Source organism: Cannabis sativa, chromosome 4, assembly GCF_029168945.1.
Source record: "Cannabis sativa cultivar Pink pepper isolate KNU-18-1 chromosome 4, ASM2916894v1, whole genome shotgun sequence".
NCBI lineage: Eukaryota > Viridiplantae > Streptophyta > Magnoliopsida > Rosales > Cannabaceae > Cannabis > Cannabis sativa.
This window is the reverse complement of record NC_083604.1, coordinates 33,274,787-33,346,875: the sequence shown is the minus strand read 5'-3', so window position 1 is coordinate 33,346,875 and position 72,089 is coordinate 33,274,787. Positions and strand designations below refer to the sequence as shown.

The window sequence follows — 72,089 nt, the reverse complement described above, 5'->3', positions numbered from 1 at the left end:
TTCTCATCACCCCGGCCACGAGCCCCGCCTCGGGGACCTCTACCTCGGCCCCCACAGTGGGGGAACCGAGCTCCCCGTCCCCGATTCGACCCCACGGAGTTGCCCTGACTCCTGGTAGTCCGCCTGGCGTCCATCTAGTTAGAACCGCCTGCGAAACCAAGAGTTGGCATATCAGGTCGTATTCAAGGCGAGCTTACTAATGCCGCTTAATTTGGAAACTAGAAATGAAACATGCGCCTAATCTACTATCGCTACTAACATGCTTCCTAACAGCTTTTCTTTTCATAACCGAATAAAATAAACTACTAAAGCAATAAAGGCTTACCGAACCGTGAACCGAGCTAACCGCCGATGATGATTGTACATGTCGTGACGATCTTCGGAAGACAACTCCGCGCTTCGATACCAAATTGTAACACCCTAACTAACTTAGGCGTATTACGTGATTTTTAAACGTACTGTGCAGCTCGTTGCTAATCAACGAGGTTTATGGAAAAACGTGATTAATTAAAATTTTGCTTTTTCATTAAACTTATAAACCATTTTACAAAAGTCTCGGGATCCCGATTTATAAAATATTTACAAAAGTTTTAACTCGATTAACTTTTACATCAAAATGAAAGTCGTCTAACGACAGCTTACAAAAATCTCACCGTGTTGTCCCGAGGATCGTACGCCACAGCCTAACCGCCCCGACATATACAATCTCATAAGCTCGCTCACGGCCATCAAGAATCTGTCTTGCCTTTACCTACACATGAACATAAACCGTGAGTCGACGTACTCGCGTAAGAAAAGCATAATAATATCATACATAAAACCGATCGCCGTGTCCAACACGATGCGAGTCCCGCCACATCGCCATGTCCAACATGGTACCGAGCACTACCGCCATGTCCAACATGGTACCGAGTTTTGAACGTTCGTGGACGCGTACTATTGACAAGTATCCTCACGATCGGTCGAATCCGGTCATACTCCCATTGCTTGGTCATACTCCACTGTACTCGACGGATAGGTCAATAGCCCTAAACCACCAACCAAGTGTCACTGATCGGTCGAACTGGCCATACTCCGCCGCTCGGTCATACTCCACTGTACCGACGTGATGTGGTTGGATGGTTCGAAGCCTAAATACATATCTAATGTAATCTAGCGTGGCTTCCTACATGCACGCTAAACATGTAATCTACATATGCATACTGTTATACTAATCTTACCTGGATTCCGATTTCGTGTGTGCCAACCCGACGGAACCGAAGCCGAACGATGGACATCGGCTCCTAAATCATAAAAATCACAACGCTATAAAGTGACACGCTAAATCACTTCCCGGACTAAAACTCGAAACTAAAAGTTTCCTATCGATAAAAGCATGGCAATACCCCTAAAACCCAAAAACGAGGAAAACTAGGGTTACGAAAAATCCCCCAACCGGCAGACGGCTGTCTAACCGGAATTCCGGCTCGGGAATTTCGAACCCCCATCCGAATTCGGATGCTCAACGGAATTCCGGCTTCCCTCGTGCAAAGAACCAAAAATTCCATAACTTGACCAATTCGACCCCAATTGGTCTCAAACTTTCCAGACCTACTCCATACATCCCAAATAACATTTCTAAAGCATTAAACCTACCCAGAATGCACAGAAATGAAAAACACCATGTGAGCTCCAAGCTTTGAGTTAAAACTCAAACTTGGCTAAAGCTCACTCACAAGCCCCAAAGCTAGCTTAGAATCACATAATCAAGCATAGAAACACTGCAGAAAACAAAACCTAATTCATGCAATAACTACAGCCATCAATTTCTCAATTTTTTACTTGAAAACCTTAGTTTCTTAACAAGAAAATTAACCAACTCAAGCAAGAACAACTAGCATGCATTTCAACCTAACTCAACATAATAAATTCAACATTTTAAACATAAAAACAACAACAATCACAAGCAGCAGCAACAACATCATAAAGCATGCATTTCACTCCATAATTCATCATTTTTTTTTTCAAGAAAACAAAGAAAGACAAATAAGAAATACATACCACAACCAAGAGATCACTAGAGATTGCAAATCAATGCTTGAATCACCACAAAAATCCAGCTCTTGAACCCCAAGTTCTCAGCCGAAAAAGAGAGAGAGAAAAGAGAGAAAAAGCTTCCAATTTTCTATTTTTTCTAAACTTTGAAATTTTGAAAAATAAACTAATAAATCACTTAACATATATTAACCTTATTTCAGCAAAGTAATAAGCATTTAACAAGTCTTTTTCAATTAAATAAAAATCACTAAAAGACAAAAATATCATTGGGGCAAAAAGACCATTTTGCCCCTCCACACTAAAATCACATAAATCATACTAAAGGGGTATTTTTGGGACATTCTAAATTCCCGGCCATTCCCGACATTCCCAATGTCTAAAACCCGTCCCCAAAATACTAACATACTAAGTTGTGATTTCTACTGAGCCAAACGCCGCGTTCCAAAATAATTTCTGACACCGAAATACGAAATATAAAAGCTACTGATAACATACTCATGCATATCTGAATTCCATAATATCCATAATAAATTATTTAAATGGCTATAAATAATTTCATGATTAAACATAAACAACTGCTAATTTCCAAATTAACTAAGCGGGCTTTACAGATTTAACTTCCAATTTTTTGTGTAGTTCTGTATTTATACATTTACTATTCCTAATTCAATTATAATTATCATAATTAAATTAATTAATATTTTTTAAAATTAATTCATGATATTAGTGTAATTTGAATTTGAAAATAGTAAATATCTATCTTTTTTGCTTAATTATCTATCTTATTTTTAAATTTTATTATATCTTATCTTATTTTTAAATTTAAGGTCAGATTTTATATTTTTAAATTAAATCTTTTTTTAAATAATTTGACCTTATTTAAATTTAAAATAAGATAACTATAATCATGTAATTTTAAATAGATGTAAGATATTTTGCTAACTTTTAAATTTTGTTATTTTATTTATATAAATTACATTTAAAATCTGAAAAAGATATTCATTTATCTTTTTTTTAATTTTTTATTTAATTTTTATTTATAAAATAACATTTAATTTTTAAAAGTAGTTAGCAAATTTTGAAATGATATTTAGGTTGGTTGAAATCTATTTTTTCAAAATTGTAAGTTTAATTTTAAATTTAATTTTTTTTATTAAATTTCGAAATTTTTTCAAATTTTTTTTAAAAATTTTCGAAAATAATTTTTATTTATTTAATTAATTATTTCTGGAAATTATTTATTTAAAATTAAATAAATCCTACATCCAACTATCCAGCTAACCTTGTTGCAGGAGTATGTGTTTTAGCTTGTTTGTAAGTTTTCAAAACCAATTATTGCTTGATTACAAATAGCCATGGTTAACTTTTTGCCAGATCTAATGATCTGATGGCTCCCTTGGTCAAGTCAATAATTTTTAACAGGTATATTTACAATCTTCTTTCATCTGTGTATGACCTAGCAACATGATAGGACCCATCCTGTGTGAGCCTATGTGTTTAATTTCATTATAGATGCATATAGGTTGTTGTTGCTAAATAAAATATCATAGTTCCTGATAGATTTTATTTAGGCCCATTTAGTTTTTGGGCCTATTCAATTAATAACAGTTGTTCATTTTAAGGTTAAATTTCTCTCTTTTGGGCCTTGTGTGAGAGTTGGGAGCCATAGTAGTGGGTACGACATACTGAACCCAGCACCCCCTCACATGAACCACCCCATTTGTGAAGGCCCATTTGCCTGATTTGAATAACTGTACTAGTTTAATTAAACTAGTTTAACCTAATAAAATTGATTAACAACATAATTAATTTCATTTATTTTGAAATTAATTTAAGAAAATTATAGTTTAAAGAATTTTTTATTCTAAGCTAAACTATATGTATTTTCTTGTATTTAATTAAATATAGAATTATAACCATCTAGATTCTTTCTGAAGCTTAATTTAAATTTTTCATTAAATATTCCTATTTAAGTTGATATTTAGTTATCTATCACTAACCAGCTTAAATCTGAATATCTTTTGGATTTAAAATTTCAAAATTAAGTTGAGGAATTTTAGGCATTGGTTATTAAGATTCTTTTTTTTTTTTTTGAATAAGTAATCAACTTCATTAACTCAAGAGCAATCGCTCAAAAGTACAACTTCAAGTTCCGAAGGGACATTATCCCTCGTGAACATACGATCAGCAAACAACCGAGACTGACGTGCCATAACATGTGCAGCTCGATTAGCAGAACGTTTAACAAACCGTAACGAAACATTATTCATAGAGTCTAACAAAGACTTACAATCTTTCACAATTAAACCAAATCCCGAAAACATCTCAATCGGGCTATGGATAGCTTGTACAGTAACTAAGCTATCACTCTCCACACAAACATGTTGGTATGACTTATCCTTCAACCAACTCAACGCCTCCCTAATGCCCAAAGCTTCGGCATCAGCTGGAGTAGTTCTTCCTGGCCGAGAAGACCCCGTAGCCACCAAAAGCTGACCATTACAGTCCCTCACCACGAAGCCAAAGCCAAACCGGTTGTTGCTGTCAAAAATTGCAGCGTCCACGTTAAGTTTGATCCCATTAGAAACGGGTTTAGTCCATAGCTCATCACCTTTGTTGAGAAACATCGGGTTCAACGAAGGATAGTTTTCACTCAACTGAGCTTTCTTCCATTGATCAATAGACCTTAACGCAAACTGTACAACATCATTAACACTCCGGCTTTTCTGATCCCAAACTAATTCGTTCCGAGCCTTCCATATCGCCCAACATAACGTACCGGCTTGTGCAACTTTCTCAGCATCAGCAGTGTTTAATAAGTGTTGCAACCAGTCACGAAATGACTCCCAAACCCGACCCCCATCACACACGGCAAGCTTCTCCCAACAAGCAGTAGCAAAATCACAATTAAGAAGACAATGTGTAATAGTTTCACTAGAGACTAAGCAAAATGGACAGCTATAGTCCAAAGGCACCTTCCTCTCAAAAAGTCTCTTCCTAGTAGGGAGACAATTAGCCGCTGCCCTCCAAAGAACGTCTTTGACAGTAGGCGGAACTTTGATTTCCCATAACTCTTTCCAAAACTTTGAATCCCCAGCCCTTCCATCAACATTGGTATCACGGTTCATGAGAAGTTGGTAAGCTGATTTTACAGAATAACAACCCGAGTTTTCCTTCAACCAATACCAAGAATCTATAGCATCATTCATAGCTAAAGGGATACCCAGGATTATTTCAGCTTCCCTTTCAATAAAGATGTCCCGAACAACTTCCTCATCCCACTCTCTAGCCCCAACCTTGAACAAACTTTGGACTTTGAGATCATTATAAGCACTTAGATCAGAAGTTGGAATTGGAGACTCATCACTTGGGAGCCACGGGTCCATAGCAAATCGAATAGATAAACCATCCCCAACCCTCATTCTTAAGCCAGCCTTGAGAACACCTTGAGCTTCCACTAAACTTCTCCAAATAAAGCTCGGGTTGGAGCCTAATTCAGCGGTCAAAAAATCACCTTGAGCATAATATCTCGCTTTATAAACACGACTCACCAAGGAAGAAGGGTTAGTGACAAGACGCCACCCTTGCTTACCCAACATAGCGATATTAACTTAAAATGGAATATTTTCAAATTAAGTGGTTACAACTTAATTTTTGATATTTAATTAAATTTAAATTTGAAAAACATTTAGGTTCTAGATTTTTTCTAATACAACCTAAATTAGATATTTTTTCAAATTTTGTGGAAAAGATACTTAGTCAGATAAGATATTTTCTAGATAGTAATTTCTATACTATTTATTATTTCTAATATTAAATAGGAAAATATTATACATTGTGAAATTAATTATTTAAATAATTAATTTTGGTACAATTTATTTTAAGTATATTTTTCCTAGTATTAAACTAGAGATTAATAATTAAGCCTTCTCTACACTTAATTATTTATTTCTTGAATTTAATACATTTAATTAATTTGAAAATTAAATGTCTAAGTTGATTTTCATCATGATACTTAAATATTTCTTTTTCATGACACTTAATTAAATAGAAAATTATTTTTAGTTGAAATTTTTTTTGTCAGCCAAATTCAAATAATTTTTCAAATATATATTTTTTTTTTATTATTTTTATTTTATTAATCAAATTTCGAAATTGCATTTCTTAAATGTTGGAATTTCGAATTTTATTTGAAAAATAGATTAAGTTGTAAATTAATTATTTATTTTAATTAATTCTTGGACCAACTTAAATCAATGATTTTTTCATTTACTGATTAATTTAAAATAAATGAAGTAAAATATATTTTATTAGAAATTTAATTAATTATTCAAAGGAAAATCTAGATAGGTGATATTTTTGCTTGAAGTATGTTTCTAGTGTATTTAATTAAATAGAAAATTAATATTTAAGTTGATTTTCATCATCATACTTAAATATTTGAAATTTTTCTTATATATTTAATTAAATAGGAAAATTATATTTTTTGTTGTAAATTAATTTTATTAATTAATTTTTTTGGGCCAACATTAAATTAGAATAATTTTTCCAGGATTTATTTTTTATTTTAACATGCATTTTCGAAAATTGTATTCTTAAATACTTTAATTTTTTCGAAATGCAATATATCTTTATAGAAAATTAAATTTGAGTTGTAAATTAATTTTGTAACAACTTAAATTGAATATTTTTCTAAATATTTATTGGAAATTATTACTAAGATGGAAATAATTCATATTATTTTCATATCCATCTAAGTAAAACTTATAAATATTAAATTAAAATTTATATTTAGAATTTTTCATTCTAAATTGGAAATTTAATTAAATAAATATATATTTAAAATAAATAGATTAAATAAAGAGTTTCGAAGAAAATACAACTCTCTCTAAATAATGAGCTTTATTATTATTAGGACATTCGATCTCCATTGTTGGTCTTACAATAGTTAAATGTTTTCAATATAACCTCGAGACACTAGACTTCGTCCCCCTATGGATGGTTATACGATGAACGCATTTAACACCGTAAGATCTCATTTGATAAGTGTTTTGTAAGTTTTCGTCTCTATTAGACTCTCCCCTACGGTGACTACTTAGAGATAAACTTATAAAATATGAAACAATGGTGGAAGCTCATAAAATGAGAATAACCTTGACTCTCGCCTACCGGGACAACGTTGGATTCTTATTTTGATCGAATAAAAGGTTGCTAGAATGGTTTCTATTTTAGATGAGCTGGCAACTCTATTCAATGAATGATACTTTGACTCTCGCCTACCGGGACACTGTATCAGTTTGTTGGAAACCTTGGAAATTATTTAGGATTGTTTGTTTTAGTATTTTCACTTGTCATTCCTACTTGCTATATGTTTAATAATTTCTGAATTGTGTATGAATTTATATTGAACCATGTTATTTTCTGTTATTAAATTGTAGTTTAATTTCGAATCTTCATTGTTGGTCCAACATGTTTGTTTTTCTAATGAAATAAATCCCTAGTGGATTTTCACCATTAGACATACATAATAGTGTTAGATCTCGAAAGATAAATATTGTATATGCGACATCTAGTTGTTCATCAATAGATGACACCTTAGACTAGTATTTTACGATATGAAACAAAAAGATTGTATAAATAAGATTACTTTGACTTTCGCTAATCGAAGCATCGTTGGATTCTTATTTAATAAACGAAATTATCCTAATTCCTCTTAGCTTATTCATTTCGAAAAGCTCAATAACATATCATTGGATGAATGGTCTATAAATCATTTCATGTCATTCTATATTTTCTCTTAAGAAATTAAATGACGCATATGATTATAATCCCAAAATTCTATTCCCAATTGATATAAATCCTCAATCTTAGAAATCTCCTACTTGTATGGGCAAATCAGACTTAGAGTTAAATTAGTAGTGGTGGTCCAAGATAGAATTACTCATAATATTTGGTATAAATTTAAGTCTTTGACTTTAATTTTAGATTCCAAACAGAAATTTTCTTATATTTCTAATTCCAGGATGCAATACAGTTACACCTTCACAAGGGTTTAATATCCATCTTCTATTAATGGATTCAAACTGTATGGAATATGAGTTAGGTATTCTGTGACCAGGATCCACTTGCACTATTCTAAGAACTCTTTGATGTAACTAAACCTAAGTCATCAAAAGACATAACCACATTTTTTATTAATCTATGGCATTTGTATCTTGTTCATAGTGGTTTTGACAAGATCATTCTCTGCAAAGAGTTAATATGCCTATATCCACTGAAAGTTATTCATCTCATTCGCAGATGGATGTACATTCAGGGGTGGATATGAGTTTTTTCGTTGTATTCTTAAAACGATAACTCTAGATTATACCTTATGCAAAGAAATTTGAAATGTTTAAAAATTTCATTAATTTCTAGCAATGGTTAATACCATTAAGGTAAGTGGTTAAAGATCTTGCGAACTGATAGGGGTGGAGAAATAGTTAGTAGATATGCAGTTCAAAGATCATTAAATTAATTTTGAATTATATCCAAACTTGCCTCCCGAGAAATTTCGAGTTGCATGTTGATGATTAGTTACTAGTCGTTGCCTAATTCCTTCTATGGTACTACAATTTCAGAATGATGTAATGGTTGTATACTTAATGTAAATCATTACTAGATTCATGGATGACCTAATCAAAATCTTAAAAAAAGCTAGAACTGTTAACCATGGTTAATTAGCTATTCTAAGTGATTAGGGGTGGACCATCCCATAGTCAATAGATAAGAAAGTGTTTGTTCAAACAAATACTACTTTTCTAAGATAATGACTAAGTCTGAAAATAAAGCAGCATATAAAGGAGATATTTTTCTTGATTCCAAAAGTGTTCTATCATCTTATTTGACATATGATGATCCCACTGCCTCTATTGTCTTGTCACAACCGAAGAGATTAATACGATTTAGTTTTCTTAGACATAATTCACGGTACCTTGTCGTAGTGAAAGAGTTTCTAGGAACTCACCTTCTTATGACTAGGAAGACACTAGTGATTAAAATCCATTGTAAGTTTAAACAAGTAATGGATTGTCAAGATAAGAAACTAAGAAGAAAAGCCAATAGAACTATGTTTTAATCCATTCACATGGAGTAACCTAAAGTTTTCTATTACAAGGACATAAAAGTTAATTTTAGTTAATAAGTCTATTCTATGGACTTAACAAAACTTCCTGTTCCTAGTATTATAGGTTTGAGTTTATCTAAACCTATGGCTTGTGGTATACCTGGTAATTACTTACTCTAATGCAAACAACTTACTTTAGTAAGATGCTGAAGCATTTTCTTTCTAATGGCAACCTATAGAAGCTTCACAACTTCTTAGGCATAGATTTTATTTATCTAAGGAAAAGTCTCAACAATTCCAGAAAAGATAAAGCCATGAAATAATTTCTTAAATCAACAGTAAGAGGTCTTAAGATATGATTTTGTATGCCTTAGACCAGACACCTGCTGTTGAGTGGGAGTAATGAGTAGGTATCAGATTAATCCAGGAGAAGAACATTGGAAGACAATCAAGTAAATCCTAAGATTAAGAAGAGGAACTATATGTTATTCTATAAGGGTGTGTTTAAAACTCTTAGACTACACCACATCAGATTTTGAAATTTGCCTTTGTGCTAGAAAATCTTTCTGATAAGATGGTGATTACTCTTGGGGTGGAATAGTGATTTTGGAGAAGTGTAAAAACCTATCTGAAGTCTCTAGGTCTACCAGGAAGGGACTGAATGTTAAAGTTACAGGAAAGGTACTTATTCAGCCTAAGGAAAGTTCTATACATTTTTGGCACCATTTCAAATTGCCTAAACTACTAGTTTTATTTTCCTATTAACCAAAAGTAGTTGCCAAAAGTATAGAATCCAGTATCCCAAGAGAGTAGACATATAGAGAGGAATTTCACATTATCAATCATTTTGTGATTAAGGAAGAGTGATGGTGGAGAAAAGGCTGTGTTTAATTTAACCTTTCAGATTCTATTACGAGGAGTTTACTACTACAACACTTGATTTGTATATCAAGGTGTTGAAATTATTTGAAATGCACATTTTGTTTTATATTAGTGCAAGTGGGAGTTTGTTGGGTTTTATGCCCTAAATAAAACTCATTTCAATATAATCAGATTTACTTATTAATATAGATCAGAAATAACATTTAATGTTGCATGGTTCACATGATTTATTTCATGAATATATGTACATAATGTATAAATTCATCTGAAACCCTTTTCACATACTTGATCTTGTTTATTGTGCCGTCAACACATTGGAAAGTAAACATGACTGTGTGAATAAAGTTTCCTAGATTTGTCAGACATAGGGTTTTTCTGATATGATAATCTACAACAGAGTTTACTTGCGTTTGGCGAAGTGTTATGTTCTTTCCAGAGCATTGGTTAAAGTAAAGCTAAGGTTTGATGCATGGAGTATGCATCGGAAGGGACCGATATTGAACTTTGACTTAGATTTATTAAACTTACCGTAATATCTATTCAAGTCAATATCGCCTAGTTGGTCCTAGGTGAAATGATCCTAATCCTGTTATGATTAGGCTCATTCTTGAAAGGCTCTTCGTGTTCTTTGATTTGTTAGTTAAGCCTACTTTTAGGTCAGGGTGATACGTACGTTTTGGGAACACGGTAGTGCAATTGAGTGGGAGCGCTAACATAAACATGGAATCTATAGCTTCTATCTGGCGAATAGTAAGTAAAGGATGATCTCCTTCAAGCTTGACCAAACGAAATTAAATGGTGGAAATCTCATTTCACATAAGCTGAAATATCATTTATTCGGGGTTAAGTGTTTTAAGGATTAAATACATTGTAGGGTGTAACAGTAATCTAATCCCTTTACAGTGTAGATCATTCATATAGAGGAGCATTGATCAAATTAGGATTATAACAATAGATAACTAATGATGTGTCTATATGGTGGAGCATATCGAGCATTCTATATACTGAGAGTGCAATTCTAGGTTCTATGCGTGGATTCAACGAAGAATTAATAAGTTAGTGAATTTTAGTAATAAATTCTTGATCTACTTATTGGAAGCTCGGTTATATAGACCCATGGTCCCCGCACTAGTTGAGATAATATTGCTTGTAAGACTCATATAATTGGTTTTGATTAATCAATTACAATTCTCAAATTAGACTATGTCTATTTGTGAATTATTCACTAAGTAAGGGCGAAATTGTAAAGAAAGAGTTTTAGGGGGATATTTGTTAATTATGATACTTTGTATGGTTCAATTAATAAATATGATAAATGACAATATTATTTAATAATTATTTATAGTTATTAAATAGTTAGAATTGGCATTTAAATGGTTGAATTAGAAAATTGGCTTTTTTGAGAAAATCAGATGCAGAAAAGATAAAACTACAAAATTGCAAAAAGTGAGGCCCAAATCCACTTTGTATGGCCGGCCACTTTTGTAGGGAATTTAAACTGATATTTTCATTATTTTAATGCCAAATAATTCAAACCTAACCCTAGTGGAATGCTATAAATAGATAGTGAAGGCTTCAGGAAAATTACACTTCTGATTCAAAAAAAAAAAAAAAACTGAGCCTCTCTCTCTCCCTATCTTTATCCGCCACCTTGCTCTCCTCCTTCCCTCTTCAATTTCGAAATTCTTAGTGTGAGAATAGTGCCCACACACAGCAAGTGATACCTCAATCATAGTGAGGAAGATCGTGAAGAAAGACTTTCAGCAAGAAGGAGTTTCAGCACTAAAGAATCAGAGAAAGAGATCCCGGTTCAGATATTGATAATGCTCTGCTACAGAAAGGAATCAAGTAAATAATTTGTAACAGGTAATTTTTGTTGGAAATTATTTTACCAGGATCTTAGATCTACTCACAAGTATGTTGATTAACACCCTAAATATGAACTTCTAAAACGATTATGAAATAAACACATATAAAGTATTAGAAACCTTACATTGGGTGCAGCGGAATAATATGACTCCTTCCGTTCAGATATCTAGCCCTTGATTCCTTTCTGTAGCAGAGCATTATCAATATCTGAACCTGGATCTCTTTCTCTCCTTCTTTAGTGCTGAAACTCCTTCTTGTTGAATGTCTTTCTTCACGATCTTCCTCACTATGATTGAGGTATCACTTGCTGTGTGTGGGCACTACTCTAACACTAAGAGATTTCGAAATTTCAAGGAAAAAGAAAGAGAAGAAGGTGGCGGCTAGGTATAGAGAGAGAAGGCTCAGGTTTTTCTCTGAAGGAAAAGTGTGAAAGTTAAGTGTAATTTTCCTGAAGCCTTCACTATCTATTTATAGCATTCCACTAGGGTTAGGTTTGAATTATTTAGAATTAAAATAATGAAAATAGCAGAGGTGAAACCCTACAAAAGTGGCCGGCCCTATGCAGTATGGATTTGGGCCTCACTTTTTGCAATTTTGCAGTTTTATCACTTCTGCATCTGATTTTCTCAAAAAACGCCAATTTTCTAATTCAACCATTTAAATGTCAATTCTAACTATTTAATAACTATGAATAATTATTAAATAATATTGTCATTTATCATATTTATTAATTGAACCATACAAAGTATCATAATTAATAAATATGCCCCTAAATCTCTTTCTTTACAATTTCGCCCTTACTTAGTGAAAAATTCACAAATAGACATAGTCTAATTTGAGAATTATAATTGATTAATCAAAACCAATTACATGAGTCTTACAAGCAATATTATCTCAACTAGTGGGGGGACCATGGGTCTATATAACAAAGCTTCCAATAAGCAGATCAAGAATTTATAACCTAAATTCATTGACTTATTAATTCTTCGTTGAATCCACGCATAAAACTTAGAATTGCACTCTCAGTATATAGTTAGCTCTATATGTTCCAGCATATAGACACATCATTAGTTATCCATTGTTATCATCCTAATTTGATCAATGATCCTCTATATGAATGATCTACACTGTAAACGGATTAGATTACCGTTACACCCTACAATGTAGTTTATCCTTAAAACACTTAACCCCGTATAAATGATCTTTCAGCTTATGTGAAATGAGTACTCCACCATTTATTTTCGTTTGGTCAAGCTCGAAGGAGATCATCCTTTACTTACTATTCACCAAATAGAAGATATAGATTCCATGTTTATGTTAGCGCTCCCACTCAATTGCACTACCGTGTTCCCAAAATGTACGTATCACCCTGACCTAAAAGTAGGCTTAACTAACAAATCAAAGAACACAAATAGCCTCTTGAGATTGAACCTAATCATAATAGGATTAAGATCATTTGATCTAGGATCAACTAGGCGATATTGACTTGAATAGATATTACTGTAAGTTTAATAAATCTAAGTCAAAGTTCAATATCGGTCCCTTTCGATGCATACTCCATGCACCCAACCTGAGCTTTACTTTAACCAATGCTCTGGAAAGAACATAGCATTTCTCCAAATGCAAGTAAACTCTGTTGTAGATTATCATATCAGTAAAACCCTGTGTCTGATAAATCTAGGAAACTTTATTCACATAGTCATGTTTACTTTCCAAAGTGTTGACAACACAATAAACAGGATCAAGTATGTGAAAAGGGTTTCAGATGAATTCATACATTATGTACATATAATCATGAAATAAATCATGTGAACCATGCAACATTAAATGTTATTTCTGACCTATATTAATAAGTAAATCTGATTATATTTAAATGAGTTTTATTTAGGGCATAAAACCAAACACTGAAAGCATTTCCTCTAAAACAACTTTACTTTTCGGTCTGTTGTCTTTAATATAGTTTTCTTCAAGAAAAGTAGCATTTGTAGAAACAAACACTTTTTTATCCTTGTGACTATAAAACAGTCCACCCCTAGTCTCTTAAGAATTGCCGACAAACATGCACACTTCAGTTCGTGATTCAAGTTTGCCTTCTTTCTTTCTCAAGACATGAGCAGGGCACCCCCAAATTCTCTTGTGGCGTAAACTAGGTGTACGACCATTCCATAGTTCGACGGGTGTCTTAGGGACTGCTTTAGATGAAACAACATTTAAAATGTCATTTGCCATCTGTATAGCATATCCCCAGAAGGACGTAGACAGAGTTGAATAACTTAGCATAGACCTAACCATTTCCAAAACAGTGCGATTTCTTCTTTCTGCAACTCCATTTTGTTGTGGAGTGCCTGGGGCAATGTATTGGGATTCAATTCCAAGTTCAATTAAATGATCTTTGAACTTCATATCCATATATTCTCCACCCCTATCAGTTCGCAAAATCTTTAATGTTTTACCTAATTGGTTTTGAGCCAAAACATGAAATTCTTGAAAATTTTCAAAGTTTTAGATTTCTTTTGCATTAGGTAAAGAAAACTATATCTAGAGTAATCGTCAATGAAAGTGACAAAATACTCATAACCACCTCGGGCTTTTACATTCAGAGGTCCGCAAACATTGGAATGCACTAACCCTAGGGGTTGTTTGGCACGCTCTCCCTTTGCAGAAAGAACGTTTGGTCATTTTTCCTTCCAAGCAGGACTCGCATACTGGCAATTCACCTAAGACGACATTTTTCAATGGACCGTCTTTGGTTAGCCTTTTGAGTCTATCAAAGCCTATATGACCTAAACGTAAATGCCATAGATAAGTTTGATCATCATTATCAATCTCTTTTGTTTTGAGGTTTTTAGGTTTAGCTACATTGAAAAGTTCACTGTTTAGTGAGATTTGTGTATTTGGTCTTAAAACATAAAGCCCTTGTTCCATGGAAGCAACACATATTTGAAATCCATTACGAGAAATTGAACAATAAGAACTCGAAAAATTCAATATATAAGATTGTGTTTGCAAACATGAGACACTAATCAAGTTTCTACTAAAGTTTGGAATAAATAAAACATTTTCTAAAATTAAAAATCTTTGTTGAAACTTGATGCGTGCTTTTCCTCTAGCTTTGACAGACACTAACTCGCCATTACCAACTTTAAGCTTTAACTCTTCTGGAAGCAGATTTTCCCAAGTTTCAAGCAGCTGCAATGAAGAACATACATGGTTAGTAGACCTAGAATCAACAATCCAAGTGGATTTGTCGTTCTCTAAAACACATGATTCAAAGACAAAAGCATTACCTTCGTTTGAATTGTTTAGAAGCCAGGGACATCGTTCTTCTTGATGTCCCTTTTCATTACAATTTGAACATAGAAGATTATGTCTGATAATTGTACTTGAAGAAGCAGCTTTGCTAGAGCCTTCATGCTTAATCCTTTTCCTCTGATTACGATTTGCAAACCCAGGAGGTCCCATTGCAATCAGATTCCGTTCATGGGCTCGTAATTCTGCTTCGAGCTTGTCCATGTCGGAGGAGTTGAAATTATTGATCATGTAAGAAACAACAAATTCATTATACTCCGGAGGAAGACTATTAAGAATGAATTGTACCCATTGTTCTCTTGATAAATCAATTCCTAGTAGATTTGCCTTGTGGAACTTCAGATTCATCATCAACAGGTGCGAGTTTATGCAACTACCAGGATGCATTTTAACACTATAGAGTTCTTTTGCTAAGATATTAACTAGAAGTGGATCAGGGTGAGGGTTATTCATATTGGCACTACAACACATCAATAAAACAGAAGTAAGGTTTTCAACAAACTGATACAGTGTCCCGTTTAGGCGAGAGTCAAAGCATCATCTATTGAATAGAGTTGTCAATTCATCTAAAATGATAATCATTCTAGCAACCTTTTATTCGATCAAGATTGGAATTCAGCGTTGTCCCGTTTAGGCGAGAGTCAAGGCAATTCTATCTTATGAGCTTCCACCATTGTTTCATATTTTGTAAGTCAAATATAGTCGCCACCATTACGGTGATCCATACCATATAAAACGCTTACAAAGCTACTTATCTTTCGAGATTAAACGGTGCTAACTTGCTGATGAACGTTCCTCCATTAGGGAGGATTACTCACTAAAACAAAAGCTATGTAAAACCAACAATGGAGATCGAATGTCTCTTGATTAAAGCTCATTATTTTAAAATATGTATTTTATTTAATCATTTATTCCGTATTATAATAATGAAAAATTACAAATTAAAGTTGGTTTTGAAAAAAAAAATATTAAAAATATCCAACTTTAATTAAATTTCAATTGTTATTTAAATTCGAATAATAAATTTAAAAAAAAAATATCGTGTTTAAGTTGTTTAGAAGAATCTAATAAATCAACTTAAATATCTTTCAAATTAGATTTAATTAAACATAAAATTAAGTTGTAACCACTTAATTTGAAAATATTCCATTTTAAGTTAATATTTGAAAAAAATATCAACTTAAAAAATATCTAAAGAATCTTAAAAACCAATTCCTAAAATTCCTCAACTTAATTTTGAAATTTGAAATTCAAAAGATATTCAGATTTAAGTTGATTAGTTAGAGATAACTAATTTTCAACTTAAATAGGAATATTTAATGCAAAATTTAAATTAAGCTTCAGAAAGAATCTAGTTGGTTATAATTCTATATTTAATTAAATACAAGAAAATACATATAGTTTAGCTTAGAATATAATTCTTTAAACTATGGTTTTCTTAAATTAATTTCAAAATAAATGAAATTAATTATGTTGCTAATCAATTTTATTAGGTTAAACTAATTTAATTAACCTAGTACAGTTATCCAAATCAGGCAAATGGGCCTTCACAATTGGGGGTAGTTCATGTGAAGGGGGGCTGGGTTCAGTATGTCGTACCCACTACTATGGCTCCCAACTCTCACACAAGGCCCAAAAGAGAGGAATTTAACCTTAAAATGGATAATTGTTATTAATTGAATAGGCCCAAAAACTAAATGGGCCTAAATAAAATCTATCAAAAACTATGATAGTTTATTTAGCAACAACAACCTATATGCATCTATAAAAAAATTAAACATATAGGCTCACACAGGTACACATTTGGATGGATCCTATCATTTTGCTAGGTCATACACAGATGAAAGAAGATTGTAAAATTTACCTGTTACAAATTATTTACTTGACCTATCGTCAATTGAACCATGGGTTAAAATCAGATCATTGGATCTGTCAACAAGTTCACCATGGCAATTTAGATCAAGCAATAATAGGTTTCATAAAACTTACACACAAGCTAAAACACATACTCCTGCAACAAGATGAATTGGATAGTTGAATGTAGGAATTATTTAATTTTAAATAATTATTTTCCGAAAATATTTAAATAAATAAAAAATATTTCGGTTTTTTTAAGAATAAAATAATAATAAAAAAAATTAAAATTAAACCTACAATTTTTGAAAAAATATGTTTCAACTAACCTAAATATCATTTCAAAAATAATTGCTAAGTACCTTTTAAATTTTTAAAGTTATTTTATAAATTAAACATAAAATAAAAAAAATAAATATTTTTCAGAATTTATAATTTAATTTAAAATAACAAAATTTAAAAAGTTAGCAAAATATCTTACTTCTATTTAAAATTACATGATTATAGTAATCTTATTTTAAATTTAAATAAGGTCAAATATTTAAAAAAAAAAATTAATTTAAAAAATATTTAATATTTCACCTTTAAATTTAAAAAATAAGATAAAATAATCAAATTTAAAAAAAAGATATAAAATCAAGCAAAAAGATAGATTTTTACTTGTTTTTCAAATTCAAATTACAATAATATCTAAAATTAAATTTAAAAAATTCAAATTAATTTCTTTCTGATATTAGATTTGAAAATTGCAAAGTAAAAATCAAAATACAAAACTACACAAAAAATCGAAGTTAAATCCATGAAATAGCATGAAAAATTGAAGAAAAACGAAAAAATTGCGAGCTGTACGGACAGTATGGTGTGCATACTGCCCGCGCGCGCAAGGGAAGGTGCTTCACCGAGAAAACTCGGCGTAGGAGGCTGCATGCAGCCTCTCTGCGCGTGTGAGGCTCGGTTTCAGACAAAATTTTGTCTGTGCGCGTGCTGTCCGAGGGTTGCCCCTCATCCGCGCGCGTGGGTAGTTGCACCACCCCTGATATTTTTTGAAACTTCAAAAAATCATAACTAATTCAAATTAAATCGAAATTGAGTTCTGTAAAAAAGTAAATTGCTTAATTTTTTCCATACTATCCAATAAAAATAATTCCAGAAATAGATATTCAATTTTTTTCACAAAAATTTACAAACATCAATCAATCATCATACAACACACAAAACAACATGATACCATCCAAAACACAAACAAATCGTTTTAAGTCCAAATTTCTTGCAAGCAAATCAATTACCATGGCTCTGATACCAGTTGTTGGAAATTATTTTACCAGGATCTTAGATCTACTCACAAGTATGCTGATTAACATCCTAAATATGAACCTCTAAAACGATTATAAAATAAACACATATAAAGTATGAGAAACCTTACATTGGTGCAGCAGAATATTATGTCTCCTTCCGTTCAGATCTCTAACCCTTGTATCCTTTCTGTCGCAGAGTATTATCAAGATCTGAACCTGGATCTCTTTCTCTCATTTCTTTAGTGCTGAAACTCTTTCTTGTTGAATATCTTTCTTCACGATCTTCCTCACTATGATTGAGGTATCACTTGCTGTGTGTGGGCACTACTCTAACACTAAGTGGTTCGAAATTATTCAAGGAAGAAGAAGAGTATGAAGGTGGCGGCTAGGGTTTAGAAAGAGAAGGCTCAGGTTTTTCTATGAAGGAAATCAGAAGTAAAAGTGTAAATTTCTTGAAGCCTTCACTATCTATTGATAGCATTCCACCTAGGGTTAGGTTTGAATTATTTGGCATTAAAATAATGAAAATATCAAATGATAAAGCCTATAAAAGTGGCCGGCCATGGCTATGTGGATTTGGGCCTCACTTTTTGCAATTTTGCAGTTTTATCATTTCTGCATCTCATTTTCTCAAAAACGCCAATTTTCAAATTCAACCATTTAAATGCCAATTCTAACTATTTAATAACTATAAATAATTATTAAATAATATTGTCATTTATCATATTTATTAATTGAACCATACAAAGTATCATAATTAACAAATATGCCCTAAAAACTCTTTCTTTACAATTTCACCCTTACTTAGCGAAAAATTCACAAATAGACAGTCTAATTTGAGAATTATAATTGATTACTCAAAACCAATTAAATGAGTCTTACAAGTAATATTGTCTGGACTAGTGGGGGGACTATGGGTCTATACAACCGAGCTTCCAATAAGCAGATCAAGAATTTATAACCTAAATTCACTGACTTATTAATTCTTCGTTGAATTTATGCATAGAACATAGAATTGCACTCTCAGTATATAGAACGCTCTATATGTTCCACTATATAGACACGTCATTAGTTATCCATTATTATAATCCTAATTTGATCAATGATCCTCTATATTAATGATCTACACTGTAAAGGGATTAGATTACCGTTACACCCTACAATGTATTTCATCCTTAAAACACTTAATCCCGTATAAATGATATTTCAGCTATGTGAAATGAGTACTCCACCATTTATTTTCGTTTGGTCAAGCTCGAAGGAGATCATCCTTTACTTACTATTCGCCAGATAGAAGCTATAGATTCCATGTTTATGTTAGCGCTCCCACTCAATTGCACTACCGTGTTCCCAAAATGTAGGTATCACCCTCAACCAAAAGTATGCTTAACTAACAAATCGAAGAACACGAGAAAACTCTTGAGATTGAGCCTAATCATAACAGGATTAAGATCATTTGATCTAGGATCAACTAGGCGATATTGACTTGAATAGATATTACGGTAAGTTTAATAAATCTAAGTTAAAGTTCAATATCGGTCCCTTTCGATGCATACTCCATGCACCCAACCTGAGCTTTACTTTAACCAACGCTCTGGAAAGAACATAGCATTTCTCCAAATGCAAGTAAACTCTGTTGTAGATTATCATATCAGTAAAACCCTAAGTCTGATAAGTCTAGGAATCTTTATTCACATAGTCATGTTTACTTTCCAATGTGTTGACAACACAATAAACAGGATCAAGTATGTGAAAAGGGTTTCAGATGAATTTATAAATCAAATAGACAAGCAAGTGATAAGGTGAACCAAAACATACACAAATGAATAAAAAATACTTCTGTTTCTTTATTGATGTTGAATAAAATGGATTACATTGAAATGGAGTCTTATTTAGGGCATAAAACCCAACAGTCCATTTTATAGGACTTAGCCTGTGAATCCATAAGCCAGGCAGGTTAGACAGCGATCAAAACTTAACACCGCTCTTAAGGACTTAAAGGCAACACACTTTAAAAATAATTAATTAAAGCCTAATATGCTTCCTAACATATTTTCACAATTATTTAACATAATAAATAAGTACGGGCTTATTGAACCGTGAACCGAGCTTTCTCTGATGAAGATTGTACATGTCTTAGGAAGCTTCGGTAGACAAACCTGGCGGCTTTGATACCAAAATTGTAACGCCCTAATTGCATGGCGCGCTACAGTGCTTTTCCAATTATAGTGCAATCTTTGCTAATCAAAGAATTTTCTCGAAAAACGTGTCAAACTAAATTTTTTATATTAATTAATAAACTTTATAATATATTAAAATATTTACAGGTGTCGGGATCCCGTTTTCAAACTTTTTAAACTTCATATTCCAAAATACATAATATACAGGTCGCACAGCGACTACAAAATACAACTCCCAGATGTCCGGAGACCGAACACTCCAGGTCGCGCTGCTTCGACATGTACAATCTCATCCCAGCTCAGGTTCACTCCTGTTCAGCTTTTGCCTTTCCTTTACCTACACAAGGAAGCAGAACTGTGAGTTGACAGACTCAATAAGAAAAGCATATAACATATTATATAATTTCCGACTTGTACTTAGGCGCCCATACACCTATTTACAAGGCTTAACAGATGAGTACGAATGTTCCATACTAGGGTATAGCCACTATACCACATACACTACGTACCTCAATGTACGAGTGTTGGTAGGGTTTGTTCATACCCTCAGTACCCCTGAGTGATATACCACGCACTCGAAGTACCTCTTCGGACTTATGCCTGTATCACGGTACTCTCAAATAACATTCACTATACCATGTCACTCTGAATTCTTGTATTTCGTGGGGCGTCCATTTTATAGGACTTAGCCTGTGAATCCATAAGCCAGGCAGGTTAGACAGCGATCAAAAATTAACACCGCTCTTAAGGACTTAAAGGCAACACACTTTAAAAATAATTAATTAAAGTCTAATATGCTTCAAAACATACTTTCACAATTATTTAACATAATAAATAAGTACGGGCTTACTGAACCGTGAACCGAGCTTTCTCTGATGAAGATTGTACATGTCTTAGCAAGCTTCGTTAGACAAACCTGGCGGCTCTGATACCAAAATTGTAACGCCCTAATGCCATGGTGCGCTACAGTGCTTTTTCAATTATAGTGCAATCTTTGCTAATCAAAGAATTTTCTCGAAAAACGTGTCAAACTAAATTTTTTATATTAATTAATAAACTTTATAATATATTAAAATATTTACAGGTGCCGGGATTCCGTTTTCAAACTTTTTAAACTTCATATTCCAAAATACATAATATACAGGTCGCACAGCGACTACAAAATACAACTCCCAGATGTCCGGAGACCGAACACTCCTGGTCGCGCTGCTTCGACATGTACAATCTCATCCCAGCTCAGGTTCACTCCTGTTCAGATTTTGCCTTTCCTTTACCTACACAAGGAAGCAGAACTGTGAGTCGATAGACTCAGTAAGAAAAGCATATAACATATCATATAATTTCTGACTTGTACTTAGGCGCCCATACACCTATTTACAAGGCTTAACAGATGAGTATGAACGTTCCATACTAGGGTATAGCCACTATACCACATACACTACGTACCTCAATGTACGAGTGTTGGTAGGGTTTTTTCATACCCTGAGTACCCCTGAGTGATATACCACGCACTCGAAGTACCTCTCCGTACTTATGCCTGTATCACGGTACTCTCAAATAACATTCACTATACCAATGCACTCTATACCATTTCTGTATAAGTGTTAGTAGTGCAAATAACATTTTAAGCATGCATATACACATAAGATATACATACACTCATATATTCATATCACACATTATATACAGTTCTTACCTTCTTTCCTAATTCAAGTGTGCTGGCCGACCTGAACGGAAAGTCTCGTGCTAGATGGATGCCCTAATCACATTAATTATAACAAAGATGAGTGACTCGCTAAATCACTTTCTGGGGACATAAACTTGAAACTAAAAGTTTCCCTATCGATAAATAACATGGCAATACCCTAAATATCTCAAAAATGGGAAAAACTAGTGTTCCAAAAATTGCTCCAACTGACAGACCGGTTCCCAACCGGAAGTCTGGTTCTGGGACACCAACCGGTTCACCGGTTGCTACAGGTCCCCCAGAATCAGAATTCCGGTTTTGTGCTGGGAACCTAAAAAATGCCCCCATGACCTCAAAATCAATCCAAACTCTACAAACCTTTCCAGTATACCTGTACAATGCATTTACAATATAGTCCAACCAGAAATTCCGAGAAAAAGTCACTAAATCAAAGGATGCCATTAAAGTCCTAACCTTGAGCTTCAAAGCTCAAGCTTGCTCAATAACCTCACCACAGCTCAAAACTAATAACCAGAGCTTAAAATCAACTTAAAATCAACCTAAAATCAGAACCCTAAGCAATACTAACCCTAGCAGCCCCTCTTTCACAAAATTAATACATGAAACCCATTTCAAAGCTTAAAAAAACAAAGATTAAAGGACTAGGGATTACCTCAACCTCAAGAACACCTTTTATTTAACTTGATTACAGAATTGGAGATGAATTTGAGTGGTTTCCTCTGGTTTTCGGGGTGGCCGAACAAGAAAGAGAGAGAGAGAGAAAAAGCTAACTCTCTAATTTTTGGTTTTTCTTGATTTTTCCTAAAATGAAAAAGGAATTTCCTAGCTTATTCCTTTGCTGAAGTAAGGCTTGCTAGGTGTCACTTGCTTAGGGCAGCCACCTAACACTCAAATAAACCAAAAGACTCAATTGCCCTTTAACCCAAAACTAAGGTTTTTCAAAAGTTAGGGGTAAAATGGTCAAATTCCATAACCCCGCTCAATCCCGATATTTTTTTTTCTCTAAAATTTTTCCCACCAAGAAATAAGGTTCTAAACTTACCCATGTGATCAAACTAGCCATCCATCGCATTTTCCGTTATCGCCGAGCAAAATACAAAAATCGCATATTTCACATATTAATCAAATAATACCCCTAGAGTTTAATAAAATCTCCAGAATTGAGAAATTATAACTCTAATATTTATTTCTAAATATTGTGGTCCACAAATAATTAATTTCATAAATAATCATAAAATAACAGAAATTAGTGCTAATTGCCTTTTCTAATCCAAATTACTAAAGCAGTCATTAAAAATCCTTTTCAAGAGGGGGGAATGATGAGGAAACTAAGGCTAAAGAAACAAGTCAAGTTCACGTTGGCCCGGTGACAAGGGCGTGAGCCAAGAGATTCAAAGAAAAACTCAACAACTTAGTCAACAAAATTTTAAAACAAGAGGAGACCGTGGTCAACACTGAAGGAGAGCAAAAATTTGTGCTTCTCATTAAAGTAGACTCAATTCAGGAATCTCTGTGGCTGATCACATTTTTAAGGCTTTGTGGCTGATTGCATTTGTCAAGGCAAATGGCAACTTTTCTTTTAATTTCGTTTCCTTTTGTTTTTTTTTTTTTTTTGTCTTTGTTATTTGGAGAATCTTCATTAGGGGGCGAAATTTCTTTTTTTTTTATTATTGTTTTAGTTTCCTTTTATTTATCTTAGTTGTAAGTTGGCTATATAATGCCTTGTAAACACTTTGGAAAATTAGATTATTTTTTAATAAAATTTTGAGATGTTTTCTTCTTGAGTTTGAGAACTATTCAAACATATCATGGAGTATTCCTTGTGGCGTTCAACCGACTTATCAAGCGAACTTCCACCACCATTTGTGGCGTCTTCCTTCATACCAAGGTCCATGCTTAACTAAGCATTGGGTCGCGGTTTTACATCCAAATTTCGAGAATTCTTAGAGGCTGCCATGTTTGGTGTCGGGTTTCATCACAATTGTTAGTGTGGTTTGTATCACTTGATGGAAAATGTTATCCTATACATGTCTTGCATTCTTCAACTTGGGCAAATGGTTTCACTCCTAGCAGCCCACAAGGATTGATAAGATGGTCAAAGTTATACATACATAGAAAAATGTCCGGACAGAGTCATCAAGGGACATCCGACCAGCTCGATCATATGATCAACTTGCATGCACCAGCCAGGAAATGTGAGTTGGCAATTTTAGCAGTGATTGATGATATCTACAATCTTCCATGACAAGAAGTAATCTGTACTTTCGTGGGATTGATTCGTACTTTCAGAGAATAAAATCAATTAGGTCAAAACACCTGTGGACTTTTCCCTTGTGTTAGGTTAGAACGCACCCTACTAGGGTCGTCGCTGTTTACTCTACCCCTAGGTATTCCAATAGGGTTTGTCATTGAAGGGTACCTTATAGGAGCCGTTCCTTCTATTTCTAGTTAATTTGAGGTTGGGAAGGACCTACTTCTTCATTTCCAGGTATATATGGTATGGCACTAGAATTTACATCGAGGCCCGCGGTGGCTATGGCTTGTTTCATGGCACCTAAGACTTCCTACATCCTTCTGTTCATCTCTTTTTGCTTTGCTTTCCCAGCTCAACATTGTGTTTTGTGGCATGCCATCGTAATGAGACAGGTTTAGCATACTTATCCTCCTTAGAGTCCTTAGGGTGACCATCTCGTTAGTAATCTCGATCGTTGGTGTCACTTTCCTCTTCTCCAACTCGGGAGGTTACTTCTTCTTCTAGACACTCTTGAGGATTAGGTGGCAGAGGAGGTTGTTGGTTGTTTCTGGTCATCACCATTGTGACAAAAGAATTTCAGGTGAAAGCTTTCTACAGTCAATGAAAGCACCAAAATGTTGACCACTTTTTTGACAACTATTTAATCTTGTTTTAGCAAAAATTAACTATGCATAAAAAGGAATCTTTTAACGTGATTCAGGTGTTAATTAACACCTTAGTCCACTAGTCACTTGTATTAATGTGTAACACCCTAACTAGCATAGGCATATAACGTGATTTTATAAACATACTGTGCAGCTCGTTGCTAATCAACGAGTTTTATGGAAAACGTGATTAATTAAAATTTTTGCTTTTTAATTAAACTTGTAAAATATTTATACAAAGTACTCGGGATCCCGATTACAAAACAATTTACAAAAGTTTACTGTCTATACAAAATACTTGTCGCCCGCGACTAATTACAAAAATAGCCTCGCTGTCCCGATGATCGTACGCTCCAGGCCTAACCGCCCCGACATGTACAATCTTCACCGGCTCGCTCACGGTCCATCAGCTCTAGTCTTGCCCTTACCTACACATAAACATAGCACTGTGAGTCAACAGACTCAGTAAGAAAAGCATAATAATATTCATACATAAATCCCAGTCATGATCAGACGCCCATACCCCTGACCATAACTGTAATATCCCGATAAGTTAAATGGTAAATAATTAGGGTTTATATTGATATTATGAATTAATCAGGTAATAAGTGGGATTATGATCCTACTAATTTATTTCAGCATAAAATTTAAATTTTGCTATAAGTGAGTAAATAAGCGTAATTTGTTAATTACGGGGATTTATTTGAAATACGTGGATATAATATGAGTTATTTGTGAAATAAAAATATTTTCAAGTTTGGCGACCCTGGAGACCCGATTGGAGGCCAAAAATGTCACAACAGTTTTATATAGAAATATTGATGAGATTATTGGGATAAGTTGATTTTAGAAATATCGGGGTATTTTAGAGTACTCGAAGTTGACCAAATACCCTAAAAATAGAGATTTCTTAGTGGCTAAGAAATAATAAGATAATTATTAATAATAAAGTTTTTATTAATATTATTATATTATTATTATTAATATATTATATTATATTATTATTATTATTATTATTATTATTATATTATTATAATATTATTTATATATAAGTTAACGTAAGTTAACTTTTATATATATATTAAGTTATCAATGAAAATAAACAGAACGAACGACGAACGAAACCCTCGTTCTCCCTCCTTCAATAAAACCTTCTCCCCTTATATTCATTTTTTTCAATTTTCAATCCAAAACTTAGCGATCTAAGCTCTGGTAATAGCAGGATAGCAAATCTTTGAAGAAGGAAAGCTTAAGGTATGGTTTAATTTCGTTTTAAGTTTAAAAACAATTGGTTTCGTATAGGGGTTTTGTGAATTAGAATAGTTATGAAGGTTCTGACCTTATAGAATTGTTCTCGGGTAGTCATGGGACTAGTTTCGATATTTTCTTGTTGAATTAGAAGTGATTTTTGAGTTAGAAATCGAGTTTGGAACTTTTTAAAGCTTAGTCCGAACGTTAATGGCGTTTTTCATTTAAGGGGTCGATTTTTATTTCTGTTACGTAAGGATGGTAGTATTTATGGCATACATGCACCCTGTAAAGTTTGGAGTCATTTGGATAAGTTTTGGTAGTGTTTCGGTGAGTGCGAAAATTGAAATTTTCGTATTTCACAGTTTATAGAAATTCCTAAGAGATTAGAAATCGTATTTTTGTCATAACTTTTGACTCGGGTGTCCGTTTTGGATATTCTATGTACCGTTTCGAAGCTTGAGACGAGCTCTACAATATGGTGTATGTTTTAGAGCTTAAATATAAGTTTTATTTTAGTGTATTTATACCGCGGGGTTTGGTAGAAAACCCTAGATTGTCTTATGTGAATATAAGCAGTGTTTTAGGATAAACACTTATTAGTTTATCGTTGTTGTGACATAGGGCCGGGATCATCGAGGATAGTTCTCCACTTGGATTGATTGAAATGTATGAACCTGGATTAAAGGTAAGAAAAGTATATTGTACTGCATAGTACTTTGTATGTAATACCGTTAGTATTGTTATGAATTGATCAATATTGAGATATAGTTAATATTGTTATATATAGAAAAGTATATTGTACTGCATAGTACTTTGTATGTAATACCGTTAGTATTGTTATGAATTGATCAATATTGAGATATAGTTAATATTGTTATATATAGAAAAGTATATTGTACTGCATAGTACGCTGTATGTAATACCGTTAGTATTGTTATGAATTGATCAATATTGAGATATAGTTAATATTGTTATATATTGAAAAGTATATTGTACTGCATAGTACATTGTATGTAATACAATTAGTATTGTTATGAATTGATTAATATTGAGATATAGTTAATATTGTTATATATTGAAAAGATTGATTGGTTGAGTATTGATAATGTGATAATATTATGCATGTGATATGTTGGCTCACCTGATTAGGTGATGCAATTTTTCTGGTAACGTACTGGGCGTAAGTACGGGCGTTAGTGATATATGATGAGTACCGAGTGTAGGTACGGGCTCACCTGATTAGGTGATGCAATTTTCCTGGCGACGCGGGCGTAAGTACGAGGCGTCGGTGACATGATAAGTACGGGGCGTAGGTACGAGCTCGTCTAGTTAGACGATGCGATATATTGGTGCCGTTGTGGCACGGGCTCACTTTGATTAGGTGATGCAATTGTATGATATATGGGTGCAGGTTTTTGGGCATAGGCTCACCTGATTAGGTGATGCAGTTATGTGACATATGGGTGCCAAAGCTATGGCATGGGCTTGCTGATTAGGCGATACAATACAAGATCATCGATTAAAGCATCGACTTGCCTAATTAGGCAACATGATGTCATGAAGATGGTTGCTTTATGAGGTAACATATATATTATTTATATGATTAAATGACTATGAATTCCATTATTGGTATAATGGTTTTGTATTACCAAATATCGTATACTAATGTTTATTCGTGGCAGATGCCAGTAGTGATTTGGATTTCATCTTATGAACAAAGTGTGATGGTTTGATTTTTATTGTGTATAAATGACAATATTCGAATAATAAGCTATATGATTGTTATTATTACTTTTCTTGCTGAGTCCTTGTGACTCACGGTGCTATGTGGTGCGGGTAAAGGCAAAGAAAAGCTAGATCAACCATGAGGTGGCAGTCTTCTCCGGCAATGTACATATTGACCTCGCCTACTCGCGTACCGAGTTGCTTAGGGAGTTGTTTTAGATCGTCGTATCTCGCTCGTGTATTTTGATTTTATGTTTAAATGGTTGTCGTACATATTTCTTTAGCAAAACTTTTTACAACAATGGATTCCGAACACACTTTTTATGCCGTTATAATGTCCATTTTTAGTGTTTTATTTTGGTCAAGTTCTTAATATTATCACGGTTTTTAATAATTAATTATTCTATTAGTATTAAACTAGTTTATAAAATCACACACGTGGCGTCCCTAGAGATTAGGGCATTACAACTTGGTATCGAAGCTACCATGGTTTTAAAGGTCCCGAAGATCGGTCGAATATGTACATTCTTTGCGAGGACAGTCGACTCATGGTATATAGTAAGTATTTATATTATTTGCTATTGGATTACTCCGCTAAGCAATTATAAAGTATGTTGGGAAAAGTAACATACTGATAATTTTGATAAGAATGTGTGTATGGTATATGCATATTGATATTAATATCCGTCTGAGTTTTAAATAGTTAGAAGACGTGGACTAAATATGTGATAAGTTATACGAAGTGGCAATCAAATTGTCCGATTAGCGAGCTATTTGGGCTCGGGGCAAACAATATGGAAGAGAATTATTTATGACCATAATGCGGGAACATGTAAATTCGTTTATACGGGACATGGTTAGACGACAAGGAGAAAAAAATAAATCTAAGATTTGAAAAGATAGCGAGGCTCATCTTGTGTACGTTTCTTATACTACCGAGACTTCCGTTGTACCACTAGATGTGGTGGAATATATGAAGCCACCTTACTAATAGATCAAGAAGCAAAAACTAAATGAACCACAAATTATGGGATAAAACGAAAGGTTCTGTGGGGTGACCATGATAGCGGTCAAAGTGAGTATAAGAGATGGTGACCTTATCCTGAGTGTTCAAGATGCAAAAAGGCGCCATTTGAGCCAATTTAGAGCCATATCTTGTTTTTTTTATGGAATAGCGGGTCATCTGAAAAGAACCTACACGTAGTTAAGAAAGACTTATGTTAAAGGAGAAAAGTGTACGGGTCTTGCCCAAGTGCTGGTTATGACTCAAGGGGACAGGGATATCGGTCCTTCTACGCCAACTCGAGTTAGAATTTATGGGCAATATTATAATTACTATTGATATTAAACATTGTACATTTAGTTAGAGACATCAAGAAATACGAATGGACCGTGCATGTATGTTATTTAATGGTAATCCATTTAACGGGATAGTGACAGTTAGAAAGATGACAATATGAGTTAAATTGTTGATATTCCCTAGTGGAATATAGAAAATGAGTAGTTAATGGAGGCATCGATCTAATTGATTCAAATAACAAAATCTTTTGTTTAGAAGTGATCTAGCGTTACCAAAGGTGGGACAATTTATGAGTATTGTCTGGAATCCCAGATGAATTGAAGGTGATGATTGTGTAGTAATTTTGAGATTATGTAGTAGTGGGACTACCTATGTTAGCAAGAAGCATCTTGTTTTGGCAGCTCGGCATGAAGGAACTCCATGGTTGAGTGTCCTTGACTTGGGGTGGTTTCATTTAGGAAATTTTCCCATGAAGCGTGCGAGTCAGAGCAAAGCACGTTAGAAACACTTGGATTGGTTCGTGGGACCAGTCGTCGATCCAAGAAACAACTAGAGTGATGAAGTCATGTATAAGAGCCATCATTCTATGGGCGTAAGGGCCCAATGGAGGCATAAAGTGTGTAACGTATAAAAGAACGTCGGGGAAGAGTAGTGGTATCAACGAAGTAAAGAAGATTACCTAAATTACTTAAGGTGATACGGTAATGATGGAGAGTACTTTATAATTGGATCGGATAGTCAATATGGTATATAAGGAGACCATTGACATTTTGGGAAAAGATTACTTTATTGTGCAATTATGGAAAGGCATACTCACCCAGAATGGAGAAAAGCTTATGAATTGAGATGCAATTTAATAGACACGTAATTGAGTGATTGGTGGATGTTGGATCACAAAGTAGGTTGTTTATTAAACAACGAGTTATATAATTGAGTGTAGAATAAGTTTTAAAGTGGTTAACGAAGTATGAAGATAAGTGATGATTGCGGAAAGCAATGGTATCATATGAATCGGGGAGTGAAACCTTAGTAGTGATGATGAAAAGAAACTTAAGGATCAAGGAATGATCTTTAATTAATTGTTATTAGTTGAGAATTCGGGAAATGGGTATTTTCGGTTTAGTTGTGGGTACACAGTATGAGCTTGAGTGTTGCCTCTACTGTATAGGTTTAATCAAATTACTTTATAATGGTGGTTAATCGTAAATGATTGGAAAAAAAAAATTAATTAAAAGTTCTGTCAATTCAAGGGAAATTGATACAAGTTAAAATAAGTGGAGATGAACAAGATTTAAGTTGACAATAAGATGGGAATTCCTCGAGTTTAAGTGAACAAAAACCGATGAGGAATTGCAAGAGGTTTATGAAGGGAGTGATAGCAATTGAATTTTATTAATGAAAGAATGAAAGCAAGAAATACAATTAAGAACGACAAAGAAGCATCTACTTTCTGATAACCCACCATGAGTTTACTTTGGAGTTAAGCATATTTAAGTTGGGGTAATCTCGAAGATGGGAAATCCTTCGGAGTCACCCCGGGAAGTGTATGAGTGAGGACAAAGTACGCTAGAAAGATTCATATTAGGATGCAAAATCGGTAGTCGTTCCAGAAATTATTAAGAGGAAGTGATGTGTTAATAAGCAGAAATTTACAAGGTATTGAGACAAGTAAGTGGGTGGAAATAAGAAGTGCTCTAATTTAATATCTATCGTAAATGAATACTTAACTTGTTACTAAGTTAAGTCGGTAGATCACTTAGGAGATCTCATAGAAGGAATAGAAAGACATAATTATGAATTATGTACTATGGGATCTTATGATTTTGACCGAGTAGTAACGATTGGACATACGAGTTAATATGTTGTCTATCAGTGTAGACAATTTATACTATAAATGAGAATACAAAATTCATACAAAGGAATAGTCTAATCTTGTAAAATTCCAAGGTTGATATTTTTGGCTATGATGTTAAGAATTAAAGAAGGTTATTGAGAACCATGGAAGTTAAAGCGAAAATAGTATAATGCTTTATTCTTGAAAGGTGGGTAACCTGCGAAGATCAATAGAATATTAGAAATATACTGTGAGCATATTTGATAAAGGTTAGAATATCTTAGAATAATATCTTCCCTTATGAGGTGTTTATTTAAAAAGTGATAATTAAATGTACCACTGGTTAGGTACCTTAATAAGTGTGGTACAAGAGAACTATTATATACATGTTCATCGGATTAAATAGGCTAGGTAGCCTATTAGCTAGCCTTAACTCTGCGTTGTCCTAATATATAATGTGTTTCATGTCTCCATGTTGAGAAAATATGAATCGACTCGACCCATGTTACGAGTTGTGACGATGTTAAACTTCGTACAAATTTATTATATGAGAAAAATATCTTGTCCGGGTTTTGGACTAGAAAGATGAAATGAGACAATTCTACTAGTTAAGAAAGTGCTATAAAAAACAAGAAGATAGAAGCAAGAATTTGAGAATTAGAATCATAAATATTGGGGTAATATCCCGAATTGTTTAAATAAATTTCGAGGACGAAATTTCTATAAGGAGGGGATGGTTGTAATATCCCGATAAGTTAAATGGTAAATAATTAGGGTTTATATTGATATTATGAATTAATCAGGTAATAAGTGGGATTATGATCCTACTAATTTATTTCAGCATAAAATTTAAATTTTGCTATAAGTGAGTAAATAAGCGTAATTTGTTAATTACGGGGATTTATTTGAAATACGTGGATATAATATGAGTTATTTGTGAAATAAAAATATTTTCAAGTTTGGCGACCCTGGAGACCCGATTGGAGGCCAAAAATGTCACAACAGTTTTATATAGAAATATTGATGAGATTATTGGGATAAATTGATTTTAGAAATATCGGGGTATTTTAGAGTACTCGAAGTTGACCAAATACCCTAAAAATAGAGATTTCTTAGTGGCTAAGAAATAATAAGATAATTATTAATAATAAAGTTTTTATTAATATTATTATATTATTATTATTAATATATTATATTATTATTATTATTATTATTATTATATTATTATAATATTATTTATATATAAGTTAACGTAAGTTAACTTTTATATATATATATTAAGTTATCAGTGAAACAGAACAGAACGAACGACGAACGAAACCCTCGTTCTCCCTCCTTCGATAAAACCTTCTCCCCTTATATCTATTTTCTTCAATTTTCAATCCAAAACTTAGCGATCTAAGCTCTGGTAATAGCAGGATAGCAAATCTTTGAAGAAGGAAAGCTTAAGGTATGGTTTAATTTCGTTTTAAGTTTAAAAACAATTGGTTTCGTATAGGGGTTTTGTGAATTAGAATAGTTATGAAGGTTCTGACCTTATAGAATTGTTCTCGGGTAGTCATGGGACTAGTTTCGATATTTTCTTGTTGAATTAGAAGTGATTTTTGAGTTAGAAATCGAGTTTGGAACTTTTTAAAGCTTAGTCCGAACGTTAATGGCGTTTTTCATTTAAGGGGTCGATTTTTATTTCTGTTACGTAAGGATGGTAGTATTTATGGCATACATGCACCCTGTAAAGTTTGGAGTCATTTGGATAAGTTTTGGTAGTGTTTCGGTGAGTGCGAAAATTGAAATTTTCGTATTTCACAGTTTATAGAAATTCCTAAGAGATTAGAAATCGTATTTTTGTCATAACTTTTGACTCGGGTGTCCGTTTTGGATATTCTATGTACCGTTTCGAAGCTTGAGACGAGCTCTACAATATGGTGTATGTTTTAGAGCTTAAATATAAGTTTTATTTTAGTGTATTTATACCGCGGGGTTTGGTAGAAAACCCTAGATTGTCTTATGTGAATATAAGCAGTGTTTTAGGATAAACACTTATTAGTTTATCGTTGTTGTGACATAGGGCCGGGATCATCGAGGATAGTTCTCCACTTGGATTGATTGAAATGTATGAACCTGGATTAAAGGTAAGAAAAGTATATTATCTTGCATAGTACTTTGTATGTAATACCGTTAGTATTGTTATGAATTGATCAATATTGAGATATAGTTAATATTGTTATATATAGAAAAGTATATTGTACTGCATAGTACTTTGTATGTAATACCGTTAGTATTGTTATGAATTGATCAATATTGAGATATAGTTAATATTGTTATATATAGAAAAGTATATTGTCTTGCATAGTACGCCGTATGTAATACTAGTTAGTATTGTTATGAATTGATCAATATTGAGATATAGTTAATATTGTTATATATTGAAAAGTATATTATCTTGCATAGTACGTTGTATGTAATACAATTAGTATTGTTATGAATTGATTAATATTGAGATATAGTTAATATTGTTATATATTGAAAAGATTGATTGGTTGAGTATTGATAATGTGATAATATTATGCATGTGATATGTTGGCTCACCTGATTAGGTGATGCAATTTTTCTGGTAACGTACTGGGCGTAAGTACGGGCGTTAGTGATATATGATGAGTACCGAGTGTAGGTACGGGCTCACCTGATTAGGTGATGCAATTTTCCTGGCGACGTACTGGGCGTAAGTACAGGCGTCGATGACATGATAAGTACGGGCGTAGGTACGAGCTCGTCTAGTTAGACGATGCGATATATTGGTGCCGGAGATTGTGGCACGGGCTCACCCGATTAGGTGATGCAATTGTATGATATATGGGTGCGGGTTTTGGGCATAGGCTCACCCGATTAGGTGATGCAATTATGCGACATATGGGTGCTGTGCTATGGCATGGGCTTGCCTGATTAGGCGATACAATACAAGATCATCAGATTAAAGCATCGACTTGCCTAATTAGGCAACATGATGTCATGAAGATGGTTGCTTTATGAGGTAACATATATATTATTTATATGATTAAATGAATATGAATTCCATTATTGGTATAATGGTTTTGTATTACCAAATATCTGTATACTAATGTTTATTCGTGGCAGATGCCAGTAGTGATTTGGATTTCATCTTATGAACAAAGTGTGATGGTTTGATTTTTATTGTGTATAAATGACAATATTCGAATAATAAGCTATATGATTGTTATTATTACTTTTCTTGCTGAGTCCTTGTGACTCACGGGTGCTATGTGGTGCAGGTAAAGGCAAAGAAAAGCTAGATCAACCATGAGGTGGCAGTCTTCTCCAGCAATGTACATATTGACCTCGCCGGCCTGCGTGGCGAGTTGCCAGGAGTTGTTTTAGACTGGCTGTATCTGCTGTGTATTTTGATTTTATGTTTAAATGGTTGTCGTACATATTTCTTTAGCAAAACTTTTTACAACAGGGATTCCCGGAACACACTTTTTATGCCGTTATAATGTCCATTTTTAGTGTTTTATTTTAGTCAAGTTTTTAATATTATCACGGTTTTTAATAATTAATTATTCTATTAGTATTAAACTAGTTTATAAAATCACACACGTGGCGTCCCTATAGATTAGGGCGTTACAATAACCCTAACTGCCATGTCCAACACGATACTGAGTCTTGAACGTTCATAGGGACGGTACTATAGACAAGTAACAGCCTATACTCGGTCGAACTGGTCATACTCCAGCTGCTGGTCATACTCCAGCCTGTACCGATGTGTTACAGTATCAGCCTATACTCGGTCGAACTGGTCATACTCCAACTGCTAGTCATACTCTAGCCTGTACCGATGTGATACGTCAAATAGTACGGAACCACCAACCTAAGTATCAGCCTATACTCGGCACACTGGTCATATTCCAGCTGCTAGTCATACTCTAGCCTGTGCCAATGTGATATAGTGTCAGCCTATACTCGGTCATACTGGTCATACTCAAGCTGCTGGTCATACTCCAGCCTATACCGATGTGACACAGTCGGATGGTTCGAAGCCAACATACATATCTAATGTAATCTAACAGGCTTCCTAACATGCACGCTAAACATGTAATCTACATATGCATACTGTTATACTAATCTTACCTCAATTCCGAAATTCGAGTGTGCTTGGCCAACCCGATTTGGAACTATCTGCGCGGCGGATTACATGCTCCTAAACCATAAAAATCACAACACTATAAGTGATACGCTAAATCACTTCCCGGGGACTTAAACTAGGAACTAAAAGTTTCCCTATCGATAAAAAGCATGGCAATACCCCAAAAAATATAAAAACGAGGAAATCTAGGGTTTTTGAAATTTCCCCAACCAGTAGACCGGTTGCCCAACCGGAATTCCGGTTCCCGGAATTTTCAAAACCCATCCGGAATTCTGGATGCACAACCAGAATTCCGTTTCCTCGCAGGCAGAAATTCAAAAATTCATAACTCAACCAAAACAAATCCAATTAACCTCAAACCTTCCAGACCTGTTCTATATGACCCAAATAACAATTCTAAAGCAACAAAATCACCCAGAATGCACAGATACAAAAAGTGCTATTAAAGCCCAAGCTTTGAGTTCCAAACTCAAACTTGGTTAAAACCAACTAACATGCATCCAAATTAGATCAAATCTACTTAAACATGCATATAAAAGCTTCTGAAAACACAAGAAATCGACCTCAACAAACACACCAACATAACTCACCATTTTACTTAGAAAACTCAAGCTTTTGCATAAAAACAACCATAACTCAACCAACCTAACTATCATGCATTACTAGTAGCTCAATTCAACTCAATTAAACATGCTTAATTCTCTGCAAACAACAATAAAAATCACAGCAGCAACAACAACCTAAACTATGTATGCAACATCATCTTTTTCCTTGAAAACCAAGAAAATTAAAGAGCAAGATTCAAGGCTTACCAAGAGCTTAGAATCACACAAAATCTGCTTGAAAATCAAAGGAAAAAATCCAGCCCTAGCACACCCAATCCAGCCGAGAGAGAGAGAGAGGAAAAGACAAAATATGCCACTAAATCCTCTTTACTTCAGCCACCACTTAATAAAATAAACATATAATTCAACTAAATAAAGTCCACTAAAGGACAAAATATCATTGGGGCAAAAGACCATTTTGCCCCTCCACACTAAAATAACATAAATAACACTAAAGGGGTATTTTTGGGAAATTCTAAATTCCTGACCATTCCCAACATTCCCAAAGTCTAATAAACCGCCCCAAACTACTAACATACTAAGTTGTGATTTTACTGAGCCAAACACCGAGTTCCATGTTACCGGGCACCGGAAATGCAAAATTATGAAAACTACTAAATGACATAAAAATGCACCTCTGAATTCAATAATAACAGTATAAATAATTATTTAAATAGCTATAAATAATTTCATAATTAAACATGATTAACTGCTAATTTCCAAATTACACTAAGCGTTCTTTACAACTATTCCCCCCTTAAAAGGATTTCGTCCCTGAAATCTAACCTGAATAACTCTTGATATTGAGCTCTCATATCTGACTCTAGCTCCCAGGTGGCTTCCTCCACCTTGCTGTTTCTCCAGAGAAGTTTGACCAATGCTATGGTCTTATTCCGAAGGACTTTATCCTTTCTATCCAGGATCTGCACTGGCTGTTCTTCGTAAGTCATATCTGGCTGCAGTTCTAGGCTCTCATAACTGAGTATATGAGAGGGATCAAAAACGTATTTTCTCAACATCGAGACGTGGAATACGTTGTGAACTGCTGATAAAGCTGGAGGCAACGCTAACCGGCATGCCACTTGACCTATCTTCTCGAGAATCTCGAAAGGTCCTGTAAATCTAGGGCATAACTTGCCTCTTTTCCCAAAATGTTTGATCCCCTTCATTGGAGATACCCGTAAAAACACATGGTCCCCTACTTGGAACTCAACACCTCTGCGTTTCGGATCTGCATAACTTTTTTGTCTACTCTGTGAGGCAAGCATTCTAGCTTTTATCTTTTCTATTGCCTCATTGGTCCGCTGCACTGACTCTGGACCTAAGTATTTCTCTCCTCTGTCTCATCCCAGTGGATGGGAGATCTACACTTCCTACCGTATAACAGTTCATAGGGAGCCATCCCTATCGTACTCTGATAACTGTTATTGTAAGAAAATTCTATCAACGGTAGATACTTATTCCAAGAGCCTTCGAATTCCATAACACAGGCTCGTAACATGTCCTCTAATATCTGAATTGTCCTTTCGGACTGACCATTTGTCTGAGGATGGAATGTTGTACTGAATTTCAGCTTTGTACCCATTGCTCGTTGCAAACTCTGCCAAAATTTGGAGGTGAATTTCGGATCCCTATCCGAAACTATAGACTTCGGTACCCCGTGAAGTCTTACAATCTCTCTGACATACAATTCTGCCAACTGATCCACTGTAAATGTTGTTCTAACAGGCAGAAAATGAGCAGATTTCGTGAATCGATCCACCACTACCCAGATGGAATCAAACAAACCCGTGGTCCTAGGTAACCCGACCACAAAATCCATCGTGATATCTTCCCACTTCCATTCCGGTAGGGTTAAAGGCTGCAACAACCCTGCTAGTCTCTGATGTTCAGCTTTAATCTGCTGACAAGTGAGGCATCTCGATACAAATTCTACCAAATTCTTCTTCATACCGTTCCACCATAAGTACGGTTTAAGATCTGGGTACATCTTAGTGGTGCCGGGATGCAGAGAATACGGGGTAGAATGAGCCTCCTCAAAGATCTCATTCCTGAGTTCCACACTATTCGGAACACAAACCCTAGCTTTATACAGAAGCATCCCGTTGTCTGACATTGAAAAATCCCTGGCTTGACCAGCCAAAACCTCATCTCGGATCTTCGCTAACTCTGGATCGGTCATCTGAGCGACTTTAATTCTTTCCAATAGATCAGATTGCAGCGTTAAGTTGTGAAGCTGACCTACCACAAACTCAATGCTGGATCTAACCATATCCACTGCTAGCTAAGGTGAGATCTGAACCATGCTAGCTATCTGCCCGGGACCCTTCCTGCTCAGGGCATCGGCCACTACATTGGCTTTTCCAGGGTGATAGAGAATCTCACAGTCGTAATCTTTCACTAATTCCAACCAACGTCTCTGTCTCATGTTCAAATCTTCCTAAGTAAAGAAATACTTGAGACTTTTATGGTCGGTATAGATTTCACACCTTTCTCCGTAAAGGTAATGCCGCCAAATCTTCAATGCAAAAACCACCGCGGCCAACTCTAGATCATGAGTCGGGTATCGCTGTTCATAATCCTTTAACTGACGGGAGGCATAAGCGATGACCCGATCGGCTTGCATCAGCACACACCCCAGACCCTGTCTGGATGCATCGCAATAAACTACGAATTTCTCGTTGTCTGAAGGCAAAGCTAGCACTAGAGTGGTACTCAACCTCTATTTCAGCTCCTGAAAACTAGCTTCGCACTTGTCTGACCAGAAAAACCGCTGATTCTTCTTTGTAAGTTCGGTTAAGGGCATTGAAATTTTTGAGAACCCTTCCACGAACCTACGGTAATACCCAACTAAACCCAAGAAGCTTCTGATCTCCGTCACTGTCTTCGGTCTCGGCCAATCCCTGACAGATTCTATCTTCCCGGGATCCACCTTGATCCCATCTTTGCTGACGATGTGCCCTAAGAAGGACACCTGAGATAGCCAGAATTCACATTTCTTAAACTTGGCATAAAGCTTGTGTTCTCGAAGCCGTTGTAGTAACATCTGAAGATGTAATTCATGCTCCTCTTCTGATTGAGAGTACACGAGGATGTCGTCGATAAACACAATCACACAGATATCGAGGAAATCCTTGAATACTCTATTCATCAAATCCATGAATGCTGCAGGAGCATTGGTTAGTCCAAATGACATAACCAAGAATTCATAATGTCCATACCTAGTACGGAAAGCCGTCTTCGGAATGTCCTCCTCTCGGATTTTCAACTGATGATAACCCGAGCGAAGGTCAATCTTGGAAAAGACCGCCTTCCCCTGAAGCTGATCGAACAAATCATCGATCCTAAGTAATGGATATTTATTCTTCACTGTCAGCTTGTTCAATTCTCTGTAATCGATGCACATCCTCATAGTTCCATCTTTCTTCTTGACGAATAAAACCGGGGCTCCCCAGGGTGACACACTAGGCCGGATAAACCCTATGTCAAGCAACCCCTGGAGCTGAATCCTTAACTCCTTAAGTTCAGCTGGAGCCATTCTATACGGGGCTTTGGAAACCGGTTCCACCCCTGGTGCCAAATCTATTATGAAGTTAATCTCCCGCTGAGGTGGTAACCCTGGAAGTTCTTAGGGAAAAACATCTAAAAATTCCCGAACTACCTTGATGTCCTCTGGCCGAGTGGTGTCCACCACCATGGCCAGAAACCCTAAACACCCACCATGCAATAAATCCCTAGCTGACGTGGCCGAAATCACCAGAATCCGAGATCCCCGAACCGAACCAACAAACACAAAAGGTTCTTCACTTTCCGGTTGGAAGATCACCATTTTCCTTTTGCAATCAATACTAGCCGAATATTTAGATAGGAAATCCATTCCTAAAATAATATCGAACTCTAATAAGCTCATCTCTATCAAGTCAGCACTTAACTCTCTACCATCTATTCTGATCGGCATAGACCTAATCCACCTTTTGGAGATAACTAACTCTCCGCCAAGTAATAGGGTTCCAAACTGTGATTCTTATCTATCATACAGTCTATCTAATTTACTAAAGACTCTGGCTGCCACATAAGAATGTGTAGCCCCAGAATCAAACATGACTGAGTAATACGAGTTATTAACTGAAAGCTGACCTGTTACAACTGAGGGGTTGGCATCTGCATCAGCCTGAGTGATGGCGAACACCCTAGTTGGAGTGGGTATCGCCGGAGCCCTCGGTGCCTCTGATCGGAGCTGGGGACAATCCCTCTTGAAATGTCTGGGCATGCCACAGTGAAAGCATCCCTGACCTTTGCATTCACCCCGATGGTGCCTTTTGCAGTTGGGGCACTCGGGATAGGAGAATCGGGTCTCTGCACCACTAGAACGACTACCTCTATTCTCGTTCCCCCGGAACCTCTTCTTCTGACTCGAGCCACCGGATGTAGTGGATGCTCTCCTCTTCTGGTCCATGGCCGAACCACTACTCCCCCTCCTAAAGCCTGATGCAGGAGGGGTAGGAGCCCCGCTACTCGCCGCGGTACTAGCTGACTCCGACATACACCCAACTGCGCCCTCAGCTCGCCGTGCCTTCTCCACCATCTCAGCATAGGTGGTCTTGTCGTCAGTGGTGATCATCAAGTAATGTTTAATCTTCGCATTTAACCCGTCCAGGTACTTCTCTTTCTTGCTGAAGTCGGTTGGCACTATTCCCGAGGCTAACCTCGCAAACCGGTCGAACTGAGTAGTATACTCGGTCACGCTCATATTCTCACGCTGGGTCAGGTGGGTGAACTCTTTCCTCTTGGCGCTTCTGACCGCCTCGTTATAATACTTGGCGTTGAAGAGTTCCTGGAACCTTTCCCAGGTCATGGTGGTGACGTCATGGATCTGAGACACCATGTCCCACAAGACAAGAGCGTCTTCCTGGAACTGGAAGGTGGCACACACCACTCTTTCGTTCCCGGTGACACCCATAAAATTCAGAATTTTGGTGATCACCGTTAGCCACTGTTCGGCCTTCATCACATCTGGACCTCCCAGAAAGACCGGAGGTGCTTGCTTCTGGAACCGTTCATACAAAGGTTCCATTCTGTTGGCCGCCACAACTATTTCGGCCTGAGCAGCAGGGGCGGGTGCCACTGGAACTTGTGGCACAGGCACTGCAGGAGTACCCTGCTGCCTCAATCTTTGAATCTCGAGGTCTTGCTCTTCAATTCTGGCTTGCATTTCCGCAAACCTAACCTCCCAATTCTGGGCTCCCTGATCGGCTTGGGGAGCCTGGGCAGCCTGTGGCGGGTTCTCAACACCCCGACCACGAGCCCTACCCCTGGGACCTCTACCTCAGCCCCTAGCTGGCGGGGGAAACTGAGCTCCCTAACCTTGATTCGACCCTAACGAATTGCCCTGGCTCCTGGTAGTCCGCCTGGCGTCCATCTAGTCGGAACCGCCTGCGAAACCAAGAGTTGGCATATCAGGTCGTATTCAAGGAGAGCTTACTAATGCATCTTAATTTGGAAATTATAAACGAAACATGCGCCTATTCTACTATCAGGCTACTAACATGCTTCCTATCAGGCTTTTCTTAATCATAAAAATAAATAAATAAACTACTAAAGCAATAAAAGCTTACTGAACCGTAGAACGAGCTAACTGCTGATGATGATTGTACATGTCGTGACGATCTTCGGAAGACAACCTGGCGGCTCTGATACCAAGTTGTAACACCCTAACTAGCATAGGCGTATTACGTGATTTTATAAACATACTGTGCAGCTCGTTGCTAATCAATGAGGTTTATGGAAAACGTGATTAATTAAAATTTTTGCCTTTTAATTAAACTTGTAAAATATTTATACAAAATACTCGGGATCCCGATTACAAAACCATTTACAAAAGTTTACTGTCTATACAAAATACTTGTCGCCCAGCGACTAATTACAAAAATAGCCTCGCTGTCTCGATGATCGTACGCTCCAGGCCTAACTGCCCCGACATGTAAAATCTTCACCGGCTCGCTCACGATCCATCAACTCTAGTCTTGCCCTTACCTACACATAAACATAGCACTGTGAGTCAACAGACTCAGTAAGAAAAGCATAATAATATTCATACATAAATCTCGGTCATGATCAGATGCCCATACCCCTAACCATAACCCTAACTGTCGTGTCCAACACGATACTGAGTCCTGAACGTTCATAGGGACGGTACTATTGACAAGTAACAGCCTATACTCGGTCGAACTAGTCATACTCCAGCGGCTGGTCATACTCCAGCCTGTACCGATGTGTTACAGTATCAGCCTATACTCGGTCGAACTGGTCATACTCAAGTTGCTAGTCATACTCTAGCCTGTACCGATGTGATACGTCAAATAGTACGGAACCACCAACCTAAGTATCAGCCTATACTCGGCACACTGGTCATACTCCAGCTGCTAGTCATACTCTAGCCTGTGCCGATGTGATATAGTGTCAGCCTATACTCGGTCATACTGGTCATACTCCAGCTGCTGGTCATACTCCAGCCTATACCGATGTGACACAGTCGGATGGTTCGAAGCCAACATACATATCTAATGTAATCTAACAGGCTTCCTAACATGCACGCTAAACATGTAATCTACATATGCATACTGTTATACTAATCTTACCTCAATTCCGAATTCAGGTGTGCCGGTCAACCTGACTGGAACTATCTGCGCGGCGGATTACAAGCTCCTAAACCATAAAAATCACAACACTATAAGTGATACGCTAAATAACTTCCTGGGGACTTAAACTAGGAACTAAAAGTTTCCCTATCGATAAAAAGCATGGCAATACCCCAAAAAACATAAAAACGAGGAAATCTAGGGTTTCTGAAATTTCCCCAACCGGTAGATCGGTTGCCCAACTGGAATTTCGGTTCTGGGAATTTTCAAAACCCATCCGGAATTCCAGTTCCCCGCAGGCAGAAATTCAAAAATTCATAACTCAACCAAAACAAATCCAATTAACCTCAAACCTTCCAGACCTGTTCTATATGATCCAAATAACAATTCTAAAGCAACAAAATCACCCAGAATGCACAGATACAAAAAGTGCCATTAAAGCCCAAGCTTTGAGTTCCAAACTCAAACTTGGTTAAAACCAACTAACATGCATCCAAATTAGATCAAATCTACTTAAACATGCATATAAAAGCTTCTGAAAACACAAGAAATCGACCTCAACAAACACAGCAACAAAACTCACCATTTTACTTAGAAAACTCAAGCTTTTGCATAAAAACAACCATAACTCAACCAACCTAACTATCATGCATTACTAGTAGCTCAATTCAACTCATTTAAACATGCTTAATTCTCTGCAAACAACAATAAAAATCACAGCAGCAACAACAACCTAAACTATGCATGCAACATCATCTTTTTCCTTGAAAACCAAGAAAATTAAAGAGCAAGATTCAAGGCTTACCAAGAGCTTAGAATCACACAAAATCTGCTTGAAAATCAAAGGAAAAAATCCAGCCCTAGCACACCCAATCCAGCCGAGAGAGGAAAAGACAAAATATGCCACTAAATCCTTTTTACTTCAGCCACCACTTAATAAAATAAACATATAATTCAACTAAATAAAGTCCACTAAAGGACAAAATATCATTGGGGCAAAAGACCATTTTGCCCCTCCACACTAAAATAACATAAATAACACTAAAGGGGTATTTTTGGGAAATTCTAAATTCCTGACCATTCCCGACATTCCCAAAGTCTAATAAACCGCCCCAAACTACTAACATACTAAGTTGTGATTTTACTGAGCCAAACACCGAGTTCCATGTTACCGGGCACCGGAAATACAAAATTATGAAAACTACTAAATGACATAAAGATGCACCTCTTAATTCAATAATAACAGTATAAATAATTATTTAAATAGCTATAAATAATTTCATAATTAAACGTGATTAACTGCTAATTTCTAAATTAAACTAAGCGGTCTTTACATAATGCTTGTAGCATTCTCATTACAATTGAACTCCCTTTTTTTTTATAGAATTCTATTCATATTTATAGGCGAGAGTTGGGAAGTATCTCAATGCTCTTGGTAAATCCTCATTTACTCTCTAGGCCCTATGTGGCTTTTTTCTAGGCCGAGGAAATAATTTCTGGTAACGGACGTATGGGGTAGGACCTAAAGTAAGAGTTTGGTGAGACAACATTGGAGGTGTTCACGGCTGATGGGACAGTGCAAAAGGAAGTCGTCAATAAGCGATAATAGGAAAACATAATGTCAAAAAAAATATGGGTTAAATCCAAAAAAAAATCATATTTCTAAGTACAAATTCATTTTGTCGTCGGTAAGGAAAGAGTCACCTACAATGCTCGGAGGCCGAGACTATGACTTAACTTTGGGAACTCTCCTAGGATCTTTGTTTGTTCTCGGATACCAATGTATCTACCAGAAGTTCTCATGATCGGAGTATTAATATCAATTGGTCATCTCGTTCATGTGGCATGTGGCTGATTCTCAAATGGCCACATATTTTTGGTAAAAAAATATGGACAACAATAACACTAAGCTATTTTATAATGGAGTGCTTCCAATGCTCTAAGCAGTTTAAGATGGGAAATTTACACCCACTACTGATTTTTCCCATTTTATTACATTTATACTGTGCCACGCTGGAAACAACATTTATACTGTTTTTTTTTTTTTTTTTTTTTGCCTTTTAAACTTTAGCCGTGTAAGGGATTTTCATTGCCACTTGTCACGATAGGGTTTTGCCACGTTTTTTTTTTAAAAAAAAAAAAATTTAATTGTTTGATTTGACGGTTATGTGTTCTGATCAAAAAGTATTGTGTTTATGTATTTTTCTTTTATTTTTTTTTTTATTATTTTCGAATCTAAATTTTGTAATTGGTAATCTCTCTCACCTCAACTGTTCATCTTCTTCCCCATTTTCAGTTTGCTTAGACGGTTGTAATAGTGGGTGGTTTTTTAATTTTAAAAAATTTCAAATCCCATCCCACTATCTTAAACTTCCCTCTCATTTTCCCTCCCATTTTTATTATTTTTGTCTATAAATACCTTCATAGTTCTTCATAATGGCCGTTACTCGTTCATCACCATCTCCGGCCAAAGTTACAAAACCCACAAAACAATCGCAGAAAACCAGACCCAAATCAAAAATGGGTAAAAAAAATCTGAAAGAGAACCCTCCTAGCCCCACTTCCCCTTCTGTTAAAAGAAAAACCATTGCTGGACCTTCGAAGAACACTCGAGGAAAAAGACCTCGAACTGTTGTTGAAAATTCAAACTCAGATTTTGAGTTGGATTCTGAATTTCTTAAGTCGCCTGTTTCTGTTAAGGTATTTTACTATTTATCTGTTGTTGTTTTTGAGGTTTTTTGTTTTTTTGTTAAATTCGATTTTTGAAGTTCATATATCTGGGTATTTGTTTGTTTTTGTTTATGTATTTGTAATTGTTTTATATATCTTGTTTGATTTATTTATGTGTTTTTGTTAATTTTTTATTTGTTGTTTTGTTGGTGTTGTTTTTTTTTATTTTAGGGCAAGGGTAAATCCCCTGTGAAGGTGTTGCCATCATCAGGTGTTTCTGAAGAAATTCCTGTTAATAGGATTGTTGAGGTTTGTCATGTTATGCATTCTGTTCTATGTTTTTTTGTTGTTTTTTTGTTGTTGTTATTTTCGTAGTGTTTTATGGTGTTTTATCAGTGTTTTCATTGTTCTGTTTTTTAGGATTGGGAATGCAAGTACACTCGATCTCAATTTTATCATTCTAGAGTAGTAACATCTGGGTATTACTCTGTACTTGGTGACATTAAGAGAATTTTAAATGAAAGCCAATTGGAAATTTTTTCAAAATCTGTGTTTGGTTATTTTCTTCGAATTCCTGAGTACATAATTCATTACCAATTGCTTCATTGTTTGCTGTTGAGGGAGGTTCAGCAGCCTAATGGGTTGGAGTTTTGGGTTTGTGTCCAAGGGAAATACCTTAGGTTTAGTATCGAAGAGTTTGCGTTGGTCACGGGGTTAGATTGTCATGTTGATTCTGATTTTTATCAGTTTAAGCAAGATGATAATGAATTCGTCAAATCTTGTTTTAAGGGGTACAAAAAAATTACCAAGGGTGCTATTCAGACTGCTTTTATTGCTGACAATCTTAAGGATAACGACGATCTTGCAGTCAAGTTGGTTGTATTGTATTTTGTGCAGTGTTATTTGTTAGGTGGTCCCCCGGGTAAAGTTGTTTCGTCTGAGGAAATAGATGTTGTGGATAGTGGTCGATATAATGAATTTGGGTGGGGCAAGCATTGTTTTGATATCACTATGCATTCTTTGAAGGGTAAGATAGATTCTGGTTATAAGAGGGTAGTTCGTAGTGACGAGGATGGTGGGTATTACAGGTTATTGGGTTTTCCTTTGGCTATTCAATTCTGGTTTTTCGAGTGTTGCCCGTATGTTATTGGGAAACTATCCTTGTACTCAAATGTTGGCATTCCAAGGATTTTGAATTGGCCTAAATTACCCAAGGACAAGGAGGGTATGGTGAAAATGGATGTCATGAACACCCTCATTTTCGATCGGTCTTTGAAAGAGGTAATCCTGTTGTTTTTTATTATTTTTCCACTGTTGGTTTAATGTTGTTTTTGTATACATTATTTATACTTTATGTTTTTATTGTTGTTGTTATTTTATAATTTCAGTTTCATGTGCATATTGTTTTTTGTTGGTTTTTGTTGTTTCAGTTAAAATTAAGAAACCTCACTCCAACTTCCGTTGAGAGATTGAGTTTGAGCCTCACTGATTTTTTCTCTGGTGAGACTACTCCCGAGGCTGTGAAATTCAAAATTAAAGGTGGTTCCAAGCCTGCTGGTCAACCTGGCTTGATGGGTTCTTCTTCATCAACTGCTCATGAGAATGTCTCCCGAGTTGAGTTTGAGGAATTTAAAAAGTGTTTATCTGTTGTTGTCAGCCAGCAAGGGATTCTTATGAAATCTGTTGCTGAGATGAACAAGAAGCTGGACATTCTTATTGAGGTGTTTTTTTTTAATTGTCATTACTTTTTCTGTTATTTTTTTAGTAGTGTTTTTATGTTGTTTTATACAGTTAATTAATTTTTTATTTTATTTTTTTTGTTCTCAGTCATCCCAAGGTGGTCTCACTCACAATGGATCTCAGTCTGAAGATGCTCTTCGTACTTCAGAAAATGAGGATGATGAAGATTCCACTTCGGAGGAAGACGAGGATGATAAATTCGACGATGACAAAGGAGATGATCATCATGACGATGAAACTGATGATGATGATGATGATCTGGGTGGAGATGGTGTTGGTGCTGGTCAGGATGAGGCTCACACGGGCGATGTTCGTAACGATGAGGGTGTTGTTGTCCCCGCGGTTGTTTCGAGGGATGATGATACCGGCAAGGTGGATGATGCCAAGAATTCTGACCCTGTGGAACCTATTGCAGAGATCAAACAGGTGTATTTCTTGTTTGGACATCATTTTTGTTTGTGCTTTTTTGTGTGTATTTCTGTGTTTTGTGTTTGTTTTAATAGTTTTTTACTGTTTTTTTTGTTATCAGCCTGAACAGTCTCAAGGTGGGGAGGAGAACATTGATGTTGATGCAACAATTGCATCTGCTGTTAAAGCTGTGGAGAATTTGGTTTGTGTTTATGTTTTTTTTTTTTGTAATTTGTATTTATTTGGTATTCTATTGTTGTTTTTATGGTGTTTTTATTGTACTATTTGAAATTTAAAAATAAGTCTTTTTATTTATCCTTTCTCTTTTTTAGATTGGTTCCTCAACTCATGCCCCTGCTCCTGTTGAGACTTCTGAGAAGACTGATCTTGAAATGGTTGTTTTTCAAGAGACTCCTATTTTACGTCCTCAAAAGAGGGATCGGAAGAAAGGAGCTGTTTTGAAATCCCCATTCATTGAGCTTGCTTCTGGTGCATCTAAATCAGGTTCATCCTCGGTTTCTCCTGATGATTCTGTGTATAAGGTCGTTAAATATGTGCGTGGTTTGTGCCCGTTGGACAACAAGATTGGTGAACCTGTCGATCCGCAATTGGAAGCTGAGTTTGTCAAGTGGGTTGATACAGGTCTTAGAAAGCATAAATCTAAGTAAGTATTTTTGTAGGTGTTTTCAGTTGTATATCTGTTATCGTTTTCTATTTGTTTTTTATTTTTTCATTTGTGTTTTGATATTTTTTTATTTGTTTTTTTTTAGCACAACAACTAATGTGTATTGTAAGGGTAAGGACACTATATTTCCGCCATTTCGTTTTGGTGTTGAGGACATCAGCAACAAGATGTGGTTTCACAACCTTGCCTACCCGAATTGTTTCCTTACCAATTCTGTAAGTTTTTATTTTATTATTATTATTTTACATATTGTTTTTTTATTTATTTTTTTTAATGTTTTTAAGTGTTGTTCTGTTAGTTTTTTATAAGTTTGAATGTTTTTTTACTTACTTTTTTTTATCTGTTTGTTCAGCACATTGACATCATTTTCTATTATCTTCGTAAGAAAATAATGTACTCAGCCGAGCCGAAAATCAAAGTCACCACAACTGATTGCCTCTTTTGTTCTAGCATAACAACTTTGTAGGAGAGGTTTGTTGAGAAAAACAACGATATATCGGTGTTGTCTCTTTCTCACAATGTGGCCCAGTATATTCAAGGTGGTAAGATATTATGTGCCACTCCTTGGCATTTGGTTGATCATGTTGTTATGCCTATCAATGTAAAATTACAGGATCATTGGATTTGTGGTCGTCTTAACATAGTTGACAGGCGCATATATCTGTACAATTCATTGCGTTCTGGGAGGTATATGATCGTCGCCAAAGAGGCTTGCAAGCCTTTCTGCGTTATTTTACCATATTACTTCTCTATGTTAGACTTCAAAGGCCTTCGCAACGAAACTAAGTTTAGCACTATGGAACCGTTCCCTATTGTTCTTGTTGATGGTTTACCCGAGGTGTCACAGCGTAAGTTTTATGTTTAGTGTTCAATGTTTTTCACTGGTTGTTTGTATTTTTATTTTTTTGTTATTGACTTTGTTTTTTATCAGTGTTCTCATAGTGTCTTTTTTTGTGTTTTCTTGTTTTTTTTTTCCAGTGATTGTAGTGTTTTTGTTGCATCATTTGCTGAGTATTTCATTGATGGCAAACCCATCCCATCCTCTAATTTTGATGTGGAAATTCACCGCGATCGTTTGGCTGCGTTATTTTATCAATATGGGATGAAGAAGCAAACTGAGAACATTGAAAGTGAATCCGAGGCCCCTCCCAGCCTTCCCAAGAAGTGATTTGCTTTTTCAATCAGACTGACATTGTTCTTATAGTTTTTTAATGTTGTTTTAATGTTTTTCATGTTGTTTTTCGTAAACAAACATTGGTGTTCTGTTGTTTTTCCTTACGTTTTGTGTGGACAATATGTAATCTTTTATTTTTGTATGTTTTTTCTTATTATTTTTATGTACAAACAAGTTGGTATGTTAAAGTTGTTTGTTTTTTCATTTCACATCCATTCTTTTTTTGTTTTTTTTTTCTTATAGTTTCTCTGTTTTTTTGAATCCAAATATTCATTTCAGTATTAAAAACACAAACTGTTTCAATAACAAACTTCATATATATATTCAATTTAGTATCCAACATCTTTTAATATCCAATCTAGAGTATCAACAATTCCCAATGTAATCAATGTTTTTCAAATAAAAACTGTATTCCCTGTGTATTTCAGAAATTTAAATTCCTCAATATCTAATTCTCAAAACGTATGTGTAATTTTCTTTTGTTTTTCCACTGTTGTTCTGTTGTTGTTTTTATTCCCTTCTACGTCTTCTGCTGCATGTTCTTTTGTTATGCCCCAGTTCACCACATTTGCTCCACTTGTTGTGTTGATCCTTTTCCCATCCAGCCTTCCTTCTTAATGTTTTTGGTCTTCCTGATTTTACTCTTTCATGTGGAGGCAAGACTATAATATTTTTCACTTCTTCCGGTACCTCCCATTCACTTTGGTGTCCTATTGGGTAACCGTCCCCGAATAAGTTGCCAGCCAATTTTTTTTGTGTAGTAATCTGAACAGTAGGTGTACGGGTCCATGTTCATCTCCCTCATTACGGCCACTGCGTGCCCGCATGGCATTTCATCTATTTGGAACCTGTTGCACGTGCATGTTCTTTTTTCTAGGTCTACTTCCCACGATTCTTTCATTCTTGTTACCTCAAACAAGTAATCTGTTGTTGCTTTAACCTGTTTTAAATTTTATTGAAAAAAAAAAAAATCAAACATAGCTGTAATTCCTACAACAACAATACAAAACTATTAAAACAGAACTACAACAACACTACAACACTACAAAAAAAAAGAAGCATAATTAATATTTTACCTCCAGATTCAATGAGTATGTGTAATTTTTCAACAGTATGTCTTCTCCAGTTGGTGATAGCTTAGTGAAGGTGTTGTGTGCTTTTGTCCTATTAGTATGCGTCCATTGTTGCACCAATGCTCTCAAGCATTCTAGCAGCGTTGTAATTGGTAGCTCCCTTGCTGCCAAATTTGCAGCGTTCAGTGATTCTGATATGTTTGAGGTCATTGTGGAATACCTCTTGTTTTGGCTATGAATTCTTGACCACTTTTCATACCCGATTTTTTTGAGGTAAGGTCTTATGCGTTTGTCCAATCCATCCAATTCAGCCATGTGGAACTCGAATTGCTTTTCTGTGTAGGCTTTCACTGCTCCAAAGAATGGGAGATTGTATTTGGCAGCATGTTGTTTGAAGCTTGTTTTAAGGTTGCTCAAAATGTGGTAACCGCAAGAATCGTGTGCAATTTACGGATAGATTTCTCTCGCCGCTTTGATGAGGCTTTCATTTACGTACGAAATTAGGCATTGGTGTTCCCGTACACCATACGCTTCTTTAAATTTTTTGAAGAACCATTTCCAAGATTGGTCATTCTCGTAATACTGCAACACAAAACGCTAGTGGAAAAATATGACTCGTCGCATCTTGTGTGCATGCGCACAACAAAGTTCCCCCATAAGCTGCTTTGAGGAACGTTCCGTCCACAACAACTATCGGTCTGCATGCTCCCCACCCTTTTATGGATGCATCCAATGCCATGAAAACAAAGAGCAAGCTGTTGTCTTCTGCCGTTTTCAGATCCACAAATGATCCAGGGTTTGTTTTTTCCACCATGTGTAAGAAACTCGGTATTACGCTGTACGAGTCACTAGCATTATCTCTCAAGTCGTTTACTGCATGTTCCTTACTTCTCCAAGCTTTCATATAGTTCATTTTGATGCCATATCTGTATTTCAACTCCCCTTTTATGTCCATCGCTGTTGCCTTGGTCTTTATGTTCAAGAACTTCGGTTTTATGCATTCCCCTATCAGTTTCGATGTTGCTTGCCTTTGGTCTTCATGCCTTATATTTATGGGGCATGTGTGCATATTTGAGAACCTATTGAAAAAAAAAAACAACAAAAACAACATTAAAAAACTATTAAAACAAACCTGTTGCAGATACCAAACATGTGTATTTCAGTACAAATTGTGAAAACAGGTCATTTGTTAAGGCTGACAACAAAAACAACATTAAAAAACTATTAAAAACCAACCTCCTGATTATGAATGTGTTTGTTGGCCCATTTCTCGATGCTCTTAGTGACCAATTGCAGCTTTCGTAAACACATTTCAGACTGTATTCTTGAGAGCAGGACTTCCACACTTTGTACTGAAAGTTGTTTTTGATTGCGTGGTAGCTGAGGACATTTTTTAGAGTTTCTTTGTCTTTGTATGCCTGTCCTTTTTCCACTTCGGGGTGTTGCTTGTCTGTTATTAACTTTGCATTGTTGATGTCGATTTCTGGATCCAGTTTTTTACTGGTGTTTTCAAGTTGTTCTACCATTTCTTCAAAGAACTGATTTGCATAGTCAATTATGTCGAATTTGTCCTCCTCATCTTCTATTGTTTCTGACTTTTCCCCTTCTTCCGTTTGCTGTCCCGTTGTGTATGATTCTGTTGTTGTTATGTTGTTTTCAAGCGTTGTTGTGTTGTTTTCGATCATTGCCACATTATATTCATTCGGTGTTGTTGTGGATATCGAATTTGGTGTTGCAGCAGGTGTTGTGTTGTTGTTTTGCTGGTTGACACATAGTGGATATGTCGTGAAATCTGTTTCCTTCATTTTCAATTCCAAGTAAAAGTAGAGGCTTCGATCGTTGCATATTTTGATCGGTGGTATTCCTTCTTTAGCTTGGTACTGTATTTGTAGTGTTGTGCTGGTGTTTTCGCACCCCAATGAAGTAACCAGTATTTGTAGTAGCTCTTCGTACTTGCATTTTGTTGGTATGAATTCTCCACTAGCCACATAGTTCACATAATTGTGATCTTCATTCCATTGTCCATTGCTCTTGATGAGTACTGGTAGACGTTCCATTACCTGTCATTCCAGGGTCTTATTTAATGTTAAAACAATAGTACAACAACAATAAAACAATAGCAAAACAACAAAAAAAAAATCAACAAAAAAAATAAAATAACAACAATAAAACAACACAAAAACAACCAAACAGAAATACCCATTATTTTTTTTTTAGTTTTTATTATTATTTTTGTCTGATACATATATGTATGAATGTTGTTGTAGTACTGACCGCAAAACAACATTAGAACAACCCTTATGTTGTGTTTGAATAATTGTACTAATTTATCAATTTTTTTTTTCGAAATCATTTTGTGTTACAAACGTCAAATTAACAATAGAACAAGCCTCATTTATGTTTTTGCATCATAAATTAAAGAATATCACATTTGTGTTTTCGTTTTTTTGTTTAAAACTTCAGATCTAAATCTTGTTTTTTTTTTATTTTTTTTTTTTGGTTTCTTAAGAATTAAATTATTTTTTGGGTTTTGTTGTGTTTACCTCTGTTATTTTGTTGGGACAGTTTTCTGTACGTCTTGTTCTTCAATTCTGATTCATTTTCGAAAAACTCTTCGCCGGATTTAATGGTTTTTTCTTGGTGATTTCCGTCTCCGGCGTCTCCCCACACACGAACAAGGTTGTTTCCCGTGTGTTTTACTGTTCACAGTATAAATGAAATGATGTTGGGCTTGGGCAGTACAAAAGTATGAAATTGGACTGGGGCAGTAAAAATGTTGTTTTTGCCGTGTCCCAGTATAAATGTAAAGTTTTGGTCCAAAAGCAGTATTTTTGTAAAATTCCCTTTAAGATTCACGAGAGAACACGAAATATAAGGAATAGAAGAAATAAATTAGATCACCAAAGATACATTCTGTCACATTGACTTAAAAGACTTAATAACACCATCAATTCCACCATAGACCATACCACCAGAACTGACTACTATCTATAGAAAGCTTGATTACAAAAACCATAAGATAAAAAGTAGAGATATGGAAAAACAGGAAACCATTGAATATCAACCCAGTTCTTAAATTTTTTTTCCTCCTTTTATACTCTCTTTTTTGCGAGGGTGAAGTTCATTTGGCAGTAATGGTTCATCACTTGGCCATCATAACTTTGACAAACTCCTCATAGTTTATCTGACCATCACCATCAACATCAGCCTCACGAATCATCTCGTCGACCTCTTCATCAGTGAGTTTCTCTCCAAGGTTTGTCATGACATGGCGCAGCTCAGCAGCAGATATGAATCCATTCTGGTCTTTGTCAAAAACTCGGAAGGCCTCCTTCAGTTCCTCCTCAGAGTCGGTATCCTTCATCTTCCTTGCCATCAGATTTAAGAACTCGGGGAAGTCGATGGTTCCATTTCCATCAGCATCAACCTCATTGATCATGTCCTGAAGCTCTGCCTCAGTTGGGTTCTGGCCCAATGACCTCATCACAGTACCCAGCTCCTTGGTAGTAATGCAGCCTACATAAATTATAATGATTGAAAGGTCATTAGTAACAAGCACACAAAATGGGGAAAAAAAGCTTGTTTCATTGCAAACTTCAACTTCCAAGAGTTACCCCAACTTGTAACACGTAGTGTGGTTTGGCAAAAATTAGATGAAAACCGTGAATAATCAAATTCGCTGTGTATTTTAAAGATTACACATTCAAGTAAAAATCACATAAGCAACAACAAAGAGTACAAAAGCAGCAATACATTAACAAAACAATTGAAGAACAATCAATCATTCAAGCTATTATATTAAGTAATAATATATCATTGGCAACTGCAAAAATTGATATTAGTCACTAGATCATACTAAAACAGTAATAAATGATTCCATTAAAATAAAAAAAATTACAGCAAAGGGTTTGTATTTAAAGACACATTCCAAGTAATAGAACTTTCAATTCAGGGTCATTATAAACCTCTCTCTCTCTCTCTCTCTTGTCATTTTGCTCGTATTAGAAACTTTTTTATATCACACGAAACGTACAAGATTGTTAATATGCCTTCACCAATGAAGAGGAAATAAACTTCATAATTCTTCAGCTATTGTTTCTTTAAACGGATTTGATGATCAAACAATGAACATAGATGACCCTTAAAATATTGATTAACGAACAAGACGCATCCTATCGGAAAACAAAAAAAAAATAGGCGCTACAATGAATCCTGCACTTAGAATCCATATTCCGAAAATAACATTATTTATAAATTCGTAGGAAAAAAAATATCATATAAAAATAAAAATAACAATTTAGAGCTAAGATGAAAACAGTGAAAATCCAGTTAGCTGTTCGCATCTAAATTATGATGGAAACACGTAATCCTAAAAATCTTCGAGATCCAACTTTCTCCCTACTTTTCTCCAAATTCTAACATCAGCCAAACGGTGTCTAACTTGAAAGATAGAGCTAAATTAATCTCATAATAATCTCTTTAAATATCAATAATTAAGAAAAGTCACGCCAATAACCAATTAATCAAATACTGCTTCTTCATCTCACCGATTAAAATAAGCACTATAAAATAAAAGGAAATGCAGTCAACAGGGACCGAAAAAGTCCCCCAAAAACATATTTCCCGAAAAAAACAAAATCGAGTGATCGAGTGGAAGACTAGTTATTAACCAAAACATGAAAACTAGATCTGATAAATGTAGAGACAGAGAAAGAGAAATCGAACCATCGCCATCCTTGTCAAATAGGCTAAAAGCTTCCTTAAACTCGGAGATCTGATCGTCAGTGAGTTGATCCGCCATTGCTGTTTTCTTCTTCTACTGGTTCTCTGATCCTCAGAAAAACTCTACTCTCTTTACCGGTTTTTCTTTGCTTTGTTTTTCCAAACAAGAAATTATAAGCAGAGAAGAAAAAATTAAATCAATAAAGGAAAATTAGGAAAGACAGCGTTTTTAAAATTGAGATATTCCAACAATAGATTTATTTAGAGCCCTTTTATATACATATAATAATATAATAAAGCCACCGCACAGTCTGACCCTTCAAATGTGGGGCCTACCTCATTTTCATCGTAATCCCGTCCGCTCTGACTATTTGACCTTTTCTCCTTTTTCTTCTTAGAACTTGCTTGCCTAGCCTCTTGTGGCTTCTCTTTCATTTTTGCCCTCTTACAATTCTGTAATTGCTTTTCACCACGTTCACTTCAGATTAGTGTGGGGGACAAATTCAATTCAGTCACACAAAATTAGATATTCAATTACCATTAAATCTATTTAATTACATTTCTACTAATTTTCTTTTTTAATTTGTATTACTTAATTATTTTTTATTTATTTTATGATATTTATTCTATTTTATTAGTTAGTAATATTATTATTTTAGTTATTTCAATTTTTTTATTTTTTCAAACGATAATATATTAAATGAAAATTTATATATAATTTTTAGATATGTTTTTCATATTTTAAAATCAATATTTTTTTAAAAAAAAAAACACTTCATATACTATTTTTTAATTTCTTTTTACTTTTATTGTTTGGATTGCTCCGGTAGTTAGTACGTAAGTTGCTATATAGATTTTGGTTGTATTTGCTCTGTTGATTGCTACGTAAAAAAAAAAAAAAAAACTACTTTAAAATGTAAAAATGAAAAAAAAAAACTCCTATTTAAAATTAGGCTATTTACAAAAATATATATATATATAAAAAAAAAGTTTTGATATATATGGCATGCAAACTTAATTATACTAAATATGACCTTTTTCCAAAAAAAAAAATTAAAAAAACTTAAAATATGGGGAAAATCATTACAGAAAAAAAAAAATGTCATAAAAACTTTAAAATTGTGATTCTTTTTTTATCATATAAATAAGGGTCAGGATGCAAAATGGCCCTAAATCTAGCAATTAAGTTAAGGCTAATTAGCAATTTTTCCCCCGAACTTTGACATGTACTAAATCATGCCCCCTGAACTTTTTTGGCCGCTAAAAATTCCCCCTAAACTATTAAGATTGTTAGATTTAAGGACTTTTATCTAATTTTAGTAAAAAAAAAAATTTAACATGGATGAAAGCGTAGGGAGCATAATTTAGTACATATCAAAGTTTGAGGGGAATGATTTGGTAGATATCGAAGTCTAGGGAGCATAGTTTAGTACATAAACAATCACTGAAACAGTAAAATTGAATGAAATTAGACAAAAGTCCTTAAATTTAACAATCTCAATAGTTCAGGGAGAATTTTTAACGGCCAAAAAAGTTTAGGGGGCATAATTTAGTATATGTCAAAGTTCGGGGGAGGGGGAGAATTGCTAATTAACCTTAAGTTAATAAATGTCCCTATTTATAAAAAAAATTAACAAAATGTTCATTCAGTTAAAAAGTTGATGATGAAATTACAATTATACCCTTGAATAATTAAGTGTTTGGTATAGTTATTTTGCACAATAGTATATCGTTATTATGTGCAATAGTATATTAAAAAAAACTGAAAGGTAGTATATTAGTTTAAGATTGTGGTATATTATTTTAATGTGCTATGGTATATAATGAACGAAAGACGAAAATTAAAAAATGTGGAATATTAGTTTAAGTTTGAGGTATAGTTATATTTCAATAGGAAATACTGTCTTTAAGTTTTCGGTATATATAATATTTTTTAATTTATTATATTAATTTTTTATTATAGTAGTTCTCCTTATGATTGTAGTATATATTTTGTGTATGCTATTATATATCTTGGGGAAAAGATCTCATTTAATAGTGTTATCCCAATTTTTGCACTTCGACGTGGCATCACATGAATGGTGACACGTGGAGTCTACTTGGAACATCTGCTCGGGAAGCACAGTCCGAGCAGGATGCCTCACTGGCATGCCCAGAGCAAAGTATTCAGTAATCCGCACAAAATGGCCAAACACTTAGCGAATTCAACTTTCGCATCGTGAGTCATTAGCACAATCCCTATAACTCAAGGATCAATTTACGTGGATGTGGCATACACACGATCCTGCTATTAGTGTATTCAGCCTCAATCCCACGATCCTTGCATTCAGCATTGATCCCATGATCTTTCTGTTTATACGCATTGTAACGAGAGGGGAAACTCTTCCTCACCAAGCTTACTAGCCCTATAAATAGTGATGTATATTCACTGGGCGAGAGGTCGGTCAAAAAGTAGTTGAGCTAAGACTATACCCTAAATATATTATCAAAGAATTATATATTCAGAGATACTGTTGTAAGAGCTATAAGAAAAGGAATCTTTCTCCTTGATCTTAAGTCAATACAAGTAACGAGGATTAGGCTATTACCGAACGGCTCGGGGCTGAACCTCTATAAAATTCCTGGGTCTTTTTATTGCTTTATCATATATTTGTTATTATAAATCGTTTATCGCTTATAAAATAGACTCGTTGTCGTTGGCTAAAAGCGAGGTCCACATCTTGGTGCTTTCATTGAGAGAAGGATCACGAATCGCTCTTTATTCAACATCTAATCACCAATACGATGGTGCAAACTCGTAGAGGCCTGACTGATCCAGCAAATTCACAGACGCTGGATCATGCATTGCGAAACCCTGAAAACACGAGGGTTTCGCCTGCTGTTGATCCTGGACAGCCGGCGAACGTGGGGAATGGTGAAACAGTTCCTATAGATGAAATTGCGCCTGGTGTGCAAGAGACTGGGAATAACAGTTCCGCACCCAACCAGGGCATTCATAACACAACTATTTCTCCTGGAACCAACGCCCAGACGACTATCGGAGGTGCCACTAAATTACAAAATCTCCGTGACGCGCTCGGACTCATGCAGGGTCATAATAATACCCTACATCATGATCAAGACGAACTACGCGCAGAAGTAAATCTCGTGTTTGACGAATAAAGGCGTATGTTCGTCGAATGGAAAGATAGAGAGATGGAGGCATTAAGGGCTCACCATGCAGAGATCGAAGATCGTAGTCGGTAAGCTACCGTGCTGATACAAAGAGCCTACCAAACTGTAGGTCGGCAATCGCCGAATGTCATTCCCCTGGGAGAGACGGACGAGGATCCAACGATGAACACTTCCCACACTACAAATGGTTAGCTGCCCAATCCCGGTCACGAGTTCCACTCGTGAGCCCAGCCAGTAGGCGAGCAGACCTTGTCTGGTAATTCATCAGGAGGAGTCATACCTGATGGTTCCAACCAGATCAATGGTGCTATTCCACCCGTCAACCAAGCGAATCAACCGCTAAGGCAGCCAGGCGCTTCTGTGTTCGAAAGGTTAGGGACAACCCATGACCTAAGGAATGATCTAAACAGAAGGAGGGGAGCAGACGATCCGAATTTTACGACAATCGTGCAGCCCAGAGCCCGTACTCAAATCCCCGCTCAGAAAGATGCTGACGTAATCCAAATTGACCAGAATGCCGAGCAGGTCAGCCCAGCCGTACAGGCTCAGCTAGACGAACTGAAAAAAAGATTTTTCACGGCATGGCTGGACAAATAAATAATGACATTGAGCTAGACCAAGCACGCGGAACTCCTTTCTCGTGTGGAGATCAATCTCCTGCCACTGCCCCACAAGTTCAAAATGCTGACGTGGAAAATGTACACAGGGAGAGAAGATCCCCTTTCCCACCTCAAGTACTTCGAAATGCAAATGGATTTGCAAGGGGTACAAGAAGATGTATGCTGCAGAATCTTTTCGGCCACTCTGTCAGAAGCCGCTCAGCAATGGTATTTCAAGTTGGCTCCTTAAAAGTTTAGTTTATGGAAAACCATCCCTTCGGAATTCCATGCACAATTTGTTGGGTTTTATGCCCTAAATAAAACTCATTTCATATAATCAGATTTACTTATTAATAAAGATCAGAAATAACATTTTATGTTGCATGGTTCACATGATCTATTTCATGATTATAGGTATATAATGTATGAATTCTTTTTAAGTCCAGAACATATGAGTTGGTTAAAGATTATAGTGTTGTCAGCACAGTGGAATATAATCTTAATTATATGTTCAAAAGTTTATTCCCTGATTTATCAGAACACTAGATTTAGACTGACATGGTATAATCAGCGATAGGTATTCTTACACCTTGGAAAAGTGTTATGTCCTTTCCAGGACATTGGCAAAGTTTACCAGTATCGGATGTATGGAGTATACATCGAAAGGGACCGATATTGAACTTTGATTAGATATGTTGAAATTTACCGTAATATCTATTCAATTCAATATCACCTGTTGATCCTAGATCACATGATCGAAATCCTGATATGGTTAGGCTTAATCTCAAGAGTGTTATTCGTGTTCTTTGATTTGTTAGTTAAGCCTAATTTATGGTCAGGGCAATACATACATTTTGGGAACACGGTAGTGCAATTGAGTGGGAGCGCTAACATAAATATGGAATCTATAGCTTCTATTTGGCAAATAGAAGTAAAGGATAATTTCCTTCGAGCTTAACCAAACGAAGATAAATGGTGAAGATCTCATTTCACTTAGGTGAAATATCATTTATACAGGGTTAAGTGTTTTAAGGATAAAATACATTGTAGGGTGTTACGGTAATTTGATCCCTTTACAGTGTAAATCATCTATATAGAGGATCATTGATCACATTAGGGTTATAACAATGGATAACTAATGACGTGTCTATATCGTGGAACTTATAGAGCGTTTCTATATGACTGAGAGTGCAATTCTAAGTTCTAAGTGTGGATTCAATGAGGAATTAATAAGTTAGGGAAAATACTTGGTAAATTCGGTTCGACTTATTGGAAGCTCGGTTATATAGACCCATGGTCCCCATACTAGTTGAGACCATACTGCTTGTAAGACTCAGCTAATTGATTTTAATTAATCAATTATAATTCTAAAAGTTAGACTATGTCTACTTTATGAATTCTCACAGTTTAAGGATAAAATCGTAAAGAAAAGGGTTTCTAGGTTTAATTATTAATTAAGAGACTTTGTATGTCTAATTAATAATTATTTTAAATGACAATATTATTTAATAATCTATTTTAGTTATTAAATAATTAGTTTTGGCATTTGAATGATTAGAATTGGAGAAATGGCATTTTTGGAGAAATTGAAATAAAATTGAGGAAACTGCAAAATCCAAGTGAGGCCCATATCACCCTATGGTCGGCACCTCTTTGTGTGTTTCCCAATTATTATTTTCAATTTTAATTGCCATGTAATTGCTAATCAAAGCCTAGCAAAAATAGGAAAGTGGTTGATCACACTAAATAAGGCAGTTAATTGATTACACAGTAATTAAGGAAACTGTTTTATTTGGAAAGTTGTGCTCTCCCTTCTCCTTATATATAGCAGCCCTTGTTCTCTTCTCTTGCATATCATTGTAAGCCATAAGCCACGAAATTCAAGAGAGAAACAGAGAGAAAAATTCGAAATCCTTGTGAGATGAGTAGTGCCCACACACATCAAGTGGTATCTCAATCATAGTATGTAAGACTTTGGAAAATCTGCATCAAAGAAGGAGAAAAGAAGATCCAGGTTCAGATCTTGGTGATGCTCTGCTACAGAAATGATTCAAGGGCTAGAGATCTGAATGGAAGAAGTCATATTATTCTGCTGCACCCACTGTAAGGTTTTCTAACTTTATATGTGTTTATTTTCATTGTTTTAGAATTCATATTAGGTTGTTAATCCAACATACTTGTTAGTAAATCTAGATCCTGGTAAAATAATTTCCAACAACTGGTATCAGAGCCATGGTAATGATTTACTTTCATGTAATATGAATTAAAACGATGATTGCATGTTTCTGTGTTGATTTGGATGGTTTCATGTTGGTTTATGTGCTTATGTGATGAATGTTAATGTTGTACGAAATTTTTCCATGAAATATATTTTTTCAATTTTTGAAAATATTTTATTTGGATTCCTTGTGAAAAATTGAGCAACTTTTGTTTTTACGGAACTCGATTCCGATAAAAATTGAGAAAGATATGAATTTTGGAAGATTGGAAATCATGGATGCTGCATGCAGCCTATCCTGGCAGTTCCCCACAAATTGCGAATTTTTGAGGTTTTTTCCCCAAAAATCCAATTTTTTCATGGAATTGTTTCCCAAAATTCATTTTTCCTTTCTTAAATATTTGTAAATTGAAATGTTTCCAATTTTAAATATTTTCAATTTCGAATTTTTCCAATTTTTAAATATTTCTATTTTGGAATGTTTCCAATTTTAAATATTTCCTATTATGTCAGATTTAAAATTTGTTAACTTCTTTAATATTTATTTATTATTTAATTATAAGATTAGATATTTTGATATTTAAGATATTTTAAATTAAAAGATAACTTTGTCTTTTTATTTAAAATATTATATTAAAATTATCTTATATGACAAATTAAATAATTAATAAATTTGAAATTAACATAGATATTTTTATAGATATACTTACCATAATATTTTCAAATTCAAAAATTTGTTATTTTGTTAAATATTTAATTATTTATAAATTATAAGTTTAAAAATGATATTTTTTCTATATATATATATATCATTTTTTCCTTATTAGAAATTTATAAATCATATCTTAAATATTTAAATAACATAGATATTTTTGTAGAGATTTGAATATTGCTTAATTTGAGATATTTTGACATATAATTATGGTAATTATTATTCATTTATTATTTTATTCCTAAAATAATAATTATCTAACCAAATCTATTTTAAAATTGGTTTATTTTATTAAATTATAAGATCTGAAAGTGATATTGAAGATTCTTTCCTTTCAAATCATTGATCTTATTAGATATTTAATTTAATTTGATTCAAATAAACCTAGATATTTTAAAATTAGTTTCCTTTATTTGGTTAGTTTAAGAATAATAATTTAATTATATTAATATCTTATTTTCACATCTGTTACATGGACAATGTTTGTTTATTTATATTGTTTATTCAAAACTTTTTAACAAACCTATTATTTATCTTATCTAAATTGCTATGATTAACTTGTTGACAGATCATGATCCAATGATCTGATTTTAATCATAGTCCAATTGACGATAGATCTTATAAATAATTTGTAACAGGTAAATTTTGTACTTCTTTCATCTGTGTAAACCTAGTAACATGATAGGGCCCATCCAAATCATTTGACCTGTGTGAGCCTATATGTTTGCTTTTGGGCTTAGATACATATAGGAAGCCCATTTAAGTTTTTACTAAGTAAATGGACTAGGTTGCTAAAATAAATTTTGACATAAAGAAATTTATTTAGGCCCAATTAGATTTGGGCTTATTCAATGAATAACAATTGTTTATTTTAAGGTTAAATTCCTCTCTTTTGGGCCTTGTGTGAGAGTTGGGGGCTATAGAAGTGGGTACGACATACTGAACCCAGCTCCCCCTCACATGAACTACCCCAATTGTGAAGGCCCATTTGCCTTATTTAAATAATTGTATTAGGTTAATTATATTAGTCTAACCTAATTAAAATTGAATTAGCAACATAATTAACTTTTAAAATATATGAAATTTATTTTTCATGTAATATTTTAAAGTTAATTTTAGAAAAACACTTAGTCAATGATATATTCTAGATAGTTATTTCTAGTACTAGTTATTATTTCTAATATTAAATAGGAAAATATCATAGACTGTGAAATTAATTGTTTCCTAATTAATTTTGGTACAATCTAAGTTTAGAATATTTTCCTAGTATTAAACTAGAATTAATAATTAAGTTTCCTCTTTACTTAATGATTTACTTCTTGAATTTAATACATTTAATTAAATTGAAAATTTCAATATCTAAGTTGATTTTCATCATGATACTTTAATATTGTTATTTTCATGTTATTTAATTAAAGTTGAAAATTATTTTAAGTTTGGAATCTTATTTCAAAATAACTTAAGTTTGAATAATTTTCAAAATATATTTTATTTTATTTTATTAATCATTTTCCCAAAAAAAAAAAAATTTGAAATTGCATTTCTTTAATGCAGAAATTTCAAATTTTATTTGAAAAATAGATTAAAGTTGAAAATTATTTATTTAATTTTGGACCAACTTAAATCAATGACTTTTTCATTTAATGGTTAATTAAAATAAATGAACTAAAATATATTATAATTAGAAATTGGATTAATTAGTCAATGAAAGTCTAGATAGATATTATCTGTTTTGCTTGAAGTATTTTTCTAGTGATATTTAATTAAATAGAAAATTAATATTTAAGTTGATTTTTAATCATGATACTTAAATATTTGAAATTTTTCTTAGATATTTAATTAAATAGGGAAATTATATTTTTTGTTGAAAATTAATTTTTATTAATTTTGGGCCAACATAAAATTAGAGTAATTTTCCAGGATTTATTTTTTATTTTATTTTAAAGCATTTTCGAAATGCAATATATATTTATAGAAAATTAAATTTGAGCTGTAAATTAATTTAAATTAATTTTGAAACAACTGGAATTGAATAATTTTCTAAATATTTATGGAAATTATTACTAAGATGGAAATAATTCATATTATTTTCATATCCATCTAAGTATAATTTATAAATATTAAATTAAAATTTATATTTGGAATTTTTCATTCTAAATTGGAAATTTTAATTAAATAAATATTTATTTAAAATAAATATTAGAAGAAACTACAACCCTTCATTAAATAATGAGCTTTATTATAAGGATGTTCGATCTCCATTGTTGGTTTTACATAGCTATTGTTTTGTGAGTAATCCTCCCTAATGGAGGAACGTTCATTAGCAAGTTAGCACCGTTTAATCTCGAAAGATAAGTAATCTTGTAAGTTTTTTTATATAGTTTACGATCACCCTAATGGTGGCGACTGTATAAGACTTGCAAGAATATGAAACAATGGTGGAAGCTCATAAGATAGAATAGCCTTGACTCTCGCCTAAACGGGACAACGCGGATTCCAATCTTGATCGAATAAAAGGTTGCTAGAATGTTGACATTTTAGATGAGCTGACAACTCTATTCAATGGATGGTAGCTTTGACTCTCGCCTAAACGGGACACTGATATCATTTTGTTGAAAACCTTGGAAACTATTTAGGATTGTATGTTTTAGTATTTTCACTTGTCATTCCTACTTGCTATGTGCTTCATAATTTCTGAATTGTGTATGAATTTGTATTGAACCATGTTATTTTCTGTTATTAAATTGTAGTTTAATTTCGAATCTTCATTGTTGGTCTAACTTAGCTTGTTTTTCTAATGAGATAAATCCCTAATGGATTTTCACCATTAGACTAACATAGTAGTGTTAGATCTCGAAAGATAAATATTGTATATGCAACATCTAGCTGTTCATCAATTGATGACACCTTAGACTAGTGTTTTACAATATGAAACAAGAAGATTGTATAAATAAGATTACTTTGACTCTCGCTAATCGGAGCATCATTGGATTCTTATTTAAAACAAAATTATCCTAATTCCTCTTAGCTTATTCATTTCGAATTAGCTTAATGACATATCATTGGATGAATGGTCTATAAATCATATAAAGTCTTATTTTCTCTTAAGAAATTAGATGACGCATATGATTATATTCCCGGAATTCTATCCCTAACTGATATAAATCCTCAATCTTAGATATCTCCTACTTGTATAGGCAAATCATAGAGTTAGATTAGTAGTGGTGGTCCAAGAAAGAATTACTAATTATACAGTTACACTTTCACAAGTGTTTCATAACCATTTTCTATCAATGGATTTAAACTGTATGAGTTTAGTATTCTGTGACCAGAATCCACTTGCACTATTCTAAGAACTCTTTGATGTAACTAAACTTAAGTCATCAAAAGATACAACCACATATTTTATAAATCTAAGGCATTTGTATCTTGTTCATAGTTGTTTTGACAAGATCATTCTCTGCAAAGAGTTAATATGCCTATATCCACTGAAAGTAATTTCATCTCATTCGCAGATGGATGTACATTCAGGGGTGGATATGAGTTTTCGTTGTATTCTTAAAACGATCACTCTAGATTTTACCTTAGAAATTTGAAATGTTTGAAAAATTTCATGAATTTCTAGCAATGGTGAAGGTAAGTGGTTAAAGATCTTGCGAACTGATAGGGGTGGAGAAAAAGTTAGTAGATATGCAGTTCAAAGATCATTAATTTGATTTTTGAATTATATCCAAACTTACCTCCCCAGAAATTCGAGTTGCATATTGATGATTAGTTACTAGTCATTGCCTATATCCTTCTATATTAATAAAATTTCAGAATGATGTAATGGTTGTATACTTAATGTAAATCATTACTAGATTCATGGATGACCTAATTGAAATCTTATGAAAAGCTAGAACTGCTAACCTTGGTTTGCATGTTTGTTAGCTATTCTAAGTGATTAGGGGTGGAGCATCCCATAGTCATTAGATAAGAAAGTGTTTGTTTAAACAAATACCACTTTTTCTAAGAAAATGACTAAGTCTGAAAGTAAAGTAGCAGATAAAGGAGATATTTTTTTCTTGATTCCAAAAGTGTTCTATCATCTTATTTTACAAGATGATCCCACTGCCTCTGTTGTCTTAACACAACTAAAGAGGTCTATACCATTTAGTTTTCTTTGACATAGTTCACGGTACCTGGTTGTAGTGGGAGGGTTTCTAGGAACTCACCTTCTTATAACTTGGAAGACACTAGTGATTAAAATCCATTGTGAGTTTAAACAAGTAATGGATTGTCAAGATAAGAAACTAAGAAGAAAGCCAATAGAACTATGGTTTGATCCATTCACATGGAGTAACCTAAAGTTTTCTATTACAAGGACATGAAAGGAAATTTTCGTTAATGAGTCTATTCAATGGATTTAACAAAACTTCCTATTCCTAGTATTATAGGTTTGAGTTTATCTAAACCTATGGCTTGTGGTATACCTGGTAATTACTTACTCTAATGCAAGCATGAGATGCTGGAGCATTTTCTTTCCAATGGCAATCTATAGAAGCTTCAAAACTTCTAAGCATAGATTTTATTTATCTAAGGAAAAGTCTCAACTATTCCAGAGAAGATAAAGCCATAAAAGAATTTCTTAAGTCAACAGTGAGAGGTCTCATATATGCTTTAGTATGCCTTAGACCAGACACCTGCTGTTGAGTGGGAGTAATGAGTAAGTGTCAGAATAATCCACGAGAGGAACATTGGAAGACAATCAAGTAAATTTTAAGATTAAGAAGAGGAACTATATGTTAGTCAATAAGGGTGTTTGTTTAAAACTCTTAGAATACACCACATCAGATTTCAAGACTTGCCTTTGTGCTAGAAAGTCTGCTGATGAGATGGTGATTACTTTGGGGGTGGAGTAGTGACTTTGGAGAAGTGTAAAAACCTATCTGAAATCTCTTGGTCTACCAGAGAGAGACTGAATGTTAAAAGTTGCAGGAAAGATACTTATTTAGTCTAAGGAAAGTTCTATACATTTGTGGCACTGTTCCAACTTGCCTTAACTACTAGGGTTACTTCCTGAATAACCAAAGAGTAGTTGCCCAAAAGTATAGAATCCAGTATCCCAAGAAAATAGACATATAGAGAGGAATTTCACATTATCAAGGATTTTGTGATTAAAGGAAGAGTAATGGTGGAGAAGAGGTTGTGTTTAATTCAACCTGTCAGATCCCATTACGAGGAGTTTACTACTATTACACTTGATTGGTATATCAAGGTGTTAATGATTATTTGAAATGCGCTTTTTGTTTTATATTAGTGGAAGTGGGAGTTTGTTGGGTTTTATGCCCTAAATAAAACTCATTTCATATAATCAGATTTACTTATTAATAAAGATCAGAAATAACATTTTATGTTGCATGGTTCACATGATTTATTTCATGATTATAGGTATATAATGTATGAATTCTTTTTAAGTCCAGAACATATGAGTTGGTTAAAGATTATAGTGTTGTCAGCACAGTGGAATATAATCTTAATTATATGTTCAAAATTTTATTCCCTGATTTGTCCGAACACTGGATTTAGACTGACATGGTATAATCAGCGATAGGTATTCTTACACCTTGGAAAAGTGTTATGTCCTTTCCAGGACATTGGCAAAGTTTACCAGTATCGGATGTATGGAGTATACATCGGAAGGGACCGATATTGAACTTTGATTAGATATGTTGAAATTTACCGTAATATCTATTCAATTCAATATCACCTGTTGATCCTAGATCGCATGATCGAAATCCTGATATGGTTAGGCTCAATCTCAAGAGTGTTATTCGTGTTCTTTGATTTGTTAGTTAAGCCTAATTTATGGTCAGGGCAATACATACATTTTGGGAACACGGTAGTGCAATTGAGTGGGAGCGCTAACATAAATATGGAATCTATAGCTTCTATTTGGCAAATAGAAGTAAAGGATGATTTCCTTCGAGCTTAACCAAACGAAGATAAATGGTGGAGATCTCATTTCACTTAGGTGAAATATCATTTATACAGGGTTAAGTGTTTTAAGGATAAAATACATTGTAGGGTGTTACGGTAATTTGATCTCTTTACAGTGTAAATCATCTATATAGAGGATCATTGATCACATTAGGGTTATAACAATAGATAACTAATGACGTGTCTATATCGTGAAACTTATAGAGCGTTTCTATATGACTGAGAGTGCAATTCTAAGTTCTAAGTGTGGATTCAATAAGGAATTAATAAGTTAGGGAAAATACTTGGTAAATTCGGTTCGACTTATTGGAAGCTCGGTTATATAGACCCATGGTCCCTATACTAGTTGAGACCATACTGCTTGTAAGACTCAGCTAATTGATTTTAATTAATCAATTATAATTCTAAAAGTTAGACTACGTCTACTTTATGAATTCTCACAGTTTAAGGATAAAATCGTAAAGAAAAGGGTTTCTAGGTTTAATTATTAATTAAGAGACTTTGTATGTCTAATTAATAATTATTTTAAATGACAATATTATTTAATAATCTATTTTAGTTATTAAATAATTAGTTTTGGCATTTAAATGATCAGAATTGGAAAAATGGCATTTTTGGAGAAATTGAAATAAAATTGAGGAAACTGCAAAATCCAAGTGAGGCCCATATCACCCTATGGTCGGCACCTCTTTGTGTGTTTCCCAATTATTATTTTCAATTTTAATTGCCATGTAATTGCTAATCAAAGCCTAGCAAAAATAGGAAAGTGGTTGATCACACTAAATAAGGCAGTTAATTGATTACACAGTAATTAAGGAAACTGTTTTATTTGGAAAGTTGTGCTCTCCCTTCTCCCTATGTATAGCAGCCATTGTTCTCTTCTCTTGCATATCATTGTAAGCCATAAGCCACGAAATTCAAGAGAGAAAAAGAGAGAAAAATTTGAAATCCTTGTGAGATGAGTAGTGCCCACACACATCAAGTGGTATCTCAATCATAGTATGTAAGACTATGGAAAATCTGCATCAAAGAAGGAGAAAAGAAGATCCAAGTTCAGATCTTGGTGATGCTCTGCTACAGAAAGGAATCAAGGGCTAGAGATCTGAACGGAAGGAGTCATATTATTCTGCTACAGCCACTGTAAGGTTTTCTAACTTTATATGTGTTTATTTTCATTGTTTTATAATTCATATTAGGTTGTTAATCCAACATACTTGTTAGTAAATCTAGATCCTGGTAAAATAATTTCCAACACAATTCTCCTCCTCGCGCCAACTCCCATTGCATTTGGGAGACTTGGTCGAAGTCAAGCAACGACCAGGCGAGCCACTCCGGGCATACATCAGCAGATTCATGACGGAGGCGGCCAAAGTTTCACGGGTAACTGAGGATGGAAAGTTATCCGCAATACTGGGGGGCATCGAAGTCCTCATTAATCTCTAGAAGGATATAAGGAAGAACGGGCCAGTAGACTCAATGAGTGATTTCCTTGACCGAGGCAAAGGCTTCATCAAGCTCGAAGAAGCTATTCAACAAGCGGAAGGTGAACAAAAGCCTGGCAAGTCAAAGGCTCCTTCCACTAGAACATCCGCCCAACTTCCCCAATACCCAAACAATTCAAGCTCAGGTGGTAAGCGCTCCAGTAATAACCACAAGGAAGGGAATGCGAAGAAAGGAAAGTTTACTGGCAAATCCGAACAAGCTCCCCGGGAGAATCATTCCAAATACACTGCGTTCACTATTCTGACTGACGATATAGAAAGTGTATACATGGCAACTCAGTGGCTGGCCCCGTATAAAAAGCGTAGGCCCATGAAGAAAGATGCAAACAAAAAGGACATGACAAAGTTTTGTCGGTTCCACGGAGACTACGACCACGACACTAATGAATGCTACAACTTGAAGGGGGAAATTGGATTCCTAATAATGAAAAACAATCTGCACCTACAAAAGTATGTTAAGACCGACCAAGGTCAGAGGACAGACAACAACCAAGATTTGCTACCTCCACCAGTAGATGGACATCTGCAAGTCATTATTGGAGGCCCTCACATTGCTGGAGATTCGGGCAAAGCTCGGGAGAGGTATGCCCGAATAGTGCAGCACGAGCAAGAAGGCATCCTGGCCGTTGAAGAAAGGAAGCCCAAAGTTCCACGAGCAGGAGAGCCGACCATAACCTTCAACGATGAAGACGCTGTCAAAATTAGATTTTCGCACAATGACCCGCTGGTCGTGGAAGTCCAGATAGCCAATAAAATGGTGGCCAGAACCATGATCGATAATGGATCTTCTTCCAACATTTTGTTCAAAACTGCTTACGAAAAGATGGGACTCCAACTCAAGGATCTAACCCCATGCCTCCACCCTGTCTATGGTTTCTCCGGTCAGGGAGTTGCACCTCTAGGACGAATTCGTCTACCCCTCACTGTTGGACAAGCTCCGACGAGCATGACTATCATGGCACATTTCTTAATATTGGATATTCCTTCAAATTTTAACGTAATGCTTGGTCTGTTGGGTTTTATGCCCTAAATAAAACTCCGTTTCAATGTAATCCAGATTATTCAATATCAATAAAGTAACAGAAGTAATTTTTCATTCATTTGTGTATGTTTTGGTTCACTTAATCAATTTCTTGTCTATTTGATTTATAAATTCATCCAAACCCCTTTTCACATACTTGATCATGTTTATTGTGTTGTCAACACAGTGGAAAATAAACATGACTATGTGAATAAAGTATTGCTAGATTTATCAGAACACTGGGTTTTACTGATATGACAATCTACAACAGAGTTTACTTACATTTGGAGAAATGTTATGTTCTTTCCAGAACATAGGTTAAAGTAAAGCTCAGGTTGGATGCATGGAGTATGCATTGGAATGGACCGATATTGAACTTTGAATTAGATTTTTGAAACTTATCGTAAATATCTATTCAATTCAATATCATAAGTTGATCCTAGATCACATGATCGAAATCCTGATATGGTTAGGCTCAATTTCAAGAGTATTATTCGTGTTCTTTGATTTGTTAGTTAAGCCTAATCTTTAGTCTGGGCAATACATACATTTTGGGAACACGGTAGTGCGATTGAGTGGGAGCGCTAACATAAATATGGAATCTATAGCTTCTATCTGGCGAATAGTAAGCAAAGGGTGATTTCCTTCGAGCTTAACCAAACGAGATAAATGATTGAGTACTCATTTCACTTAGTTGAAATATCATTTATACAGGGTTAAGTGTTTTAAGGATAAAATACATTGTAGGGTGTTACGGTAATTTAGTCCCTTTACAGTGTAAATCATCCATATAGAGGATCATTGATCACATTAGGATTATAACAATGGATAACTAATGATGTGTCTATATGGTGGAACATATAGAGCATTCTATATACTGAGAGTGCAATTCTGAGTTCTATGTGTGGATTCAACGAAGAATTAATAAGTCAGTGAATTTAAGTGGTAAATTCTAGATCTGCTTATTGGAAGCTCGGATATATAGACCCATGGTCCCCTCACTAGTTGAGATAATATTACTTGTAAGACTCATTTAATTGATTTTAATTAATCAATTAAAAATTCTCAAGATAGACTTGTCTATTTGAGAATTTATCACTTATTAAGGGCAAAACAGTAAATAGAGATTTTGAAGGGCATATTTATTAATTAGGAAACTTTAATTAGTTTCATTATTAATAAAATAAATGACAATATATTATTTGATAATTAATTTTAATTATTAAATAATTAGATTTGACATTTATGTGGTTGAACAAAGGAATTGGCAGTTTTTGACAAAACAGGAAACTATCAGTGTAGGAAAAGGAAAGTTGGAAAAGTGGCAAGCCTTGTTTCCACAATGCCTAGGCCGGCCACTTAGCTTCCCTTTTCCATTTGATTTTTTCAATATTAAATGTCAATTAATTCAATCATAGCCCTAGGTGGTCTTCTATAAATAGAAGGCAAAGGCTTCAGAGTTGAACACAACTGTACAACTGATTCACAACATTATTCTGGTAGAATTTTCTCTCTGAAAATTCTCTCTGAGCCGCCACCCTCTCTCTCTCTTCCTTCACTGTTTCGAAATGTATAAGTGCTAGAGTAGTGCCCACACACATCAAGTAATACCTCAATCATAGTGAGGAAGGCTGTGTAGAATTCAGAAACAACAAAGAAGGACTATCGGGCTTAGATCTTGATTATACTCTGCTACAGAAAGGAATCAAGGGTTAGAGATCTGAGTGGGAGGAGACATATATTCCGCTGCACCCAATGTA

At 34.7% G+C, this 72,089-nt stretch overlaps 4 protein-coding genes across 6 annotated transcripts; 1 reads left to right on the top strand and 3 right to left on the bottom strand.

Annotated features, from left to right (window-relative positions):
• Nucleotides 1-43,788: 43,788 nt before the first annotated feature.
• LOC133036886 (nonsense-mediated mRNA decay protein 2-like) lies at nt 43,789-48,840 on the top strand. Of its 3 annotated transcripts, none has more exons than XR_009687315.1 (4): nt 43,789-46,603; nt 46,753-47,043; nt 47,150-47,672; nt 47,803-48,840. XR_009687315.1 is itself a non-coding variant. In XM_061113654.1 (3 exons), exons 1-3 carry the CDS (start codon nt 46,334-46,336, stop codon nt 47,594-47,596), a joined length of 1,008 nt encoding a protein of 335 aa, XP_060969637.1. In that variant the 5' UTR covers nt 43,789-46,333; the 3' UTR covers nt 47,597-48,840. The 3 variants fall into 3 exon arrangements, 1 of the variants encoding a protein (XP_060969637.1); XR_009687316.1 differs by having other exon boundaries at nt 47,150-48,134; nt 48,241-48,840; XM_061113654.1 differs by having other exon boundaries at nt 47,150-48,840.
• A 1,186-nt stretch (nt 48,841-50,026) lies between these two features.
• Nucleotides 50,027-50,828, bottom strand: LOC133036896 (uncharacterized). The gene is made up of 2 exons (XM_061113668.1): nt 50,406-50,828; nt 50,027-50,269 (listed from the first exon to the last, which is right to left on the bottom strand). The coding sequence occupies exons 1-2, from the start codon at nt 50,715-50,717 to the stop codon at nt 50,027-50,029; spliced, it is 555 nt and encodes a 184-aa protein (XP_060969651.1). The 5' UTR covers nt 50,718-50,828.
• A 142-nt stretch (nt 50,829-50,970) lies between these two features.
• LOC133036895 (uncharacterized) lies at nt 50,971-53,133 on the bottom strand. The gene is made up of 2 exons (XM_061113667.1): nt 51,639-53,133; nt 50,971-51,481 (listed from the first exon to the last, which is right to left on the bottom strand). Exons 1-2 carry the CDS (start codon nt 52,457-52,459, stop codon nt 50,971-50,973), a joined length of 1,332 nt encoding a protein of 443 aa, XP_060969650.1. The 5' UTR covers nt 52,460-53,133.
• Nucleotides 53,134-53,274: 141 nt separating this feature from the next.
• On the bottom strand, nt 53,275-55,505 carry LOC115712135 (calmodulin-7). Its single transcript, XM_030640378.2, has 2 exons — nt 55,128-55,505; nt 53,275-53,918 (listed from the first exon to the last, which is right to left on the bottom strand). Exons 1-2 carry the CDS (start codon nt 55,201-55,203, stop codon nt 53,545-53,547), a joined length of 450 nt encoding a protein of 149 aa, XP_030496238.1. The 5' UTR covers nt 55,204-55,505; the 3' UTR covers nt 53,275-53,544.
• Nucleotides 55,506-72,089: the final 16,584 nt, after the last annotated feature.

Bases quoted from the DNA above. Each gene is read 5' to 3' on its own strand.
- LOC133036886 (XM_061113654.1), top strand. From the start codon at position 46,334: ATGCATTCTTTGAAGGGTAAGATAGATTCTGGTTATAAGAGGGTAGTT. The intron at 46,604-46,752 runs GTAATCCTGTTG...TTGTTGTTTCAG, and splicing joins TCGATCGGTCTTTGAAAGAG to TTAAAATTAAGAAACCTCAC. The intron at 47,044-47,149 runs GTGTTTTTTTTT...TTTTGTTCTCAG, and splicing joins AGCTGGACATTCTTATTGAG to TCATCCCAAGGTGGTCTCAC.
- LOC133036896 (XM_061113668.1), bottom strand. From the start codon at position 50,717: ATGGCTGAATTGGATGGATTGGACAAACGCATAAGACCTTACCTCAAA. The intron at 50,270-50,405 runs GTAAAATATTAA...AATTTAAAACAG, and splicing joins CATACTCATTGAATCTGGAG to GTTAAAGCAACAACAGATTA.
- LOC133036895 (XM_061113667.1), bottom strand. From the start codon at position 52,459: ATGGAACGTCTACCAGTACTCATCAAGAGCAATGGACAATGGAATGAA. The intron at 51,482-51,638 runs GTTGGTTTTTAA...TTTTTTCAATAG, and splicing joins AACACATTCATAATCAGGAG to GTTCTCAAATATGCACACAT.
- LOC115712135 (XM_030640378.2), bottom strand. From the start codon at position 55,203: ATGGCGGATCAACTCACTGACGATCAGATCTCCGAGTTTAAGGAAGCT. The intron at 53,919-55,127 runs GTTCGATTTCTC...TAATTTATGTAG, and splicing joins ATTTGACAAGGATGGCGATG to GCTGCATTACTACCAAGGAG.